The sequence below is a fragment of the Acartia tonsa genome, chromosome 8, assembly GCF_053477335.1.
Source record: "Acartia tonsa isolate MP-2025a chromosome 8, ASM5347733v1, whole genome shotgun sequence".
NCBI lineage: Eukaryota > Metazoa > Arthropoda > Copepoda > Calanoida > Acartiidae > Acartia > Acartia tonsa.
In genome coordinates, this window is record NC_137267.1 from 25898075 (window position 1) to 25959022 (window position 60948).

General features: G+C 32.6%; 4 protein-coding genes across 8 annotated transcripts in view; 2 read left to right on the forward strand and 2 right to left on the reverse strand.

Annotated features, from left to right (window-relative positions):
- The window catches only part of LOC145325473 (uncharacterized), a 19823-nt gene extending 16403 nt beyond the window's left edge, over window positions 1–3420 (reverse strand). The window contains exon 1 of the mRNA XM_080168459.1: window positions 3286–3420. Within this exon, the coding sequence (XP_080024585.1) occupies window positions 3286–3363 (78 nt within the window). The 5' untranslated portion in view covers window positions 3364–3420. The remainder of the gene's footprint in view (window positions 1–3285) is intronic.
- A 16309-nt stretch (window positions 3421–19729) lies between these two features.
- On the forward strand, window positions 19730–45405 carry LOC145326383 (uncharacterized). 5 transcript variants are annotated; one of them, XR_013881901.1, is made up of 22 exons: window positions 19730–19853; window positions 21129–21223; window positions 24837–24937; window positions 27776–27863; window positions 28639–28706; window positions 28898–28994; window positions 29357–29452; window positions 31313–31444; window positions 31816–32057; window positions 32427–32466; window positions 34301–34403; window positions 35003–35114; window positions 37541–37590; window positions 39541–39670; window positions 40386–40458; window positions 41023–41083; window positions 41675–41757; window positions 42868–42932; window positions 43770–43839; window positions 44019–44064; window positions 44226–44755; window positions 45035–45405. XR_013881901.1 is itself a non-coding variant. In XM_080169711.1 (21 exons), the coding sequence occupies exons 1-21, from the start codon at window positions 19736–19738 to the stop codon at window positions 44237–44239; spliced, it is 1884 nt and encodes a 627-aa protein (XP_080025837.1). In that variant the 5' UTR covers window positions 19730–19735; the 3' UTR covers window positions 44240–45405. The 5 variants fall into 5 exon arrangements, 4 of the variants coding, with proteins under 4 accessions (XP_080025837.1, XP_080025838.1, XP_080025840.1 ...); XM_080169711.1 differs by having other exon boundaries at window positions 44226–45405; XM_080169712.1 differs by lacking the exons at window positions 19730–19853; window positions 21129–21223 and adding an exon at window positions 21919–21990 and having other exon boundaries at window positions 44226–45405.
- Window positions 44878–50231, reverse strand: LOC145326384 (uncharacterized). The gene is made up of 4 exons (XM_080169716.1): window positions 50142–50231; window positions 47745–47838; window positions 46134–47495; window positions 44878–45873 (listed from the first exon to the last, which is right to left on the reverse strand). The coding sequence occupies exons 1-4, from the start codon at window positions 50217–50219 to the stop codon at window positions 45782–45784; spliced, it is 1626 nt and encodes a 541-aa protein (XP_080025842.1). The 5' UTR covers window positions 50220–50231; the 3' UTR covers window positions 44878–45781.
- Window positions 50232–53698: 3467 nt separating this feature from the next.
- lin-28 (protein lin-28 homolog) lies at window positions 53699–56466 on the forward strand. The gene is made up of 4 exons (XM_080169905.1): window positions 53699–53783; window positions 54434–54608; window positions 55438–55618; window positions 56006–56466. Exons 1-4 carry the CDS (start codon window positions 53699–53701, stop codon window positions 56099–56101), a joined length of 537 nt encoding a protein of 178 aa, XP_080026031.1. The 3' UTR covers window positions 56102–56466.
- The last annotated feature ends 4482 nt before the right edge of the window (window positions 56467–60948 follow it).

Sequence of the window (60948 nt, forward strand, 5' to 3'; positions counted from 1 at the left end):
TAAGGTTTCCCCTCTGGTATACTGGATTTTCTTGATTTACCTCACTCAACTTTCTGGCGTGTTGCACAGTGAAAAAACTACCCCCCCCTTATTTTTGATTTTCTTCAAAATTAAGGGGGGGGGGGTTAAGTCTTTGCCTTGCTGAGCTTTTTTCCTCCTTGCCGTTTTCCAGACATTAAAAAACTACCCCCCCCTTATTTTTGATTTTTGTCAAAACTAAGCGGGGGGGGGGGGGGGGGTTTTCGGTGCTCCAGTCTACCACATGTAAGCAAGTACCAATAATTTTTCCCATTGTTATGAGCATCTTTAATATAATTTACTTTGATCATCGTCATCATGCAAAATAAAACAAGGTTTCATGTTTATTTTATCCAATAAATCTATTCTTGATTTTAGTAAAAACCTTTTAAATCTACCTGTACGTATTCCAATCGACGATTTTTTGTGCTTCGCTACTTATGGATGTTGTCATCCTTGTTTTTATCTTCTTAGAAACTTTCAGACGGCCATTCATACAAAAAAATTTAAGACTTGATCATAGAAATGCTTTGCTTCTAATATTATTTCTAACGGTCAAAGGAATCCAAATTCCAAATATGAAGTGAATATGATGATTATCTATAATACAAAGTAGAACGATGTCAGTCTGCCCGTCCCTTAAGATCTCGGTAACCACTGAACCGATCGGATTCTATTCTTCAGGGAATATACCCACTGGTCCTGTGGTGGTTTTAGGCTATTTTCTTCGGGGGATGGGACACCCCCAACTCCCCAAAAAACAAAAAAATCCCCCCCATTTTTTTGCTGAAGATTTCCTTAAGTCCTTTTTGACCACCTTTGCCCCTAGAGGCTAGGGGCGAAGCCGCTAGTATTATATAAAATGTGGAATTTAAAAAGTAAAAAATTTACATATGGACTTTCTGATAATAATTATTGAGTTGCTATGCTTTCTGAATTCTACCTAACTGATATAGGACAATCCTAACATGCCTAAATTAACGAAATAATTAATCTGTTACGGCCGGACAGACCCTAACTAATGAAAATCTCCGCTTTTAAAAATAAATCTACTTTGTATAGTATTTTCATTTCGCTTTGTGTTGTAAAAGAAAGATTTTCTATGGGACTTTCCTCAATTTTAACAATATGAGATATTCAATATTGCATAGGTTTTTTGCTTTTGATATTATGTTCTATGCATTGCTAGAATAATAGGGATTAATCCTATTAAATATAGTAGTAAGGTTTTTTTGTTGTTTGTAACTTAATATTTTGACAAATACTTTAACGATTGATTTATCCATTGAAGGGAGCTCCACATAGATTTTTGGAAGGTTTTAGGCTATTTCTTTACCCTTCCATATCTCTTAGAATAGGGAGCCTCTAGATTATAGGGCCGTCGCAGTCGCTGCTAGTCGATTCACAAAGTTGATAAAAATAGAGAAGTTATTTTAGGGCTTTTCTGGATGTTGTCATCCTTGTTTGTCTTTAAAAAAGGAGATACAATAGTTTTTTTTTTCTCTTCGAACAGATTTGAAAAGCAAATCCATAGCTCTGAATTTAGATTATGTAAAGACTAAATATAAATCTCATTGTCCTATTCCTGTAGAACTGAATATGAAAAATGCATGATGGACACAGTACATATCATTTTTTTGATCATTGAAATAAAACAAAGTAAAGGGTTTCGTCGTATTTTCGCAGCAGCTTTTCTCCTATTTCTAGCACCTGCGGGGGGCTCTAACCATGTGCTGCCTATATCCCAACCATGCTGGGCAATCATTAACATTTACCTAACCTAACCGAATATAACCATTCGAAAGCTACTGTGAAAATGCGACGAAAGTCACGAAACCCGCTACTTCGTTTTCTTTCCATGATACATAATTTTTTTACTAGAAGAATATTCTAAATTTTGTTTTGAAATCGGTTTAAATAACACTTTTTTTAATCATAGAAAAAATGACATTTGTTTAAATTGTCTAAATACATTGCTTAGGCAATGACGGGGGGGGGGGGGGGTGAGGTAGGAGTCGACCGTCCACTATCGAATTGAGTTTAAATGATAATACAAAAATAGTTTTTTTTAAAAACCTTCTTGGACCTATATAATAAAGCGTTTGGGAAGTGGTACTTGATATTTCTCAAAAGAAATTTCAACCGGAATTAAATCAGTGTATTCTCTATTTCTATAGCTATTTAAATTATATTTTAATGTCAAATAATTGAAACAAGAGATAAAACTTTTATTTCTAAAAATAAGTTATATTCTAAAAATAGAAGTTTATATTTTTAACATTAGGTTTTTTTCTGTTCAGTAATATATTCAGTATACGAGCTCTCCATTCAAATTTGGTGGTAAAACAAAAATCGTAGGAAATAAATCGAAAAGCATGGTTTACTTTTAAAGTCGCAATTGTATTAAGAACTACTATGCTTATAATATCATCATTTTAAGTTCATAAAATTTCAATTTTATCTGATGGTTTAATGTCGTCAAATTCGTTGATGATTATTGACGTCAATTTCTAATTATGGCTACTTTGTTAAGATCGCGTAACCACTGGACCGATTTAATTCTCTAGATTTCCATTTGTCTTGGGGTGGTTTAAAATTTCCTTCCCCCTCTCTCTCCAACCTTAGAATTTAGCGCACCTATATGCTGAGGCTCAGCTGCAGACGTTTGTTAAGATTTTTAAAGCATATCTTAAGTCTAGGGTTGGGCCGGATATTTTTTTGGCCGGATACCGGATATCCGGCTAATTTCAAATGCCGGATATCTTGCAAATATCCGGTTATCCGGCCAAATTACCGGATAACCGGCCAAATTACTACAGATTAAAGTATCAAAAAAGGATATAGTCCCTTTCGTGGCAACGCACCTTAAGGGGCAATTCGATTTATTTTTTAAATTGCTTTTAATAGGTTATTTTAGGTTAGGTTAGGTTATATTTGGTAAGGTGATTTCCCCGCAGGGTAAGGCAATTGGCCCCGCAAGGTTAGAGTCCCCTGCGAGGGGCTAAAAAAAGGAGATACGCTACTGTGAAAATACGAATAATTGCTCCTTAAGGGGCGTTGCCACGAAAGGGACTATTCCCGCAAAAAAAATTTCTTCATAAACTGGTGCTTTTGTTAAGATTTCTAAAGTATATCTTAACGTTATTTAAGTCTTAATACAATGTTTAAAATCAATTAAACGGTTCTAACTTGGCTCCATTTATTCAGTTTAATGGTATGCATACCACTAAAGGGCATTACACAAACACAAGAAAAAAAAGAAATTACCTCTGATTTGGAAAGTTTCTGAAAGTTTTGACTTCCAAAGCAACACGTAGTTGGGTTGCATTTTGTTTTAGTTTTCATTATTTGTTGGGTAGAAATGTGCTTATGTAAACATTATCATATCAACATCTTAACTCTGAACAAAGAATAACCTTTTAACAAAATATAAAAACCAAACAAACTTGTTATTAAGTTACAAGATTGTTTTCTGAAAGGATGATTTATAATCTAGTTTTTTATATTTTCATATAAAAGTAGTTGGATGTCTATATGTCTTTACCAAAGGATCTTGCTAACCACTGAACCAATATGGTTCTCCTTTAGTGTCTCTAATCTAGGGGCGTAGTCGCTAGTCTTTAAAACAAAGTGGAATAGCGTCTGTCCGTCTGGCATAAAAATAACATATATTTAAAATTACAAATTACGTAGGGGGAGAAAATCACTCAAAAATCAGCCACGTGACGTCATAAAAATGAAGGAGATGAGAGAAGAAGTGGGAAAGAAGACCCCTAAAGAAGAAATGGATAATCCCTTATTTTTATGACGTCAAGTGGCTGATTTTTGAGAGACTTTCTCCCCCTAAACATATTACATGATTAAAAGAAGATTAAAATTGGTGGATAAATAAAGAAATGTCTATTCTTAAACAGGGACAATACAATTCAAAAGATGAAAGAGTTTCAATCAATATCCATTATGGATAATAGGATACACCCTTCAAAATTTCCGACTGTCCTTCAACAAAATTATTTGCTCCGCTTTTTAGGGACATAGTTTTTCCATTCTTATTGTGTTTTTAAAAAAGCAAAAAGGTAATTTAGAGCCTTTGAAAATTAGGTAACTATGTTCGTTTTTTTATATTAAGTTTTCTTTCGTTCATTTTAGGCCTGGGCGAATTTTAATATTTTTAGGATAACAGAGGACATCCTAACCATCAAGCTTGCAGTGTTACTTGTATGGTCCAAATAAGGTTAAAGGAATATTCAAAAGGCCTCTCTCTCTGTTCGCTTGAGTACTGTATACTTCAGTGTGCCTTCCCTTCCGCAAAGTATTACGTCCTCTGCAAACTGTTTTATATTCGCTAAAAAAGCCCAATAGTAGTTACAAAGGATGGGTTGTTTTATGACAGCGATATAAAAGTAAAAGAATAGAATAAGTATGAGCTAAATGTAACTCTGCCCACATGGCGTGGTCCCTGTCCCGATTTTTTATTTGGTCTTTAAAATCAGCTAATAGCGTCGTAAATATAAACACAGCCGAGTCCCTACAATAGAGCAAAAAGAAGACAAAAAGGGTCTTCGCCTCTTAGGCCAGGTAGTTGTCTGCATTATACATCTATACTTGTTCATTAATTACAATGATAATGAATCAAGTGGAAGAGGGCAGTTTGTGCTTTTGAATAGAAGGCGATTCTGATGTTAGTAAAATGTGATACATGAACGGAAGTGAATTCACATCGTATATTTCTCTATAGTCTCACACAACCTCATTCAAATTGAATTTAAACTGAGATTACAAGATTAAAGCACTTCTACCTCAGAGGCTCTGTCTTTTATCTTAGCAGGGAGGGAAAAGACAATGGTAAACTTATTATTCTTCCATCAAACTTTCCTTAAGTTTAATATACTTCTACCTTAGTATCTTAGGAGGAAGTGTGGTATGATGATAGATAGATCTCACCCAAAAATTGAAGCATTTCTATAGGGGACTTTAAACTTTTCAGGGAAGGGAGAGAATATGGTTTACAAATAATCCCCAAATATTTCCTTGTGAAAAAAATACTTATAATCACTCTCTAATGTTAACAGGGAAGGGAGGGACAGTAGTTGATAAATTATTCTTCCTCCAAACTTCGTTTAGAATTAATAATCTTTCCAGTTTGGCATCGAAACCGATTGTATTAGAAACGGTTCTCAGCCACAAAGAAAAAAAATCGTTTATAATATCGTATTAAAGTCATTTTTCCACGAATATCTAAATAAAGTTAAAAGTTAATACCAGTTTTGTTGTTGTTGTTCGTTCAAATATTCTGTTTTGTCCTTGTCCGAAGTACGAAAGGCTTTCTTCTTTGTTAGATTTCCTGGTTCATATTTACATAAGTTTTTAAAAGTAAAGCTGATCTATGATTCACTTTGTCTCTGCATCCCTTCTGTCAGTCAGTCCGTAACGCTATAAGGGGACTTGAGATTTTCTTTGGTGCTTTTAAGACTGATTTTTTAGTGAAGATACTCCTTAATGAAGGCCATCCAGTCAAATCAGTCTGTCTTCAGGCTATAAAAGACAATTTTATTTATTATAAATTTTTTCAACAATCACATATTCTTCTTTTTTTATGACCACTGAACATCTGCTCTATAACTCACTTAGTCCGTTTGTCTATCAATGATATATTTGTGTTTTGCTACTTATGGATGTTGTCATCCTTAGTTTTGTGTAATTAGCATGTGAAGAATTATGCCGCTCTCCCTCCCCCCCCCCCCTTGTAGGGTGATGACAGGAAGGTGAAATGCCCCTTTCGACTATTCGCGCATTTTAGAATACATAATTTACATAATTAGTATGACAAGTTGTTGTTTATTATTGCTTTTCAATTATTCTAAAGATATATATTGTTTCCGCTTTAAGTTTCGAAAAAAACCGTAGAAATAATTAAACAAGAAGGCTTGAGCCAAAAATTGTAACTGGACAAAGTGTCTCAAAAATCAGCCATGTGACGTCATTAAAATGAGGGAGATGAGAGAATGTCTGGTTACCAAAAATTAGATTCTTTTTAAAACAATCTATATCCCTAATTTGAATTTAAGCATATAAAAGCACAGTAAAACCCCCCTTGCATTAAATCATATCCTGATTATATCTATTTTAAAGCATCATTTTCTTTACTATAATTCTTACTTTGCCAAATTACCTTCTAAGTATATACATCCTTTGTGCTAAAATTTTATCTATTTATTCATAACTTTTCTTATACTATTTTTAAAAAGAAAGGAAAATTTAAAATATTTTTCTAATAGACACATTGTATATCCTATTATATAAAGTAGTAAGCGTTTTTTGTCTGTCCCGAAGGATCTCGCTAACCGCTGAACCGATATTGTTATCCTTTACAGTGAAGCTTTTTATAGGTCTTGGGAAGGTTTTAAACTATTTTTGGGGAGGGTGTCTTCATCCCCTACTCCCAAAAAAATATTTTTTACTCTTTTGAAACTCAAATTTAAAATAGGATGAGGTTGACTTTCCTCCCTCCTACCTTAGGTGACCCTAGAGGCTTCTAGGGGACGTAGCCGCTAGTCTATAATACAAAGTAGAACGATGTTTGTTTGTCTGTCTGTCTGTTTGTTTGTACTGAATGATCTCGCTAACCGCTGAACCGATCGGGTTCTCCTTTACAGGGTAGCTTCTCATAGGTCCCGGGAAGGTTTATAACTATTTTTTAGGGGCTAGGGGCGAAGCCGCTAGTATATTTATAAGTTAAGAACAATGGATATTTTAAGATAATTAACAAAGACCTTTATTATAAAATTTGTCTTTTTAGCGTCATACCATGAATTTAAAAAAATATGTAAACATAATCGATATATAATTATTTGGATGTTACGCCTGATTTTCATGTTCTCAGACAAAGTGATGCTTGCAGCTGGCTAAAATAATAAATAATGAAATTCTTGGCTCAAATCTGATTTATTTCCGCTGGACACAAATCAGTCAAAAATGCTGAGAAAATAAAGATAATATATAGGAAATAACATCCTTAAAAGCGGGACTCTGGAAAAAACGGTAGGTCAAACGTACATAAACACTTTTAGAGTGTAACTGCCTCATAAGCAGAATCATAATGTTTTAAATGGACATGCGGACTTTCTTGTAACGTTTGTAGAGTTGCTACGATTTCTACATCGTACCTTACTGTTACAGGAATCAGCATGCAAAGTTTGAAATCCATAGTACAATTCTAACATACCTATATTAACAATACTAGAGTTGGGCTCGACATAATTATCTCGCTATTGGCTAGGTTTATTCAATGTTTTATTTACTTTCTTTTGGTTTTCTGAATTCTGACTATTAACCCTATTCTTCCATTATCTTCTCACTGGCGATTTCTTTCTTTAAACTATTTTAGGATCTTAATATTTTTTATTTCAAATTGTCGTCCTGAAAGGGTTAAAATGTTTAGTTAACTGTTAAATTTTAGTTCAATATCTGACCACATTATGGACGTATCGCTAGTATCAAATTATTTTAAAACTAAGTTTTCTTTTATTTACTATATTATAAACTTAAATTTTCTGTTTTATGGATAGAAATTTAATACTTAAATATAATTCAAATAGCAACATGAAATAAAAAAATGAATTGATTCTTCATACAGTAAAATAATGGGTCATATCGTTCTGGTCAATGAGAGTTTATTACGGATTTTTGGAGCACTATGAGTTTTAAACATTTATTGCTTGGAAAACTTGAGCTCATATATAGACATTTATTTCCTACATAGATCTGTCATGGATCTTGATGCAATAAAGAAGGCTGTTTTGTAAATGTTAAAAATTGGAAGATTTCATTAAACGAAAGTTCCCGCAAATATAAGTATTGAATGAGCTAGCCGTTACGTACGAACAAGCCTACTTACAGAAAAGCTTCATTTTTTGAGAAATGTGTATTTTCAACATTTATACTGTAAAGTACATGTTCAAAAAATATCAAACAAACAGATAAGTTTTCTTCCGATCACTGCACCGAGCAACAAACCTGTTACAACTAAAATATTGAATAAGAAGAAACCATCAGGTTCTCATCCCGTTTCGTCCTTAACTTTTCCATGTGTGATTTACAGTGGCCCTTACTCTGCATTTGTCTCTCTGTCTCTCTCTCTCTCTGTCTCTCTCTCTCTCTGTCTCTCTCTCTCTCTCTCTCTGTCTCTCTCTCTCTCTCTCTCTTTCTCACTCATTCTCTTTACTTCCTCTGGGAGAAATAACGGAGAAAATGCGCGAATGAGAGAAAAAATGCACGAGTTTTTACAGAGGTCAACCAACCTTTCTTTATTCTCGGTGTGCATACACGTAACCTAAATTAGCAAGTACTTAATACAGTAAAATGTTCATTTTGAATAAAAGTTTCTTTAGCGTAAAAATTTCAGTTTTGCCTTCTAAGCCCTTTTTTTTTTGGCAAATTTAGTATATTGGTTCCTTTTTACAATATATATTAAAACTTTAACCAACATCCTTAACGTGCCTTTTGAAAATTTCCAAAAATCTTCCTCTCCAAATGAGAATTTCTCTTTTAAGAGATCTTTAGTATCGAACTAACAAGCTAGCTAAATATAAATTCAGAAACAATTTGAAACAACTTTTTAAAAAAGTGATTTTTGTGGGGACACTAATTTTATAGCTACAAGAAAAATTACTTTTATTCTTTTTGTAACACATTTTTTATGTCTAATAAATCATCAAAGTTTAAATTTATTATGAATTTAATGTTAATTTTTACAGGCTCACAAAACTGTTATTAATTTCATGATTTTTATTTTAATATTCATGGAAAATTGTCTGTCATATCATGCTATACATGAATTTTCAGTAGGGCTGAATACAGATGCTAGGAGCGAAGCCGCTATAGTACGATAATATAAAGCAGTAAGGTTTATTTGTTTATGATTGAATTCTTTATTTGAGGAAAGCTTGACTTGGTGCTTGAGATAGTTTTGGTCTATTTTTCGGCTTTTCCATTCCCATCAAATACAGATATCCAAGATGCTAGTTACGCAGCCGCAAGTTTCCAAGTTTCGCTTGTAAGTAATACGTATTTCCAAAACCTAAAAGCAATAATTATTTTTTCCAAACCACTAAATATAAACAAATAATAATGGTAATATGGATTAAGAAGGACCTATTCATTATTATAAGCGAAGCTTTTCTATGCTAAAGGTGATGTCTTCCGTATTTTGGACGTCCGAAAATTGAACTGGTTATAATTGTCCATTCAATTTAAAACATTTATGAGGATTGCTTTATCAATAATGATAAACCTTAAAAAAATATAAGATAAACTTGGATATCATGGCAGGAGAAAAAATGGGTGGCTAACATGGATATAATTTATTAGTCTGTTCGTTTACCCCAAAATAGTTATAAACCTTCCTGGGACCTATGAGAAGCTACCCTTTTAAGGAGAACCCGATCAATTCAGCGGTCAGTGAGATACTTTGGTACAGACAGACAAACAGACACACATCCTGTTACTTTATTATAAGGATTAATAGTCTGGTCTAAGATCCAAGAAATAATGAATTCATTAATCTTAACAACTTAGAAAATTTATATATATAATCACAACCAGAACATCTGTGCGTCCATTTCAACAATTTGTTGATTTTGTGCTAATTTTACACAAATTCTATTTTATGAGCACTGTCATCCTTGTTTGTTAATAATCATTTATTTTCTCAATCTAGTATAAGCAGATTATAAAAACTGTCTGCATCTTTCTTTCAGAGCTTGGCAGCTATGCATTTTTTGTGTGCGCACAAAATCGCGATATAAACATATTTCTTACAATTTCTTTGCAATTTTTCATCTTAACAAATCTTTTATTGGTTTCAAGCTGAACAGAAAATATTTATATTTTTAATAAGTTGTTTAATTGCATAAAAAAAAAGAAATTTGTAAAGAAGATTTAAAGAGGATTATAATATATACATATATACATTAACGAATTTTTTGTTAATAAAATACTACAATATCATATTATAATTTCAATGGTTTATTATAAGTTCCAACGCAATAAAAATGATTTAAGTCCCCAAAAACCATAGAGGGAGGGAACATAAGACCGTAAATTACACTGGTACCAGAAGTTTTATAACAAAGCTATCTTATTAATTGGATCAAAAAATTGGGTTCTTTTATTGAAAATTGATTGGCTGGTTCTAAACTAGTAATGTCTAAACTTTTCAACCAATAGCTAGAGAATCTACAGAAGGAGTTAGTTTGTTTATTTTCATTGGTATGTATGTCGATTTATAATTTATTGCCTTATCTTTTAAGATCACTAGGCCAAAACAAATTCTTCGAAAAGAAATATTGATAAAAAGTAAGAATTTTGTAAATATTTATTCTAGACAAAAAATCTTTGCATATTTAATTTGAAATGGCTGTGGTATTTAATATTTAACTATAAATATCAACAAAAACTGCACGACCTTTGTCTTGAAGTTGTAAATATTAATTTAAGAAAAAAAGTAATTGATCATTGGTCTGAATAAAAGAAAAACTTCATTTAGCAACAGAATAAATATCATTTTTCTCGTGATCATACAGACAGACGGACAAATTAAATCATCGAGTAGATTCGCAACTAAGAGGAAACATATGGAATGAACTTTTTTGTGCTTTTACATAATATTGAGGAAAATGTATATTCTATTGTTGCATCTTATAGCAAGGGCATCCAAGCTTTTACATTTGGGGGTGGGGGGATAAAAATTCGAAATTCAAAATTTTTTGGGGTGTCTATTCATTTGGAGGGGGGAGGAGGTAATCTTTATATCATATATGCATGGACTTCCAAGCTTTAAAATTTTATTTTTTCGGAGGCGGTATTAAAAATTCAAACTTCAGAGTTTTTTTAACTCACATCATAAATTTGGACTTATATTTCCAAAAATTAGAGCTCAGAGTGGTTCTAATGGCATGCGTAGTATTTTTTTCCCATTAATACAAGCCGTGCCATTCTTTTTTAAAAGGCTGCATTTTTTACACACCCTTTATGTTCTAATAGCTGCTTACTGACAAACAGCTAGCCGAAGTTAGAATATTGTAGTGCTCTTCCTGAAATTGCCCATTAAGCCCAAAACCCTCCTCCTTATTTTTATATTTAAAACAAAGGTGGGTAGTTTTTCGGATGTTGGTGTTTTCTCTCAGGTTAGGTTAAGTTGTATCGAGACAGGGTAGCTTTTTAGGGTTAGGCTCCTTCCTCCTTGCTTTCAATTTATTTAAAAATGAGAGGGTGAGGGGGTTCTGTGCTCGCTAGACGCTGTGAGCGAGAGCACCAATATCATTATAATGTGCCTGACTTGATCCCAAAGTTTGCTATACCTTTGAGTCATTAATACTTTCCTTTCTTTGTGTTTTCCTCTTCTAAAAAGTAAGCGCCATATTTTTTACTAGCCGTTACGCCTCTAGAGGCCTTTTGGGGGCACTTAAGTTGGTGGCCGTCTGCTTTTAATTTATTTTTAAAAAGAAAAAATAGAACAAAAAATGTTGAGCGATTTCCCTCTGGAGGGTGGTGATTTTTGTTGTCAGTTTTAAACATTTTATGATAATATAAAATGTACTTTATCTGGTAGTAACAATTTGTTGTTTCTTTGATATAAGTTCAAATTGAAACTTTTCTATCTTTAAATTCGGTCTGTTCGTTCTTTTGACCTTCCAATTCTACTGTTATGGAATTACTCAATTCACTTGATTTAAAAAAAATTATTCATAAGGTGATTAGACACAAAATTATAGGTAAAGCATCATTTAGCTTTAAATGTCCTTATTAGGCATCCAGTCTGATATATTGAGATTTGCTTAAATGGTATGTTGTCATCCTTGTTAATATGAAAACTTATATGAAGATAGTTAAAACTTTCACTTTTCAACTTCCAATATTTTTTTCCGCGAATACGCTTTTAAAAGTTTCTTTTTAATCCTTTCTTTTAGATCAATCTTTTCTCTATCACGGGCTACTCTGCAATTCTATATGTCATTAAGTATGCTTTGTCCAAATCGATATATTACTACTTAGGTGTTGCATATTGTCATGTACTCTAAAAAAAGTTAAACTCGCATCTAAAATAAAGTGATCCTTCATCCAGCTACCTTTACCCCCACCTGCCTACTGGATGAACGAACTGACCAATTAATGAGGTCCGTGTTAGCAACCTTAATTGATGAGAACTTTCCCCCTGTCTATACATACAGGTATTTCTACCAAAAAAAGTCTAAGAAATGCGGCTTCTTTACTGTTATTCAAAATATATATAAGACAATTTTGTGTGGATTCTTAGAACCCAATAATCATTATCTTACCTGTCTTTTCAACTTCATGTAAAGTTTCAATTATTTATAAATGGGCGGCTATAATTCATTTTGTCCATCCATTTGTGGTATTTAAACAAAAGCTTGTATATTTTGAACTTTGCTACTTATCTATGTTGTCATCCTTGTTTTCTCTTAGGATTATCAATCAACTTTGCTCATAGATTTTTACAATAGAAAGTTCTCAAAAAAAATTATTGCTGATTTTTTAAAGCTATACTAGACTGATAAATACTTAGCTTTTTAAATATAAATTTTCTATATAGAAATAGAATAAAATATGTTTTAACGTATATAATAAGAAGTCTCAAGAATAATATTCTTTTTTTTTACAATATAACATTAAAAAGTTAAACTTTATTTGATTGTTTTTGGATCAATAATTATATTTTTTATATTCTACATTGGAACCAAAGGCTTGGCTGATTTGATGTTATTTTGATGCTACGACTGAAGCATTCGAGAGTGGATCAGTTAAGCAGGCTGTGTGCAGCTAATGGAAAACTATTGTAAGCCGCGGGCTGCCGAGCTCTGTTAAAAAATTTACTTTCAAAATTGGCCGTCGTACTTACACCCATATTAAAAGTTGCGAATTGTACCTTTAAAAAAAAAACTCTTTATAATTGCATGTTGAAAATAACATTCACAAAACAACGCATGACATGACTGACGGACAAGAAAACAGACACACACACACACTGACACTACCACTTTGTCCTGGAACTATTCCTGAAAACCGGTTTGACAACATCTGCTCCACTACTCATCAACACTACTACATGTACAACAAACCTCACCTCAGCCTATACTCCCTCCCTACTGTGCGCTTACCCCCCCCCCCCCTCCTCCCCCTCACTTTCTTTCTTTCCTGAGTTTAGTGTCCCTCCATTCACATTCAATTTAGTTTTTCAGTCAGGTTTGACTCGATCGAATGAGTTGAATTCCCGTCACTACGCACACTATGCATTCAGTCATACAGTTAGTTAATACTAATGTTTTTGTTATAGAATTTAATCTAAAATCTAGTGAATTTTATGAGTATTAGTGACGTTTTTTATGTGTTGATTATCATTACAATAAGATGTTTACTTCAAGTGACGCGTATGTTAAAAATTACAGGTTTTTAGCGATAAAAAGTGATTTCTTCAGTATTTATACATTTTCTCTTCATTGATGTTTTAAAACTGTCGAAGATATGTATACAATATGAAATAAAAAGTGTTTTGTTATTTTTGAGAAGCATTTCTATTTGTCGGTAGCAGGCGTCTAAACCTGAATAATCCGCGTTAGCCGCACAATCAACATTCATAAATCAGGAATTCGCCAGCTAGTACTTATTATTTGTTTACAAATCCTTGTAATGACTTGTTTTTAGTAGTAACGCTACTCTATAATTCACTTTGTCTGTCCGTAGTCCGTCCGTAACGCTATGGGGGAAACGTGATTTTCTCGGCTCATGTTCAAGATAGACAGCTCTAAAATTTTTAGTGAAGATTCCTATGACATATGCCCATCCAATCTATTGTACATTGTTTTGTCCATCTGTCTGTTATTTGGGGTGCTAGATCGATCCCTAGATTATTTTCTCAATTTCTATTCAATATAGAAGGCTGAAACTTTCAGAGATTAATTTATTTAATATTCTACATATTTTCACTAAGTTTGATTAAGATTTGTTTATTAATTGGGGTGCTAGATCTATTCCTAGATTTTTAGGTTTTCATGATTTTATCTATTCCTATTCAGGATTGACGGCTGAAATTAACAGGTATTGAATATGCTCATATTCTACATATTTCCATCAAGTTTTACTAAGATTTGTCTATTAATTGCGGTGCTAGATCGATTCCTAGATTTTAAGTTTTTGTGATTGAGAGGTTGTGTGATTTTAAACTTTAAAGGTTTGGTTATTTCCTTATTTTATCAAGTTTAATGATTATTGTACGACACAGCTATATAGTAAATTTTTTCCCAATATCCATTCATAGTTAAGAGCTTCGCTACTTATGGATGTTGTCATCCTTTTTATTTTATCTTTGCTCACGTCCGTACGTCGCTGAAGCATTTGGATTAAAAGCTTAAATTGATATATCCAATATTATTGATTAATATTTGACACTCACCTGTTAAAAATCCAGGTAAAAATAATTTTTACCTGGATTCATGCAAAGTGGTTTCTCTTATTAAACAGCTGGGATGACAACATCCATAAGAATAAATAGCAATTTTAAAGAATTATTTATCATTTGGTATATCATGAACGAATGGCCGGGAAAAGTATATTAGATAAAAATAATAGTGTTTTGACTTTTAGTTTTAGTTTCAAAAAGTGTCCCATCTCCCCAATCTAAATCAAATTTAAGGGTAAGAAATTAACTTTTGAAGAGATCTTTATTGGTCTTATTGGAAGTAACGAAACATCGCTTAGATTTTGCAATTGAGTTTTCTTTCCATACCTACACAATTCTAGATTCGTATTATTTAAGTATTAACGCACGTAAACGCGCGCCTTTAATACATATTTCTAACCAATGACCATAAATATGTTTCATCCATTTCTAAAAGTGTTACAAAACTTGCGTGTGTGTTTAATTCTATCAACATACACACACACACGGATCTATGGACTTTCATTTCCTGTATTATTTATCAAGTTTAAGGAACAGTAATTTTGTATTTCTGTATATGAGGGACAACCAACCTGTATTTCACTTCCCTTTAAATACCAGCATACCTTAATTTCTCCCCTCCTCCCCTCTTTTCAGTCAAATCGCAGGGTATGGAAAGTTTTTCTTCGTCTAGAATTTGCCCGACTGTACGTCCTCCGTAACGGATAGCTCTGATAGAATTGTCCAATTAATTTGCAACCCATGATAAGACTTCTGCAACAATAAAATATCTGCAAAAAAAGCAAGGCTACTTAATAATCTTTACCTGAAAGCCTGTTTGTCTATCCTAATATATAGGTAAGGTAGTAAGGTTTTTGTTTGTCCGTCAAGAATTAATCTAGGTAACAACTGGGCTAAGGGAACCTTAACACGAATCTTAGGATGGTTTAATGCCATTTAATTTTCAAAATATAAGTCAGGGTTCTTATGTAGACCATTTACGTCCTCACTGCCCCTGATATTAGGGAGCAGCCGTCTAGATAGTTTTTTCTAATTTTGTTGAGCTTCGCGGTTGAATGGATTTTGTGATCCTTGTTAAAATATCAGGTATTGGTATACCTAGCAAGCTACGGAGCATATAAAACCACTATCTCGCTGACAACACACCAACACACCACACCTGATTAAAATCCATTTTCCCCTCCCTTTCTTATGCCCACCCCTCTTTACTTTTAATTCCCTTTTTCTCTTTCTCTCCCTCCCTCTCCCCTGCTCTTAGGCGCACGCACGCTAGTTTTGAAGAACTGTGCGCGCTCAGGTATGGTTCACTATTCAACCAAAAAACACGGCACTCCCGCATTTATTTAAAAGGTTATTTCTTTCTTCATTTTTTTTTAAGACCAATGATTTTAAGGTACTAAAAGCAGAGTTTTAAACACAGAACTGAAGAAAATTGATTCGTTTTAGCCTACTCATGATAAAAAGTGAATTTTCTGATCCAATCCTGACTTTTATTCTATAATTCAAAGTATTCAATTGTCACAAATACAAAACAATTTTGCTAAGTTTTAAAGCGAACCGACAAGTCTCTCACGTCTTTCAATTGATTATACCTAACTAACTACCCCGGTCATATTGTATTAGAAAAGTCTTGCTTTTAGGAAGTAAACCTGTAGGTACATTTGAAATAATTCAGGAGTACAGTATGACAGAGTAGCTCCGGGTTTAGTAGTGGTGTCAATCCAGGTATAAACACACACACACACACCATGTTGTTAATACCTACACACTACTTAACATAGTTGTATTTATACCTATCTTAAATACAGGTATAGTTGTAGTGTACGCTGATAAGAGGAGAGGGAGAGAGAATGGGAGAACATTACTGTATATATTATTATATACCTTCACTACATATATAGTTGAGTTATAGCTGGATTTATCATACAGTATTTATTTATGCATGTGTTATAGACTGTTATACATAGATTTGATAGTTATCTTTAAGTGATTCATATATACCTTAACTTTATGAACCTAACATTAGTGCCATTCGGTATATTTTTTTAGTGAATCATAAAATTAATGATATAGAAAAAGTTAATAAAATGTCAAAAGTGAGAAAAAACTGAATATTAAACAAAATACCTTGTACTTCTGTTGTTTGTAATCTATTATCAATTTTGGTTACTTGGCATTAGTTAATAATTCTTAAGTCTAAAATGATATAAAAGTTTTTCAGCTCTATATTTATTGTTTGTCTGTTATGTCTATTATGAATAGCTTTTATTTACCTATCATTATACTATTATTGTATTAGTATCGTAGTATCTTTTTAAACATTGGAAAAAGTCCCATTTAGCTATTTGGACATAAGTGTCAATAATCAGCTGTTGTATTCATTCATCCTTGTTCTCAAAACTTTCCTGTAAATATTTATTTGATTAAACTTTTGGCCACAATTAAAAAATTGATAAGGATTTACATGATATTTATTATAGTTATATGATAAGGAAAGTAAACACAAGGATGGCAACATTCTTAAAATTATATCATTATATAAAATTGAATTTTTTCAGGATTATTCCTTATTGTTACAGGAATCATCATGAATTTTTGTAGACGACCACAACATACTTAACTTATGATCAGAGCAAAACTTTACCGACGGACAAACTTAATGTAGAACTCCGTTGCTTTCAATGATAAGAATGCTAGTTTAGTAGTTATACCTGGAAAATCCTCGAAATAAGTTTTGTGGTACCACCAGGCTGATACTAAGGTTACATATAAAAGTTTACCTGACTTTTATACATTATTCATTTATATATTGGAAGAGAAAGCAATCATAATACGTTATTAGTTAGTTCCAGGTGAATAGTTATTATAGTGTATTATTGATTCCTTTGAAAAGCAAAGCTTTTAAAAATATTAGGTCAGTCCGAACTCTTGTTCATAATGGTAAACTCTAGTCTTAATTGTGGTAATAATAATGTTCGTTTGTCAGATTTCTGATTTTTTGAGTATTAATTTTATGGATATTTCGGGTAGCTTTTCTCCTATTTCTAGCCCCTGCGGGGGGCTCTAACCCTGCGGGGCCAATTACCTAACCCTGTGGGGCAATCACCTAACACAATATAACCTAACCTAACCTAAAATAACCTATAAAAAGCCATTTTAAAAATACGAAGAATCGCTCCTTATGGAGGGATGTCGTGAAAAGGACTATACCCGATATTTCTTATTTGGGCCTTAAAAGTTATTTTTTCCCCTAAATGCCATTAGCGAGATCTTTTAGCATAAACAGACAGACAGAGTAATCAATAACTACAACTTGTGTATGATATGATTAAATTAAACATATATTATGTTTAATTCTAGTTTTCTACACGGAACAGATGTTTTTTTAGATAGATAGATAGATATATTTTGAGTGTGTAAGCTCTAAATATACATATATCTACTACTTTACAGTTGAAACATTACAGCGTCGCTTTTACTTTCATTTTCGTTACGTACTAGGGTATCCTTTTCTCCATTATCATTTAAACATTTTTGAAAGCGAAGCTTTTCTATAATTAGGGTCGGTCCGTACGTAACGGATATCTCTTTTCGTTAATTTAGGCATGTTAAAATGTCCTATCGATTTCAAATTTTACATGGAGTTAGGTACGAGTTAGAAAGCGAAGCAACTCTATAATCGTTACCAGAAAGTCCGTACGTCTATTTTAAACATGTTTCTTTTTAACTTTTTTAACATCAAATTTCTATGTGATGAAATTATCCGGATGGTCTGATTTTTGGAATACTGATTCCTAGGACAACAAAGTACATTGTTATAAGTGAAGCATCTCTATAATCAAGTCTTAACAATGTCCTTAACAATATTCTGTATTTAAACAGTTTTTCAGCAGATATACTTACAATTTTGTTTCGTTCGACTTTTATACATTTATATTCTGACTATTCAGTTCTGACACTATACAAGTGTTAATGTTTGTTTGTCCTACCGTTTCAGAGTTTCGCTTTTATGGATATTGTCATCCTTGTTTTGGTAGCCTTTTTTTAGTATTTATCAGGGATATTAAAAGATGATTTTTGGTAGCTTTTTTAGCATTTATCAGGGATCTTAAGGGGGATTATTTACGTTAAATGTTTGTACACAAAATATTCCATCTGTAGATTAAAATTATTAACGGAAAAGTATTGACACTACTAGTTTATACCATCCAATAAAGATTAAATAAAAGTCAGCAAAGTTTTTAAGCCTTTGAATAAGAGAACGTGTTAATAAAACTTTAGGGACAAATATAATTGATAGTTCACTGCCCCAGGGACGTCCAAGGGGAGGGGGTGTTGGCATTAAAATAGCCCTTGAGAATTATGTATACACTCTACATATTCTCTAGATTCTATCTTCAAAATGAAACTAGGATGGATACTTTTATGTAGGGGATTCGTATTTTAAGAAAGATAAGAGGTTATGTTATGAACAGATTTAGCTAATTTGATTAAGAATATGGTCTTAAATCACATCCCAGCTTAAATAAAAACCTTGAAAACTTAATCGTTTAATTGGTAGGCGAGATCTCGTCTGGCAAACATTAACACCTTACTACTTTACATAACACAACAAATATTATGAAAGGTGGGGGGGGGGGGGGGGGGGGTTAATGCAACTATCTCGTAATCAATGTATAAATGGCACTTAGAATTTTTATTTCGATCTGAAATTTTGCATGAGTAATCCTTGGTAGGTCTAATTTCCCAAAATCGAGCAAACAGTTGGAAAATTAACGACTAACGGCTGGCAGCTCAGCCGTTTAGCCATTTTTTGGGGCTGTTTTCAATGCAAATCCATCCCGAAACCTATCTCCACATAATACTCTTTGCTGCTCCAAAACGTTTTCTAACGAATCTAGCTGGTAATTGCTGGTATTGTAAATCTAAAAAAATGTTTTTTTGTAACCTTAATTAATTTAAAAGTTAATTTCTACGTAATTTATGACAGATTTGTCCTAAAAATAGCTAAAAACGGCTGAGCCGTTAGCCGTTACTTTTTCTACTTTTTGTTCGATTTAGAGGAAATAGACCTACCAAGGATTACTCATGCAAAATTCTAGATAGAAATTCAAATTCTAAGTGCCATTTATACATTGATTACTAGATGGTTGCATTAACCCCTCCCCCCCCCTTATATTTTCTTAAATCAAAACCCTATTTAAATGATAACTTGGTGTATCAAATTTCAGACCTATAAAAATGATGGAGGATGGGGACAGAAACACCATCCACGGGACAGCTGAAATCTCCACGGGTAACAGGGAGGATTTGTTCAAGCCCACTGTCACAGAAACTCTGGTTAATATTGTCTGTGGAGGTAAGATATGCAGGGATCTAAAGGGATAAGACAATGGCCGATAAATTGATGGACATCCCCATAGATAAAGGACAAAATTACCCTTTCTGTTAATTACAATTAGTGGTTAAAACGTTTACCATTTGGTTAGGAATGAATATGGTAATAAATATTAAATCCTCCTATTCAAATATTTCCTTTCAAATAAAAATGATAGAATAATATTAGGGAAAAATCAAGTTTCAACCTATCAATTTAAGCGCGAAGGAATGAATAATTGGTGCGAATTTTATTATTTAAAAATCAAATATAAAATATCATAGAGAATTTGAAATTTAGCTTATTTGGATTTTTAGCAATATTTTTATTGTGTTTTTTTCATTTTGTCTTCATATTTTGTTTAAATATTTGTTTCTAGTTTATTGTTTTATCTTTTTTTTGTGGATTTTTAACCTTAAATTTCAGTTTGAATAATTAAAGGATTTTTGGATAACAAATGACAGGTGTTTAGTATTTTTAAGATTTAAAGACCCAACATTAAAGCCACTGTGTCAGATCGTCTTAGGAATCGACGAGATCAGAATAAAGTCACAAAACATTTGTACCAAGTTAGTTGAAAAATCAAGGTTTTTAAAGATTGTTTCGCATGAATAATCTTATTAGGTTTGATGTCGACATGTTAAAATTAATCATATGTGCTATACGTTATGGAAGGATGGACCTAGTCTAGATGAAGCTTTGCTTTCAAAATTTGTAAATTACCTGAGAGATTTTTTCTCATTTATTTCCAATTTGAAAATATGCTGAAAGACTAAATTAATTTGCTGAATCAGTTTTATCAAACTTTTGCACATTTCTTTCAATATTAGATCGGTTAAGAACCTCTTTACAGTTTTTTTATTAAAATTTATTAAAAGTCAAGTTGGGAACCTTTTGTCAGATTTTTTATTACTTCAACGAATTATAATTGAATAGGTATTCCAATAGAAGAATTATAACCTTAGATGATCATTCAATCACATTAATCAACTTATAAAGGAATTTCTTACTAGCAAAGGTTTTTGCATATATTATAGTCAAATATGATATATATTCATATGACCCAATTGCATTATTGTAAAAAAAAATTAGAGCCATATTCAGTAAAGTAACTTGATTATTTTTGGCAATAAATAGCCTTCAAGCCAATTGAGTATAGGGATGACAAGGATTGTAATAATCAACCCCTCCCCCCTCACTCTGCATTTTTTGAATTTAAGCCGAAATAATTCAAGACTATAATATTGTTCTGTTTAGGATGTGGTGACATGTTTTCTGATCATTGGGCCTGGGAGGAGCATATTAGAGATATGGTAGAGCTAGAGGATACAGACCATAATTTTGTTACACAGGTAAGAATATTAGAGATATGGTAGAGCTAGAGGATACAGACCATAATTTTGTTACACAGGTAAGAATATTAGAGATATGGTAGAGCTAGAGGATACAGACCATAATTTTGTTACACAGGTAAGAATATTAGAGATATGGTAGAGCTAGAGGATACAGACCATAATTTTGTTACAAAGGTAAGAATATTAGGGATATGGTAGAGCTAGAGGATACAGACCACAATTTTGTTACAAAGGTAAGAATATTAGAGATATGATAGAGCTAGAGGATACAGATCATAATTTTGTTACACAGGTAAGAATATTAGAGACAAGATAGAGCCAGAGGATACAGACCATAACTTTGTTACACAGGTAAGAATATTAGGGATATGATAGAGCTAGAGGATACAGATCATAATTTTGTTACACAGGTAAGAATATTAGAGATATGGTAGAGCTAGAGGATATAGACCACAATTTTGTTACAAAGGTAAGAATATTAGAGATATGATAGAGCTAGAGGATACAGATCATAATTTTGTTACACAGGTAAGAATATTAGGGATATGATAGAGCTAGAGGATACAGACCATAATTTTGTTACACAGGTAAGAATATTAGAGATATGGTAGAGCTAGAGGATACAGACCATAATTTTGTTACACAGGTAAGAATATTAGAGATATGGTAGAGCTAGAGGATACAGACCATAATTTTGTTACACAGGTAAGAATATTAGAGATATGGTAGAGCTAGAGGATACAGACCATAATTTTGTTACACAGGTAAGAATATTAGAGATATGGTAGAGCTAGAGGATACAGACCTTAATTTTGTTACACACAGGTAAGAATATTAGAGATATGGTAGAGCTAGAGGATACAGACCATAATTTTGTTACATAGGTAAGCATATTAGAGATATGGTAGAGCTAGAGGATACAGACCATAATTTTGTTACAAAGGTAAGAATATTAGAGATATGATAGAGCTAGAGGATACAGACCATAACTTTGTTACACAGGTAAGAATATTAGAGATATGATAGAGCTAGAGGATACAGATCATAATTTTGTTACACAGGTAAGAATATTAGAGATATATTGCATAATGAGTAGCCTTGCAGGGTTAAGGCCTTACCTAGGAAACAAATATTCCCCTTTTTAATTTTGATTTATTTTAAATTAATGGGTTTAGTGCTCAATAGGCATCTTCTGGGAAAGCAACGAAAGATTTATTTATCGACAAAATATGATTTTATCATGCATTTGAGAGAAGAAAAAAAAAACTATTGAGTCTTTTTGTGTGAAGATAAATATATTCATAAATTGAATTATCTTTACTGTCTTGAGACTTAGAAATGTTTTCTACAAAAGGCTTGTATGTCGTATGGTGGGTAATACAATTTGGAAGTTTTATATTACCAAGGACAATACTTTTCATAAGTTAGCGCAGCTTACCGGCACTCGGAGTCACATACTAATATAACTCACACAGTATTTATTATTAGATCACAAAAAAACACTAATAGAACAATGTGTATATACATGAAAAAAAGATCAACATACTATCTAGATAAAAAAAAATCAAAAGCGGCAGAGATAGCAGTCAATAGCAGTCTGAATGCTACTGTCATTTTTATTAAATGCCTAAACAACAAACATTGCATGAGTAATCCTTGGTAGGTCTATTTTCCCTAAATTGAAAAAAAAAGTTGAAAAAGTAACGGCTATCGGCTCAGCCGTTTAGCCGTTTTTTTGGCTATTTTTAGGGCAAATCTGTCATAAATTACGTAGAAATCAACTTATTGAAACATATTTTTGCTTTAAATCATGTGAAATGATACAAAAAAACATTTTTTAGATTTCTAGTACCAGCAACTTCCGGCTAGAACCGTTTGAAAACGTTTTGGATAAGAAAGAGCATTATGTGGAGAGAGGTTTCGTGATGGATTTCGCTTGAAAATACCCAACAAATGTCTAAACGGATGAGCCGCCAGCCGTTAGCCGCTACTTTTCCAACTTTTTGTTCGATTTAGGGAAAATAGACCTACCAAGGATTACTCATGCAAAATTTCAGATCAAAATTCGAATTCTAAGTGCCATTTATACATTGATCACGAGATGGTTGCATTAAACCCCCCCCCCCCCCCCCCTTATATTAAAGATGCTCATACCAATGGGAAAAAATATTTTGATACTGATATCCCATAAAAGTTTGAAAATTGGATCAAAATAAACAAAGATCTCGGGAAATATGTAAAACATATAAAAATAGCCAAAAACCTGATAAAAGACAGTCTGGCCACCATGGTTGTTTTCAAAAAACGACAAAAAAATTAATTTTTAAATCCTTAAAAACTTTAAAAATTTGGAAAATCGGACCATAGGTATACACTGAAGATATGGAAAAAAGTGTTAAATATATTTATAAATAGCCTAAAACCTGCCAAAAAGGCAGTCTGGCCGTCATGGTTATTTCCTTTAAAGACGGGAAATTTAATTTTGATATCTACAACTGAAAAAAATTTAAAAATCGGACTATAAACACTGAAGATATGGAGAAAATGTTAAAAATATATAAAAAAAAACAGCCTAAATCCTGCTGAAAAGGCAGTCTGGCCGTCATGGTTGTCATCTTTAAAAGACGGGAAATTTAATTTTGATATCTATAACTGAAAAAATTTTGAAAATCGGACCATACACTGAAGATATGGAGAAAAATGTGAAAAATATAAAAATAGCCTAAAACCTGCTAAAAAGGCAGTCTGGCCTTCATGATTGTTTTTTTAAACGACAGGAAATTTAATTTTGATATCTGTAACTAAAAAAAAAATTTTGAAAATCGGACCATAAACACTGAAGATATGGAGAAAAATGTGAAAAATATAAAAATAGCCTAAAACCTGCTAAAAATCGGTCCGACCGCAAATGATGTTTTATAGTCAATTGTGCTCCTTAATAATGGGAATGTTGTCAAAAAATTTCAGCATTCTATCTTTTATAGGAGCTGAGTAAATCCCATTTCCCCCATAGCGTTACGGACTGACTGACTGACTGACGGACGGACGGACGGACAAAGTGAATTATAGAGTAGCTTCGCTACTAAAAAGCAACTAGGAGTTATTGAGAAGCTTCAATAATAACAACAATAATGTTGTTTTCACCTTTATATAAGTGTATCTTTCTATTTCATAACTATATATTTTATCTACCAAAAAAAAGAAGAAAAAGGCAAAGATTAAAGTAAACGACTTGTATTATTTTTTGTAAAGAAAACAGAGCATGGTAGCATATTAATTTTTGTATCATCTAGTTGCTGGGGCATCGTTTTCTTTTTAAAGTAGATATAAGACTCACCCACGAATACGATCAATATAAAGCTTTTCTTTAATCACGAATATAATCCGTACATTGGTTTTATATATCTTAATAGACAGAAAAAATTACTTTTAATGATACTATTGACTGTGCCACTAGCATCTAAAATGGATGGGGCATAAAACCATGTACAGTTTTTTTTTAAATAGATAATTCTATGGTTTCAGTGGTTAGCGAGATCTTAACAAACAACCAAAAAACCTTAGGTACTACTTTATATTATTAGATATTGAAAATCTTCATGTTTTTTAGGTTATGGATGGGGAAGACCCAAATGTTGTGTTGGATGGCGCCTTCGAGTGCCCTGACTGTGGTAATGGTTATGCTTCTGAGGAACATAGAGATAATCACAGGTTCTGAAAGATTATAAGTATTTTTGTAAAGGGGAGGACGGGTGGAGATGCGATCCCCAATTTTCAAATTCTTTGAACGTACATATAAGACTTTTACAGAAATGCTTCGCATCCAGACTATCTATCTATGTTTGATATAAAGTTAACACTATATAAGAGTAGAATCTAAATATTTGATTGACGTGCCTCTGTAATTATCAAGTAACATTCAGGCACGAGACACAATTACTTTAGCTAGGCCCAAGGCATTATTTGTATCCTTTTTATGCATTCATAGGCCTACCTTTACCAATATAACACCATATATGGGTAACGCTAGCCTATTCATGGTAATTTGTATGTGATTCGTTAATATTATATGTTTATTGAAGACATTATGTTTAATGTTAAAGTAATCATGTAACCAATTAGTACATGTATGTATGCCTACAACCATGTCTGATTTACGTCACAAGTTAACATACAGACACTTTATTGAACAGACAAACACTAAGATCCTTATTATAAGCTGATGTTATAGCATGTATCTCTTAAAATAAGTTAGTTATTTATTGACTCTCCTACCATCAAGTTCTCTTCTGGCTTTAAAAGGTAATGACTTAGTTGTTTGGCATGCATTGTAGTTTAAATTTTGACCCTTAGTACTTAGCATGAATTGAGCTTAGGCCTTATGTTAGAATTCTAACACTTAGCACAATTCACTGCTTGGGACTTAGGGCACTTTTCTGTCCTACACTACTTATGATTTTAACACTTATCCTGTAAATATTTTCATACTTAACTTATTCACTTGTAATATAAATACACTTTATAAAACATTTTCCTTCCTTAATACTTAATATACTTATATAATTCCGATCAAATATCAAAACCAACCATTTATTCTTAGATTAAAGCAATATAATACCTCGCGTGGGACTTTTGTTGAGCTTCCACCAGCTCAACCAAATTCGTATTAAACTTGTGGGAATAGAGGGATAAGCATTCTAAATAGACGAACCGACGATGAGAATGTCTATGTGTATTGCAGTAAAAGTAGGTTTTTAGTAGTACTCATAGAAGAGCGGTCTCCATACCATATTATTGGACAAACGCCCCATTCGCACTACCACGGGTTTGAAGGAACGTAGTTAGTGTAAGAAAATAATATTGCGTACTGGAAAGTTTATTGAATATCTTTTGTGTGTATAGCAAGGGGCGTCCAAGCTTTTTTTTTTTGGGAGGGGTAAAAAATTTTAGGGGGGGGGGTAATTCGTGTTTGGGGGGGGTAAAATGGCGCGCGAAGCGCGCCGAAATTTTTTTTTACCCCCCCCAAAATTTTTACCCCGGGGGTAAAATTTGATTGGGGGGGGTAATTACCCCCCCTAAAGTCTGTTGGGGGGGGGGGGGTAAATACTCCCCCCAAATCTGTGGGGGGGGGTAATTACCCCCCCCAAACTAATTTACCCCGGGGGTAAAATTTTTGGGGGGGGTAATTTGATTATGTAAAAAAAGCACCTACCTAATCTATTAAGTTAATAAGTACTATCCTATAACATAAAGTAGTAAGTAAGGTTTATTTGACTATAGCTTCAGATTTCATTACTTTTAATACTGAGTTCTCCTTTTTAGGAAAGCTTCACATAGATCCCATGATGGTTCCACACTATTATAGGTCAATCCTTTGAGTGGTTTTAGGCTATTTTTCTCCTCCCTTTTTACCCTTTAGAAAACACGAGTTCTTAGATGCTAAGGGCGCCACTACTATTCAAATATATAGTAGTATCTCATTCTTTAGAACATAAAAATACAATAATTAACTCACTAACCAATGAACCAAAATGATTATACTTTAAAGCGAAGCGTCTTATAGGTCCTGGTAAGTTTTATAACTAGTTTTGAGACACCCTGACATCTTCCTAAAAGACATCGCCTATAGAAATTCTTTTTCATTATTTAATGAAATATTTAATTTAGTTAGGTATCTATTTTATGGAATCTTCAGTGCTTTACAATTACATCATAGATCCCCGGGATGGTTTTAGCCCTTATAAAGGCCCAAGCAAATAAAACATGATCAAACTATTAAATTTTTTGTTATCATGGTGTTCAAGATCTGATTTAATTGAAACATTAGGATATACTTTTCATTAACTATTAGGAGACCAAACGAGGAACATAAAATATATTACACCTCAAGGCTCGAGTCACACTATGACTTTTTTTAGGGGGGGGGGCGGGGATTACTCCCTCCCCCCCCCCAAAAAAAAAAATTTCAGTAAAATTTTTTTTAAAGAACATTCAATTTGGGGGGGGTAAATACCCCCCCAAAAAAAATTTTTTTAAAGAACATTTATTTTAGGGGGGGTAATTACCCCCCCCAAAATGGTTCGGGGGGGGTAAATACCCCCCCCAAAATCGTTGGGGGTGCCTACGGCACCCCCAAGGTAGGGGTAATTTTTTTTTGGGGGGGGTATTGTTAAAAAAATTTTGGGGGTGCCAAATGGCCCATTACCCCCCCCCCCTTGGACGCCTATGTGTATAGCCATAGTTTCATAGTGTTTAAAACTAAGTAATCATTTAGTAGGATGATAAACTTTTGTATAGCCACCAGGGCTAGCTCAAGGACCACATTAAATTACCTACATTATAACCCGCTGTCTCATAGAAGCTACTTTTTATTACCTTGAGGAGCTATAATATTTATTACATAGAATTGGTTACGATAAGTTGTTTCCAATAGGCTTTATAAATATTTTATGTTAGTCTTGCATAGCTGTTTTAAGTGTCTAGAAGGTCCACCATTATATAGGTGGAATTTATATGAAATGATAGGTACTTTAAAGTTTTGTTTTTTAGAATGACAATTGGAACGAGTGTTAGATTAGTTTGCTCCCAGTGTGCATCCCTTGTCCCTGATATGGAGAAACATTTACCAAGACACAAGGTAAGATTAGTTTGCTCCAGGTGTGCATCCCTTGTCCCTGATATGGAGAAACATTTACCTAGACACAAGGTAAGATTAGTTTGCTCCCAGTGTGCATCCCTTGTCCCTGATATGGAGAAACATTTACCTAAACACAAGGTAAGATTAGTCTGCTCCCAGTGTACATCCCTTGTTCCTGATATGGAGAAACATTTACCTAGACACAAGGTAAGATTAGTTTGCTCCCAGTGTGCATCCCTTGTCCCTGATATGGAGAAACATTTACCTAAACACAAGGTAAGATTAGTTTGCTCCTAGTGTGCATCCCTTGTCCCTGATATGGAGAAACATTTACCTAAACACAAGGTAAGATTAGTCTGCTCCCAGTGTGCATCCCTTGTCCCTGATATGGAGAAACATTTACCTAGACACAAGGTATAACATTTTACTGTTCTTTGGACACAATTGCCCTTGTTTCCTTTACGGATGCTTAAAGATTTCTTTAACGCTACAAATATGCGGGAAATATTATTCTAGTATGGCTTCTAAACCGATAACAGCCGCTGGATTAGAACCGGTTTTCAGTCAGACTGAAAAATCAATTATAGTATCCTACCAAAGACAATTTTCCACGAATATTAAAATCCTATAATTAAAATCACCTTTATTAGCCCGCGCCTTCGGCCTCTCAGGCCTAACAAAACTGGTGTTAATTTTATAATTTTTACTCTTAATATCCGCAGAAAACTGTCCATAAAACGATGTGATAAATAACTATTTTTAATTTTTTTTTCAGAGTGATATAAAGTGCGGGGAGTGTGGAGGTGCAATGAGAAATCTTCACGATCATATGCTGCAAAAACACAGGAAATTAGACATTAATTTTGCACAGAGACATATTATCATTTCAAGGGGATAGCTTCATTAAGTATTATATAATAATAGGTTTTGCTACTTAAAGGTTATTTAAATATTGCCCAAGAAAACCAAAAGACATCCATTAATAAACATCAATAAGTTCGATATCTTTGAAATTAATGTCTATTTCTTTGCCGCAGTGGTTTTATGTCCGTGCTTATCATGCAGACAGTTAGATGTGCTGGAGATGGTAGCACGCTGGTCAGCTTAGAGATTGTTCTTGCTACTAATGCCAGGAATTTTACATGTATTTGATATCAAGCGATTAAATGTTTCGGGGATAGGACAATAGATTATGAATTGTTCTTGGTTTGGTAAAAGATATGAAGATACGTGGATATTTTAAAAGGAGAAAATTAGGGTTGCAATTTTCCCTCGCTTTTATTGGTCGGCCCGTTTATCTAGTAGGAAGGGAGGGGATGGGATAAAAGGAAGGGATGGGCAGATCGTTATTTTGGCCCGCTACAGAGTTCACTTTATAATAGAACATGAAAATCTGGTGTAAGATCCAAGTAAATTTTTTTAATGAATGTTTAAAATTAAAATTAATTTTTGAATTTAATTTTATTTGATATTTTATTACATGTAACTACAATAGATTTTTGGCCTCTGAAGTGAAACCATTTGAACCTGAAGAACCAGAAAAATTAAATAATAACAAACCTCCAAGTTCAGTCAAAAGAAAACAACAGGTATAGTACCTAATAATTGCTAGTTCAATCCCATTTTTTTTACATTTATTGGTCCTACTATATTTGTAACTCGTGGCTATGCCCTTGCCCCTAGAGGCTTTTAGGGTCAATTAAGGGGGCGGGAGGATTCACCCTCCCCCCTATTTTCGATTGTAGTTTTTAAAAAGAAGGATAAAAAAATTTGGGGGACATTGTTTTCTAAGCTACACTGTAAAGGAGAACCATATTGGTAGAGACAGACTCAGATCCTGTTAGTTCTATATAAGGATTTTAGATACCTTAGACAAATCAAGTGCTAAGGCAAAGGAAGGTCAGCTTAGGATCCAACCTTCTTGCACGGCTATGGGCCAGTCTTCAATAATCCTTCACAATATGTATCAAAGTTTTAATTAAGCCAATGAGATCAAACAACTTCTTGTATACTTTTGTGTACAACTTCAAGTTATCTTTACTTTAAAAAATCTGAAATCTGCTTTTGCATAAAACCTGTAGGTATTTGTCAATGTTTAGTTAAAACAACCTAGATTATCTTGCATACTTTTTAGATAGATAATCATTTCCTTTGTTTTATTATTGTCTTAGTTTACTACGTAGATCCATTATTTATAATTATAATTGAGTTAAAGCGTATTCAAAATGATGAATCTCTGAAAACACGCCGTCCCCTAATGCAATTAAGACATATATTACTTAAATTCTTATCATTATAATAAAGTAACAGGATCTGAGTGTGTGTCGGCCTGTCTGTATCAAAGGATCTCGCTAACCGCTGAACCGATATGGTTCTCCTTTATGATGTAGTTTCTTATAGGTCTTATTTTTGGGGGGTTGGTACTACCACCCTCTCAATAGAAATCGCTAATATTTAAAGTGCTCACATTAGTTAAATGCTTTGCTAATATCAAGAAAATTTTGACTTCCATAACTTTTCATTTCTTGATTTTGTAAGCGAAAGGGGGGAGGCGGATGTGACACTTTTTGAAACCAAAACCAAAAGTCAACAAAGGAACTCATCTAAAAAAAGAGTTACAGGTCTGAGATTTTGCATGGCAGTTGCTTTATAGGGGTACAATATGGAACTGTGAAGAAACGGCGGCGCAACCGCCGAAAACCGGCGTTTCCCGCCGAATTTTTTTTTTACTTTTCTCGGCGGTTTTCGGCGGTTGTGCCGCCGTTTCTTTACAGTTCCATATTGTACCCCTATTAAGCAACTACCATGCAAAATCTCAGACCTGTAACTCTTTTTTTAGTTGAGTTCCTTTGACTTTTAGTTTTGGTTTCAAAAAGTGGCACATCCGCCTCCCCCATTTACTAACAATTAGATTTTAAAACTATTTTATATCTTGATTTTATTGAAAGCCAGTGTATATCTATAAACAGAAATTCTATTCATGAAAAATATATTTCTTAAATTCCGTTTTAATTTTTTAATTTTATTTATACAAAACATTTCTTATAAAATGAAGGCAACAATTAATAAGTAAAATAAGTCAAATCAATATAGGTAATTTGTTTTCTTCATACATACGTATATTAATATTATACCTAGTTTATTTTTGTTCATAAATAATTAGCATTAATTACACTATATATAGGTTTTTTCTATATATAGCATGTTGTATAGATTTGTTATGCTTAAAGTAAATAGTACAGTTTTAAGCTGTTTACTCTTTATAAAGCTTTTTCTTCTTATTTTTACCAAGAATTATAAAATATGTGTTTCCATTTCGGGGATCAGATAAGTTTGAAACACATTCAAAACCGCGTCCGTTGATACTAGCTTTAAAACTTTGTGTACTGTGTTAATTTTAAATATAAGAATCAAAGACGAATATTTTTTTTAAATCCAATTTCTTTTAGGAGGATTCTGAAATATTCAATATAAGTCACAGCGCCTTTTCTTTGGACGATGAGTTCCTTGTTGACGCGAATGCTATCAACGACCCATCCGATGCTAATTTTACTCCGAAAAAGAAGAAAATTAAGAAACAGGTATAGTTATTTATCGCATCGTATTATAGACAGCTTTCGAGAATATTGAAATGAAAAATTACAAGAGTAAAACCAGTTTTTTTAGCCAATGGCTTTTATTTTTTAAAAATTTTGAAAAGCTTGTAGTACAATGGTTTGCATGATTTTTTAGTTTGGCTTTGAACCTGTCCTGATCGGTTTCGAAGCATTTCTGGAAGTGTAGATTGATGTCAACAACCACTTAGTTATAATTGAAAAGAATTTTTTTCGTCTTCTAATCTAACCCCCCTCTAGGTTTACACTCCTCCTGGCAAAACCCTGTGCACATTAAAGTTTTCAACACATTCGCATATCAACGTCTCATTTTGTTTTTAAATAAATTTTCAATTTAGGGAACCCCGCCCAATTGGCCGACGACGCCAGAATCCAAAGACCTGGACAAGAGTGATCTGACCGAGTACATGAGCGAGTTTGGTATGTCGGAGAGGGACCGGGCGCTGTGCCCCCCGCCCTACCTGCCCACAGAGTTTTTCGACGGGGATGGCGTGCGGCTTTGGCTGAAGCTGCAGAGCAGAAAAGGGTTTCACCAGTGCGAATTATGTGGATTTCTGGCTAAAACTAAAAATAAGTATAGGTATGATTTTGTTTTATTCTTACAAAATCAGTTCATGTTTATGAGAAGGAATAATTGTGTTTGTCATCCTTGGGGATGAATATTAATTTACTCTCTATTGTCTTATCCCTAGATTTAATGTAAATATTTTATTTGTCCAATAAGTATTTTTCTAACTCGCTTTGTACGTCAGTTTCAATATCTGTTTGTCTCAAAATCTTAAATGATTCAAAATCAAATTGTTTACCAATCTACGTTGAATCCCATAAAATCAACTCCCATGCCAAATTTTAGTCCTCTAATCCTGTTATTAAGTCACATACTTTTACGACAAAAAGCTCAAATGCCTCCCTTCCCCCATTTTTTTTTTACAAACATGTTTTATTTTAGGGAGAAGCAAGACCACTTGATGAAATGGCATTTTTCAAGGGTAAGTTTAAAAAATAATTTTGCAGAGTTTCTACAAAAGCCGTGTGAAAGTAAAGACCTAAAATATGGTTTATAATGCTTCCTCAACGTCAGACAGTTAAGGGAATGCCCTAGATCATTATTAAGCACAGTTGGACAATAAGTTGTGCAATCAAAGAGTAGATAAATGATACGGATGTAATGTATTGTACGCATATTGTAGATATGATCTAAGAAATTATATATTTTTAAGAATTTTTAATAATCATATTATTGGTCTATGACGATTTCTTTTAAACCTTCAAAGGAATTTTTTAATTCAAGAATAATTCACTAAGTGCGCATTTTTTATTTAAAGATTTAGGAGTTCAGAAAATATGATATTTAAGTCTATTATACAAAGGAATTTAAATTTTTATAATAACTTATAATTACGTAGGGAGGAAGGGTACATCGTATTTCAATATTGTAACGTAATATAATCACACGCTCTCATTCACATTCTCTCTTAAAACTTTGGGTACTTGTATCACAGCTTGATATGTTGCTTATTATATCCAAAATTTTCAACCAATTTTAATCTATAGAAGGGGTAATTTTGTTTTTATTATGGATGTTGTTCATCAGCATACTGTTAATTTTCTTGGATCCCTGAAAACATACATTGTACTTGAATGTTGTATCTTTAGTATGCTAGGATCTAGTGGACAATACAATAGTTGGTAAATATTTCTGATTAATCTGGCTACTTATTACCAAAATTAACAATGACTTAAAGTTTTAATTGCACTAAAATTGCATGACAAGAGAAAATGGGCATAAAATCGAACTTATTAGCATGCTTACGTGCGTTGCGCTCTCTAATTTCATTCTGGTAGGATATTTAGGAATTGTTTGTCCGGTTAAATTGCTGGAAACACATGGCTCTAGAAAGCGCGGAAAAATTCAGATCCGGTTTTAATGATTATGTTGTACAACTTTACACTTTGCGATTAACAGTTTGAATTACTAAAATGTGCCCTCTATCGCATTTTCGTCTTGATCCTAATTTTGGATTTTCAGGATTATTTTATATTGTTTAGGTTTATAATTCTAATTATTCTCCTTTGTTTGGAGTCTTTATTGTCATATATTTATAAAAACAATTGCTTAATTTTATATTAACAGACACTTTTCATTGCGCATCTGAATTTTAATGAAATGTAGCTGTTGTTTTAAAGATCTTATAATCAAGGACGATTAGAAACATCATAGAATGGAAACTTCATGAAATTATTGACTTTTAATTATCAAATAAGTGTATAATCCTTATATTAAAGTAACAAGATGTCTGTCTGTTTGTTGTACCAAAGGATCTCGCTAACCCCTGAACCGATCGGGTTCTCCTTAACAGGGTAGCTTCTCATAGGTCCCGGGAAGGTTTATAACTATTTTGGGGGAGGGTACCACCACCCTCCCAAGAGAAATCACAATAAATCGAAATTTTATTTTAAGTATAGACTCCTACCCAAAATTGCGAGGTATCGTAGAAAGAGACTCCTACACAACATAGCTAGGTATCGTAGAAACTAGAACGCAACAATTAATGTGCCACTAGAGGCTTTTAGGGGCGTAGCCGCTAGTGGTAGAAATAGTATTAGTTGTATAAGTACAAGAAATAGTAAAGATGTTCATTTTAATTCTTTTTGAGAATTTCTCAAAGATTTCAAGCCAATGAATGAGATAACATGATTTTAAATCTTAGGGTACGTAGGATCATTCAACAGTTTATTATCATTTAGTGTAAACATTTGTTTTGAAAAGCTATGTTACTGTTGATAAAAACGTTTTAATGGATTTAAAATTTTCTATTTTAGAGAATAGACGAGATATTGCCCTCAACTGGGAAGAAACCTTTCCACTGTCCTCTCTGTGAATTTCTTGGAAAAGACAGACAATGTGTAGTCAGACATTATACAGGTATGATTCCTTCAGACAATGTGTAGTCAGACATTATACAGGTATGATCCCTTCAGACAATGTGTAGTCAGACATTATACAGGTATGATCCCTTCAGACAATGTGTAGTCAGACATTATACAGGTATGATCCCTTCAGACAATGTGTAGTCAGACATTATACAGGTATGATCCCTTCAGACCAATAGTTGACCCCTTAAACCCCCCTGGCCTTCCCCTCTCCCACTATTAACCTGAGCCTAACGCTTCTGGGAAGTTCCTTTTTTCACCTAAAGTAACTTTAAAAGGATAAAAGAATATTTTTTAGACGATGGTTTGAGGTCCACTTTGGATTAAATTGATATTGTCCCTTTGCAAGTTGCGCAGCTACTCTAAATATCACATTATACTTTGTTCGTCTTATGTTTATTGGTACAGGCATTATTTAGGTCTACCTTAAAAGCTTTACAGGTAACGTAGCTACTCTATATTAGACTATTTCTTTTAGTCCTATGTACTATGGCTACATAATAGCCTAAGGCAGGGTTTAGGCTAGTTTGTAAAACAATGTAATGTCTTGATAATTGTTTTAAAAGTCTATTAATATGTTTTTATTTTCAGGGAAGCATCAGGCACTGGATGTGTGGATGGGAGAGTTTATGGACTCGCTAACCAGCAAATCTATCACTGAAGATATTCTTCTTTCAGTTGAAAATGTTGACATCCTTGCAAAGTAAGATTTTTATCGTTTAAATTAATACTGAACAGGGTCGACAGCATACCTACATAATACATTATTTAAGTAACAAACCTCATAAAGTAACAAAAAACAGACGGACAGATGAAAAGGGTTGTTAAGGAGATGCTTATTAGCCACAGTAGGCTTTCAATAGAGCCGAGATGATTATGAATGGACGGATGGCCATTAGTTATTGAGTAGATGCTTTTTGGTAAATAGAATCCTCAGAAAAATATAAGTTTAAAAAGCAGTTATTTTACCCTGCAAAAAAGACAGAAAATAAGAGTTAAGATAAATCTTCGCTCCTACTAAGACTAGGTGAGTGTATCTTTGGATTTACAGGTTCTTGTTAATTCAAAATAGAAAACAGTTAGTCTGGTATTTTTCACATAAAGAAAAATATGTTACATATTTGTGTTTTTTTCTTCTTCCATTTGATGTTTTCATCAAGAAGACCAATATTCTACAATAAAGAGAGATTTATTTAACAGGGAGGGACATGGTATCTTTTTTTTTATAAAAAAAAACTGTTTTGTCTCCTATAACGTTCTTACCTGTAAATATGAAATCAAGTCTAAATAGTTTCCTTATATGATATATACTAATTATAAACTAGAAAAATGTATTCACTAGGTAAAGATCTCGAAAACGGCTGGACCTATCGTCGTACATTTGTATCAGTGCAGGGCAGTGTTTACTTCTTTTCTGTCATGAGATGGAGGGGACATTAACAGTTAAATTAATTGTACTATACATTCCTTCTTTTACCAACTACCAAAGAATAGTTATTTCTCACATCGTATTATAAACGGCTTTCCGCGGATATAGAATGTACAATTATAAGATTAAAACCAGTTTTTTTAGCCCCTTTGGCACCTCGGGGCTAAAAAAACTGTTTTTGATCTTATAATTGTACATTTTTATATTTGTGGAAAGCCGGATATACAGGGTGCGCCACATAAATCCGGACTTTTTTTAAACGGCCATAGCGCCAAAACTACTTGACCAATCAGGACGTTTGACCCCACTATAAAAAGCTTAGGTAATGACCTTTTTGCCCATGAAAATCTTTGGATGATGGAGGACGTGTACGCCGAGCTGGCCGCGCATATGTTCAACAAGGCAGATTCGAATTGCGCAGATAAATTACCGTGGATTTATGACTTGGGCCTACTAAATCTGACCTCAGCCAATCTGTAGGTGAGATGGACTAATAAAACTTGCTGGAGATACTATCAGATACCTAGTGAAAACACTAGAAAAGACTAGAGCTCTCTATCCCAGCTGACTTGGCTGTAGTGCTCCGACAAAGTGGATCGTGGTAGATTTTAAGATGTCAAAAACGTCAAAAATTTCTCGGTTCTTGACTTCAGGGGCCCATATGGAACCTTGAAACTCGTTTTAGACTATGTATTGCGCTGATAACCCTATCTTAATTTTCATGCCATTTTTAAAACGTTGTTCTAGCTTAACTGTGGCCCAAATGAGAGCCGCCGTGTCAAAGAGTAGCTTTAAAGATGGGTTAATTTGGATCCTGATGTTACTCACTCCTTAAGGATATGTGGCCTCCCAGCAGCCCCAATGGACTTTTGAGCCTGGAGCGCCATTAAAGCATGAACCAATAGACGCGCCCATACCAAGAAGACCTCTCTCACTGCTCCTATCATGGAGAACTTCGCCTGCTTGAACAGGGACATGGTGACCAGGGTCGGCGGGCGGTTCAGGGGGCGGGTAGAGGCGATGATTGAGGCTGGCGGCGATTTTATTGAATAATCTAATAGTCATATACCTAGTTTGCTTTCCAGTTTTTAAAATTCCATAAAATCTTTAAAATTGACGATTTTATGTTCATTTGTTTAAAAATAAGAAAAAGTCCGGATTTATGTGGCGCACTCTGTAGAATGTACAATTATGAGATTAAAACTAGTTTTAATCTTATGATTGTATAATACGATGCTAGACATAGTTTTTTCGTATGGATGAGAACCGGTTCCTATCCACCGGATTCGAATGAATACGAAAATAGTTATTTCTCGCATCGTATTATAAACGGCTTTCCGCAGATAAAGAATGTACAATTATGAGATTAAAACTAGTTTTTTTAGCCCCGAGGTGACGAAGTCACCGGCTAAAAAAACTAGTTTTAATCTTATGATTGTACATTTCTATATTCGTAGAAAGCTGGATATAATACGATGCTAGACATAGTTTTTTCGTATGGATGAGAACCGGTTCCTATCCACCGGATTCGAATGAATACGAGAAAAAAAATTATACACATAATAATCTAGTCGCAGATCAATCACTTCTCTATTCCTAAAAGTAAAATGAATTTTCTTTATATTATATTTATCTATTGTGGCACTGGCCGTTTATTGAATTTATTATGAAATTATATTGATGTATTGTTTTTGTTTCAGACCTGGTCAGTTGCAGAAACCAGGCAGAGGAAAAATTGTCAACAGTGTCGGTAAGTTCCACAAGTAGTGTTAAGTAAAGTTGCATAATCCAGACAACTACCTGGCCCAAGTGACCCTTTTCGTCTGCTAGCAAATTACTTTCTGTTCTATTAAAGGGAAGCGACAGTTAATATTTCCGACGCTATTAGCTGATTTCAAAGATTCATTACAAAATCGGGACAAGTTCCCCGCGCTCTGTTGGCTTATTTATATATAGCACATTCTTTTACCAGTTTTACATACAAAATTTTTAAATATAATTCAGTTTCCTTTCTCTCATTTACTAAGTATATTTGCGATTACTTTTATTTAATGAAATCTTCCAATTTTTAACATTTACAAAACGGCCTGCTTTATTGCATCAAGATCCATGAAAGATCTATATAGGAAATAAACGTCTATAAATGAGCTCGAGTCTTCCAATGGTAAAGTGTTTAAAACTCATAGTGCTCCAATAATCCTCATTAAACTCTCATTGGCCAAAGCGATAAGACCTTTATTCTATTTGTTTATGGAATGAATTAAGTTTTTTACTTCATGTAGATATTTAAATTACATTGAAGTATTTAATCATTATTTCATAAATAAAAAATATACGTTCATAATAGAGTAAATCTAAGAAAACTCTATTTTAAACGAATTCGATTGTGGCGACACTTCCTTTGTGTTAAAATATTAAAACTAAAATTTTAATCATATTAACCCTTTGGTGATGGTAATGTGAAAAAAAATATAATTGAAAAAACCTTTTTAAAATCATTTAAATTAATAAATATTTACTTCTTTCTTTTAGATAGTAATGGCGGGGGAGGAAATTGATTTATTGAGAAATAGATAAATAGATATGTACTTATAGAAAACTAGCCAATAGCGATATAGTTATATTGAGCCAACTCTAGTTATTTTAATAGAGAAGAAATGTTCTTTTTTTCAGTAATTTCTAAAAACAAACGGCTGGCGGCACGGCAAACGTTTGCACATCTGTCTTTAAAAAAACTTAAATAATTATCCCGAGTTAATAATAGGGGGAACAAAAAAGGGACTTCCTAACATTTACACGCCCAGTTTTCTTAGTATGTCTAAATTTAAGATATTTTTCGTCTTTTAAGTACCTAAGTTAAAAGTACTTCATTACCAAAACGTTTTAGGAGTTTTTTAACTATTACAAAACAGAAATTCCTATCCACCATTTCTTTTCTTTTGAAATAATAATAATAAAATTCATGTGTAAGTGTAGGCGTATTGTGTAGTAGGCGTTTTTGGAAAAATATTTCGTATTTTCTAACTTTATTACTTAAGAAATATTGCAGAAATGTATATTTCTTCTTTTTTAAGTGCAGATACTATTCAATTTTTTAAAAGCTATTCTATGATTAGGTTTACTACAAAAATAGAAAAAAACGGTTAACTTTAGTAGATTTACAAAAAAAATATAAAGCTGTAGGTAATTCTGAAATAATCTTTATAGTAAAGTAACAGGATGTTTGTTTTTTATCTGCTGGACCGAAGGATCTTGCTAATCGCTTAAACATTCGGGGTCCCCTTAACTGGGTAGCTTCTCATAGGTCATGGGAAGGTTTATACTTATATTGGAGGAGGGTACCACCACCCTCCAAAGAGAAATCACAAAAAAATAGAATTTTAAAAATATATTCTCTTTTGCGTAGAGGCTTCAACGCAACATAGACAAATTATTTCGCAAATTAGATATTTGAAATAAAAAAACAAACATTTAAAGTGCCACTAGAGGCCTCTAGGTGGCCTAGCCGCTTGTAAGATATAAAGTATAAAAGACTAGAACAAGCTGTAATATCACTGCACATAAAAAGAATGACGAAAATCAGTTTATTTTACGTTAAAACAAGGACTTTAACTTCCAATACAACTTTCCATAACAGCGTGAAATGTTGTGTATCGATCTAAAGAAAATTTTATATGATATTAACAAAATTTATTTTTAGATGACATGAAGACATTCTTATCTGAGAGTTATGACGAGAACCAAACCAAAAAATCCTACTCATGTGAAATCTGCCTCAAAGAATTTCCCTCAAATGGAGCATTGAATAGTCACAATTTAATTGATCACAGGTAATTGGATTTAAAGACCTATAACTCATTATTATATTGTTGAGTTTTGTACTGCTTTATTCAATGTAATAGTTCTTCCTAAATACTTTCAAGCTTCCCTGAAAAAAATCATACTGGCCTGGACATACCGACAGTCATCACTCTACTTTATGATAAATATTTAATTTTCTATACTCTTACTAATATCCAAAATTTGTTTTCTACAATTAAAAAAAAGTATTGCTCTCTTATAATACAGGGGCCATTAGATAAAAGGTTAGGTTAAGTTGGGCTGGTTGTGGTTTATTTTAGTTCAAAGGAGTGGTTAGGTTGGGTTTAGTTCATAAAACTTACACTCATTATTGGCTTATGGAGAGGTGTCAACAACGAAAAATGTCTTATTTACCACTGCAATTTATACAAAACATCCCCTTTCCTTAGAAAAGAAGAACTGTTATAGTTAAATATCGCATCGTATTAAAAATAGCTTTCCGCGGATATAAAAATGTACAATTACAAGATTGAAACTAGTTTAGATAGCCTTGAGATGCCTAGGCACAAGCTATCAAAACTGGCTTTAATATTATGATTATACATTTTTATATTTGTAGAAAACTGAATATAATGCAATGCGATACATGATTTTTCAGTATGACTGAGAACCGTTTCTAATCCAGCCACACTGGAAAACGAGTGATTAACTATTTATTTGAAAGTTAAAAATTCATTGTTTCAGTGATAAAACCAGATCTGAGATGAGAAATGCACTAAATTTTCGTGGTCAAGAAAGTGAAGAACTTTCTGTCGAGGTAAACAACTAAACTTACTAGACAAGACAATTTTTAAATGATCTTGAGGGATAAGACATTGGACGAAAAATTTATGTTTATCCCCAAAGATTATGAAAAAAAATTTGATAATAAAGTTACGACACTGTTAATTCGAACTAACCAATATCAATATTTAATAAGTCTTTTAAGTTATTAAGCCAACTAATGAGAGATGGAGAGACATATTACAAAACTTTTGGTACCACAATAATTTACAGTTTAATATCCTCTACGTCACTACTTTTAACAGACAAGATCAAATTTGTGTAGGCTAGAAAAAATCTATTTGTATATTAAATTGACATTTAACCTGAAGAGTGCAGAAGAGGTGTATGTAGTGTGGTTTAAAAACCTTAGGTATTAAAGATTAAAATTGGGAGACATGCCTTTTCCCAATTACGCCTAAAATGTTTAGACCCAAACCCCCCTTGAAAAACCCTGTTCACACCACATATAAGAACAACTAGGTAGGCAAAGAAGTAGAATTTTACAGCCCTTGTTATCTTTCTTTCACATAAAAAAATTAATTTGATTTTTGGCCAGGTTGATACGTATCTCGAGGATGAAGAAATGGAAGCGGACGAAGGAGATGCCCTTATTTTAGGTAAATTTGTTTTATAAAACGAGAATGAATAGGTTCAACAGTATTGAAACCAGCATATGTAATTGTTGTTCAAATTGATAAAACAAAGACACACATTCAGTCGACCTCAATTTTGAATAACAAAAAATTTAAACAGTCGAATTTTTATCAGCCATTCAAATAATAAAATAAAATATTATTCGACTTCTACAAAGCATTTGAAGGTAGATAATTATCAAGAAGCGGAAGTTTTGCTGTATGTAATACTAGCGGCTACTCCCCTAGAAGCCTCTAGTGGCACTTTTTGGTTTAAAAAAAAATAATACGATACTTATCTACGTTGCTTTTAAGTTTCTACGATACCTAGCAAAATGTGTTATGTTGCGTAGGAGTCTCTATAAATAACAAAAATCGATTTTTTGTGATACCTTTTTGTGAGGGTTATGGTACCCTCCCCCAGAATAGTTTTAACCCATCCCGAGACCTATGAGAAGCTACCCTGTTAAGGAGAACCCAATCGGTTCATCGGTTAGCGAGATCCTTCGTTACAAACACACATCCTGTTACTTTATAGGATTTCATGCATTCATCTTAAATATTAATATATTTTAGAAAACGGAGAAGGAGGTTCCATTCGTTGCATAACCTGCTCAAACTCAAAAGAGGCAAAACTAAAATCTGTTATTGAATTGAAGGTTAGTTGCAATTCATTTTAAGAAATAAAAATACGCGTTTCTTGTCCCCGCATGTAACTCCAAATGTATAGGGCTCGCTTTATCATTACCTAATTTAACCAAAAAAGTTATACCTGCGGTATTATCCTGCCTGCTTGCTGTAGGGGAGGTTTTGGGTTCGATATCACTCCATACCAAAAATGTTAATGCTGCTATGTATGGCACGTGACACTAGAACGTGTAGGGGGAATGCCTTACCATGGCCCATAAACAGGCGCAGCTCTCATGTACAGTTAAGACTTCCAGACAAAGGTCATGCAATCAAAGGGTTGGTTATCTCTGTTGACTAAAAGAAAACTTGTGTTGTAAAAATGCTAAAAGTATGCCAATCGATTACAAAAGTACTTTTTGTTACATTTTGTGTTCTATTTTTACCAAAACTTATTGATCTAGATTTATAAAGAAAAGTACCTAATTATATTAGTACTCTTGCTCTCGTTAGTCGAGGATATAGACTTAAGTATGAACGTTAAGATAACAAAATTTGAAATTAGGGTGGGCAATTTTGGTTTGGTTTATGTAAGGTTAGGTTAGGTCATATACTTAGTAGCCCTGCATGACAAAGGCCCCGTGCAGGGGATAGGCATTAAAGTTAAAAGTACTAACCTCCACTGCCTGAAATTCATGTTAAAAATTAGGGGGGGGGGGGGGGTCAGTCAAGTCAATTGTCATAAAAAAAAACTTTCCATTAAAGAGAAAGGTTATCCTTTTTATGAAACAAACTAGATTAGAGATATTTTTCCCCACTCTTCTATTTTTACTTTGATTGTACTTTCAAATTTCAAAAGCACATTCAGAAAGAAAATGTGATTTTATCATTCTTAAAGGTTTGGTGTCGGAACCATGTATCGCTTATTTGAGCCATCAAAAATTAAGATAAAACACATTTTACATTTCATACAGAAAAACAATTCTACAAAATGGACTAACAGATCTTTTTTTCTTAAACATACACAGAAGAAAAGATTTTTACTTTAGTTTTAGTGATAATTATGATGCATGCTTCACCTTTTTTGTATCTTATATAATTTTATGCATCTACTTTTTTGTAATTAATATTTTTTTTTGCAGGATCATATACAAAACAATCACATGGATCTGTGTAGATTAGACTACTTTGTTCTCTGTCAATCCAGGTATAGATATTTTGTGTATCTATTTCTGCCAATTTTTCATACCTATTATTCGATCATATTATTACCTACAACACAATCCCCCTGCTTAAATTTGATTTCAAATAAATTAAAGCAAAATAGTTTTTCTTTTTAATATATTTTAAAAATGCAATGATCATCCCATTAGGTACTAAATAAATATAACAAGCGTCGTCTTTTTTTAAAAGAAAAAGCATAAAACTCCGCTGCATTAAAAAAAAATTGGTATCTGAGCTGGATCTTTAAATCATTTTAGTGGTGAGCCAGATCGGGGTGGCTCACCTCGATCTAGCTCACCACTAAATGTTTTAAAGACCCAGCTCTGGTCTTATTAAAATTATTTTCCCTAAAACTTGGAATAAGATTGTATCAATTTATAAACATCAAAGAATTAACTTTAAATTTGAATTAAATGGAAAAGATTTATCTGTGTATCTTTTAATTTCTAATATTTTTGAGGGGTAGGACTTTTTATAACATTTGAGTTAAAATTTTCTATGTGAGTGAAAAAAGCAAGAAATTCAGTTGTAAAAAATCTTTTGTCATGTATGCATTATGTGCGTTTTATACTAAAATAAATTAAGTTCACAATCTCGTTCCATTACCCTGTCATTTTTGACCAAAAACGACCCACCATTGGAAATTTTTGACACATATTAGCCCACTATTTTACATACCAAATGATTTCTTTTAATCTGCTTCAATCACATGAGAAATTTTAACAAAGGTTGTAAGAAATGTCCCATCGTCGAATCCATTAAAGGAATATCATATTTGTATTTTATAACATTACTGTATTTAATCTTTCTTTTTTTCTAGGGATTCTAATGATGAAAGTAAATCCTTTAACTACACAATGTGCTGCATTTGTGGAAAGTGCTTTTCTCAGGTAAAACTTGTTTTTTAGCGGTTTCCCTTATACTCAATCCAGAGCTAAACGTTATAGAGATAAAAAAGCTCTAAGTTCAAAAATTAAAAAAATTATTTTTTTTTGTAGCAGATCATTGTAATCAACACTTAATATTAATCATGCAGTTAAAACTTTAAATAAACTGATTTATTTTTTAGAGTTCAACTGATGAAGCTTTGAGAGAACATGCCAGGGACCATTTAGGTAAGCTTCAGATTATCTTGGAAGTATCCAACCAAACATAATAACCATACCTGCATCAAATAGTTTAAAATATTTTTTTAATTGTTTATATGCTACAACGGCCAGAATTTTTTTTCTTCTTATTTTTATTAATAAACCTACCTAATTTTTTTTCATTTCAGAAATGACAAAATAAAAGAGAAGGAGAAAAAGAAAAATTTATGAATAAGAAAATTATTTTTGTATGATCTAAAAACTGTTAAAATCATTTGTGTTCTATTTTATATCTGGTTGAAACTAGATATGTTAACATTGTTAGTAGCGCAGCTACTATATAACTAGGGTATGTCCGTCACAATATCACTCCGTCCAAACATCATGAGACTATAACTTCATTCTGTGTTTTTCAATTTACTAACGTGCCTTCCCGCACATAAACCACAGTACACCTACCATTACAGACTAGTACACATTATCTTAACATTATCCATATATATACTGTATTGGAGTCAACTGTTGTTTTTCCACCTACTATTGCTACGCTTCTTATGTAAATAATTTTCTTTATTATGGTTATGATCAGATGCATTTCATATTATTATTTTTTGTTAAACTTAAATAAAATATTGTTTTATAACTTAATTAAATTTTAATCATATCATATTATTTATGTAAACTAGAATATAAAAGAAAAAAATAATGTAATATTTTGGTAAATTGAAAGTACAGCAACCCTTTTCTTTTTCCTTTGAAAAGAAAATATTTTCAACCTAACTTTTTAAAGAGGGGTGGGGGTGTATTTTCCACCATTTTTGTCCAATTTACGCTTGAATAAGTAGGAAGTGCCCTTTAAAGTATAAATTAACAAAAATGGTAAGAAATGCCCCTCCCCATTCTCTAAAAAAATAACCATCAAAATGAATGAAAGGGGAAGGGGGAGTTTTTTCCTTCCAAGCTAACAATTTTTTAAAAACGGAAATCAATTTCAAAGACTGACTCAATTATATCTTTATATCTGATAAATACTAAACTGCCTAAAAATAATGTTTTATAAACTTGTTAACAGATGTTGCACTAATAATCAAATTGTCGGTTTTAAACTTGAAAACCAAGATTACATACCTACCTAAACTTTTCTAAATTTTTGTATTTTTTATTAAAAAATTATTTTTTCCAAATGCCTGAAGAAAAAAAATAAAAATAAATGACCTCACAAACTTGCCTAGCCGTGATAAAAAGCATTTCTACATTACGAAAATAATTGTGATATAAAAAAAAAACATGTTTGTACATTTTTAAATGTTTATTATGAAAATTATTACTGTTTCTTACATCAAATATAAAATTACAAAAATTATAAAAGCAGTCTTCTTCAATCAAAGCTTTTCTATTTACATTTAGGGTGTAATCCTCATTATTTGTTTGTCTGAATGGCCAATTTGTTAAATTACACTTTTATTTATTGTGTGAAACTTGTACATTATACACTTTAAAGTGCATATTAGGACTACAAAATAAATCGAATTTTAATATAAAATTATTTAATATTTTAGCTAAAGAACAAAGGCTTAACAAATTGATTTCCTTTGCGCAAATTGTTCATTTAATTTTAACTTGGGATAAGACAATGGAAGATAAATTGATATACATCCCCAATGATGATATACAAAATTACCCTTTCGGTAGATTAAAATTCTAGGTTGAAAAGATAATGTTATCTTAAATTACAAATAAAATTTTATTCATATCTGAATAACCCCTGCGGGCTTCTTTGCTCATAGCTGAATCCTCCAAGAAAATGACGGGCCACTCCTCTTCCAAGAAAGATTCCTGAATTAAAAGGGAAGTTATTTATCGCATTTTAATAAGACAGGTTTCCGCGGATAGTAGAAAACAAAAATGCTTTCTATTTTATTTGCCCCGAGGGATTTTGTAGATCGTTAACATTTGATTTTAAAAAATATTACTCCTGTTTTTATGCACATTTCAGTAGCAATTAAAAAATAATTCCAGATATGTTGTATCTTTCTATTAATATAGAAGCTTTTATTTCCAGCGGAAAGAATCCGCGATGTACAAAAATGGTTTACCTGGATAGGCAAAGCCATACACAGGGGAGGCCTCTCGTTTTGACAGTCTTGAAGTAGATCGTTTCATTTTCTTTTTGGCACCAGCATCTATCTGTCTTTTTGGCCTTTGGTTTGAAATTATAGCTGATTTCCTTGCTGATCTATTATCATCTTCACCAAAGGCTGATCGACCTTCATTAAGCAAGAATTCAGACACATCTCTGTGTAGTTTGTAATCATGTTCAGTTGTATCAGCTGATCTTTTCTTCCAGTCAGTCTTGATGAATGCAGTGTGTGAAGAAGTTCCTTCAAATTCAGGATCATTTTCATGGTTACGTATTTCATAATCATAATCTCTTTCCCATCCATCTTTGTCTACTTCTCTTTTATGTTTAAGATTACCATTTTTGACAGCTTTGCGGTCAAGCACTTCATGATCAAAATCATGATCATAATCTAAAATTTCATATTCAGGAAGAACTTCCCAACCATTTTCATCTTCAGATCTCTTGTTTCTATTTACAGGTTGGTAAGTATTATCATGATGATTATGATTATCTTGCTCATTGGCAACTTTTTCGTTTCCTGCTCTCTTCCAGTCACTCTTGAAATAAACACTGCGATAAGAGTTGACTTCATTCAGATCATACAGTTTAGCAGCCTCATTATAATGATCAACATCATTTTCATGTTTTTGCAGAACATACTCATTCTCTTTCTCCCATCCATCCTTGTCTTCTGATCTTTGTTGATTAAAATAAGGAAAAGGTAGATCATCACCATTTCGATCATGGTTACGATGGGGCTCATTATCTTCAAGTTCATAATCATTATCTCCCTCCCATCCTTCATTGTCAACAGATCTTTTCCAGTTAAATCTAAAATAGTTGCTGCGTGTATCTGAAGTTGATTCATCGGCAACATTATTATCAACTTCTGAATGATCGTGATCATGGTTGCCATCACTGTGAAGCTCCTCATTTTTGTTATCATGGTCAGAATGATCATGGCCATCATTGATGTCATGTTCACTTCCTTGTTCAGTAATGTTATGGTTACTTTCCATTTCATGATCATGATTGGAATGGTCATGATCATGGCTGTCCTCGCCTGTAAAATTACTGTGGTCATGACCCTCATGATGAATATGATCATCATCATGAATAAGATGTCTTTTGGTCAATGTGTGACCAGTGACACTTTCTGCTTCATATTGAGGAAAGTTGACACGTGGGTCAATGTTGTTCCTTCCACGTCCAAGAAAGAGATCATAAGCACCAAAATCTTGATAGTCCAGATCATCTTGAGGATCATATTCATAATCACCAAACGGAGACTCTACATCTTCTTGAATTATTGTGTCATCACTGGCTTGTCTTTTTCCTGAAAACAGCAGATTATAAAATATTTATGGTATGCTCAATCAACATATCATCAGCTATGAAAAAGGTAGACTTAAACCACCTACGCTCATGACTTGAGGTGAGTGCCAAACCACTAACAGAAAATGATTAGTTTAATTTAAACATTCTTAAATTTTTATCTTGTTTTTTCCCATTCTTTAGGTGTTAGTTGATTGTTTTATCTGTTACCAAGAGAAAAGGGTTTTAAGAGAAAGTTAAATAAATTTACCTATATGATGATAATGGTAGTCATGTCCATAGCCATGCCCATAGCCTCCATGATGACTGCCATGATGGTGATGGTCATGGTGGTAGTAGCCTCCCTGAATAGATAGATAAGTATAGTATAATCATGATAACTGTGCCCATAGCTTCCATGATAACTTTCATGATAGTAATGGTAGTTGTAGTATCCTCCCTAAATAGATAGCAATGCCCTTAGCCTACATGGTAACTGCCATGATGGAGATGGTCATGGTGGTAGTAGCCTCCCTGAATAGATAAGATAAGTATCATTACAATAAGATAACCATGCCGACCACTCTATGATAACTTCCATGATGGAGATGGTCATGGTGGTAGCAGCCTTCCTGAAAAGATAGATAAGTATTTTATAATAAGATAACCATGCCCGTAGCCACCATGATAACCTCCATGATGGTGATGCCATGTTGGTAGTAGCCTCCCTGAATGGATAGATAAATATAATAGTCATGCCTGAAGCCTCTATGATAACTTCCATGATGGTCATGGTCATGGTCATGGTGATAGTAGCCTCCCTAAGAAGATAGAAATATGATTAAATTGCTTGGTGGACGTGGTAGCAGCCTCCCTGAATATAAGGTTTAATATAATAACTAAGATGGTCATGGTGGTATCTGAATAGATAGATAAATTTAATAGCCAAGCCCATAGCCTCCATGAAAACTGCCATGATTGTGAAATGGTCAAGAATAGATAGATATATATTTGTAGTGTTTTGATTGAAGCAACCCTGAATAGACGGGCATTTTATAATATTTAATAACTGATTTGGTGGCTGTGTTCCCTTTGAATTAATAGATTAATATCAAAGAAATCCAACCTGAAAACATGAAATTATTAAATATTCAGATACTAATAAAAAAACATTTTTTTTTCAAACCACTATTTTTGGAACTGTTACTGCAGCCATATTATTGGATTTTTTAAGTATTTGATTAACTAATTTATCAAATTAGATGCTTTGCTTAAATTGTTATTATCAGCCTAGATAAAATAATATTTGTAATACATGTTGACAATATAATTAACCAGATATGCATGTATGATGTAGTTATATTTATATTCCTACATATTTCCATATTTTCTAATTACTAGCGTTATAAAGTTCCTCGTGAAGTCATACTTACACATATGATATCTCTTTCATTTTTTTCAAGTTTTTTTTACCTAACGCCTGCAATGACCCATAAAACAGCTGGGCCCGAACATGCGTAGTCCTAACCCTGTGAGGCTACACCCATATTACCTAACCTATCCTAAATCAATAAACAAACAATCGAAAAATTATCCCTTCCTCCTTATTTTTTTAAAAGGTAGGATGGGGATTTTTGTGCTTGACTAGACACTTTGAGGCCGGGAAACCCCCTAACATCGCTACGGACAATTATCAACTTATATTTAATGTACATCGCTCTACTGCAGCACTAATTATTGAGTTGCTGCGCTAGAAGGATAATTAACCAAAGAGTGTGCAATAAAGTTAATATTCACTAAAGTTTCCAAAGTTGTTAAACCAACGAAAAAACGTTATTATAGGACTTTGGGGACAGATGTAATAAACAGATCATTGTCCCTTCTCTTAATCTGGTGATGGAAGCAAATTTTGAAAACCTATCCCATTAATATTCAAAACTTTTACTTCAATGTTTAGAATATGTTTTTGCATTTTGATATTCTTGTTATACACATTGCTACTCCTAATACATAAAACATATTATAACATATGTCATTTATAATTCTCAGAGGAAAACAATACAAAAATAAAGAAATCTTCTTTACAAATATCATTACATCTCAGATTTTTTTGTGTTATGGAATTGCAGACATGTAGGGAGGGGACAGTGGACTGGAAATTATTTTGGTAACCAAAGATTTTTAAATCCGCTCTCTCATATTCTGGCCTAAAACTTTGGGTTCTAAAATATTTTTGTTTCTGGTGGATGGTATACTATACCTACCTCTTGAATAAACTTTTCCCTTGGTTTTAGCCTATATGTATGTCGCCTCCATACCCCATTAAAAGTAGAACCCCTGGATGCTAGGGGTAAAGCAACTAACCTTTTTGTATAAAGTTATACAATTTTTGTACATAAGCTTCGTTAACTACTGAACCGATTAAGTTCTCCATTTTGTCCCAGGCTATTATTTTGGTTTTAGGCTATTTTTCTGTTTTCCCTACCTTAAAAATTCGAAAACAAAGCTCCTAGATACCGCTACTTGAATATGATAGAACATAAAGGGTCACCTCTGGATTAAAGGTTTTCGGCGAAGCCACTAAATAATAGATAAAAACAGAAGAGAATTAAGTAAAAAAGATTTTCTGAAAATATATAAATCAAAAATAAAAACCAAATATACTAACCGGATAACCATTACAGCCTAGTGCTGGTATAACAATATTAAGAACAATGATTGCTACAGCTCTCTTCTCAATCATCATGTCCTCACAACTAGATACAAACAAGGAAGTCACAACCAATTTAAATACTAAATTCAAATTTCATTTTGGTGTTTTAAAAATTTATACTAAAATAAAATAAAATTGAATAAGAGATCATTTTAAAACCATTTATATTATTCACTAAATTCTAAACTCGAAAAAAATTTATTAATAGAAATTATTTCTCTTTTTAAGACACCCTAAGAATCCCTAAAAGATTATTCAAACTTTCTCTTAATTCCTTTTTCTTATTTATTGTAGAAAATGTCAAGTTTTTTTTTGTTAAAAATACCATGAGATTTATTTTAAAAGACGAAGCTTTTCTTTCAATTATCTTTACTTCATAATGCCAAGGATAGTTTGTACAATTTTGAGAATTTGAAAGAATTGTCTTACCGTTGTGAAACTTGACATAATTTTTAACAATTAATGCAGCATAGCTTCTTTATAATTGCTTAAAATCCAGAAAAAAAATCATTTTCAACTATTTGCTATTGTAGACCTAATTAATCATAATTTTTGAAATAAAAAATAGATTCACGAAATTTAATTTGTCAAGTCAATATAAATCTACTAAATGTATACCTGTAGAAAAGAGAGGTCAAGGTTGGTCTGTTCAATTCTCAGCTAAATCCTTTTATTCAGGAATCTAAATGGATAAGATAAGAGACAGTAAATTAATTTACATCCTAATTCTAAATGGTGATAAAAATTTACCCCTCGAACCTGTAGATTAAAATACTTTCTAAAAATCTGGTGAAAGCTCGTTTAATTAAAGTATTAAAAGTGTTTAATCCAACAAAAGCGAGAACAAGTTTATAAGCTTTAGGTACCAGTGTAATCTACAACTCAATATCCCCACCTTTTCTGCTTTTATTGGTATTATCATCCTTGTTTTTATTGTTGCTGTTTTCATTGGCATTTAATAAGAATATGAACAATTAAAAACAAAAGGGGTTAAAAGGCGAAAATCCCATGAAGGTGAAAAACTGCTCTACAATAGTTCCGTGACCAAAGCTTAAAGTGGAATGCGCCTACTAGTTGTTGTGTTTACAAATTTAGGACAAAGCCCATATTATCCTGTTGTGACGTCATAAATTTCGGGAAAGGGAAAGGGAAAGGAGAACCCCATCTCTCCCATCTCCTTTGAGGAGATTTTCTCCCCCTCCCTTCACTTCTCCTATCCCAAAATTTATGACGTCACAACAGAACAATATTGGCTTTGTCAATATTGTATTGCATGTTGAATGTATTGTTACTTTTTATCTGTCAATGTTTGTCTATCTGTCTTATTTGTTGAGCTTTGCCTTAATGTATATTGTCATCCTTGTTAAAATCATCTTTACTGAAAATGTTAGTTTAAACAAGGCTTAAAATTTTTCTTTAATTTCTTTTAGATTAACTTCGGCCTAAAGGTTGAGAATTTGGATTTGTGAACTTCAGCTGCGTGAATTTGTGTGAAATACGCATTTACTCTTTTAAACACTCACTTTACCTTTCATCTGTATGGCTTTATTTCTTACTCAACTATTCATGCGCTTCTCTACTTATGAATGTTATTATTCTTGTTTTACCAAACTTTATTATGAACAAAGATGACAACATCCATAATAGCGAAGCTCTGAAACTGTATGACAGACGAACATTAACTCTTGTAGAGTGTCAGAACTGAATATGCTTAATATAGATTTATAAGTTTTGACATAATTGTACGTAAATTTGTTGTAAAACTTCTTAAACACTGTTTAAGGACATACTGATGCTTTTAGGACGTGATTATAGAGATGCTTCGCTTATAATATTGTACCTTGTAATTGGAATCAGTGCTGAAATTGATAGGACAATTCTAACATGACTATATTAACGAAAAAAGCTAACCGTTATGGACTGACGTACAGGCAGACCCTAATTATAGAAAATCTTCGCTTTTAAAAAATTGGATGTCTTTTAAAGTGGGGAATTTATAAAATAATTGTGTGTGTTCAATGTAAGTTTATTTTTGGTGGGTTAAGAGAATAAGGGAATAGTTCAGAGTAGAGGGGGGGGGGGGGAGGGGTAGGAATTACGCAGATGGTTTATAAGTGCAACTGCCCGCACATACAGGGTTAAAATCAATTTTTTGACGGAGGTGCAACAAATAATAGGAGGGGTAATCACGAACCCCTTTATTTCATTACATTTTTATTATTTTGAATATCTAAATTAATCCTTTCAGAAGAATATTTTAAAAAGAGAAAAATAAATAAAATAGACATAAAATAAAGCAGATAGTTGAGAAACCCGAGGATAGGGGAGGGGGGGGGGGGGATTTTTTTCCGACGCTTATCTTTGTAAGCGTTCATCCGAAATAACTTATTGCACTTACGCTCATTGGTGTGTGTGTGAGGGGGGGGGGGGAGGATTATGTTCATGGATATTATCGGAAAAAAGGGGAAATAAGTATTTTGAGGGGAGTTCAAATAAGGGTATGGGGGTTTCTATAATTGGTGAAATATCAATTCCGCAAAAGGTCTTTAAAAAATTAAGATCTTCAAAAATTAGCAGAAAACTGTCTCTTTCATTAACTTTAATATAACTATTCGACAACGCTTATTTTATTTGACAGATTTATAAATAATAAATTCGTGGAGATTGTGAGAGATTCTCGCATATTCTGATAAATTGTTTCTCCTTGCTGGCTCATATAACGATACGACTTACCCCATCATCTCCCCTGACCATGGAGGAACGTATTGACCAATAACTGAGGACTATATTAGCAACCTAAATTAACTACACAAATTCCCCCTTTACAATATCCATGCATTCTATATCCATTGCTGAATTAAATACAATTTTTTAGTGTAACGGATTTTATGGTACACCCATCTAATTTGGTTACGAATATAATTTCCCTAAATATTGGAAATAAATGAAAGCCTTTAGAATTAGTTTTCTATCAATACATTTACCATCAATAGTTAACCATAAATTTTATGATATTGACAAAAAAAAGTTATTAATATCCATCAAACTATTTTAATTTATTTATTAAAATGTTAAAAACAGACTTAAAATGAATAATGAAAATATTATCAAAGGAATATCCAAATTGAAAGTTAGTGATGATAACATAAAAAACAAGAAAGAAGATAACAAAGGAAAAATTACATGATTTTTCTAGTAAAATGGTATAATTAGTAGACCGATTATGACATATTCGTCAGATACCTATAGCTTATCATGATTCGTGTTTTTAAATTTGTAGACATTTTAGACAGGATGGACGTATTTATGTTATTTCTGAAAGAGATTTATAGAGAAAAATTGTTTACATTGAGTGGCATGCACAGGGTTTTTCCAGGGGGGTGCATTTTTGAAAGAAAAAGGCAGTCCTAACCAATATAAATTTTAAATGGGGTGTGTACTGTAGATAACCACCTTAACCACACGATAGTAATAGTTGCATCTTAAAAAGACAAAAAAGTTATATGAAAATCATGTTTTATATATTAGAAGAAATATGGTTTAAATCAGTTTGTCGATGGTTCAATCATTCCAAGGGCTGGGGATTTGTGAATCTTGGTAAGTTATTTTGGTGTGTTACTTAAGATCGCTATAACAGCCACAGGAATAAAATAAACAAGGATCGCTATATCCATATTAGATTGAAAATGAAACATCATAACAGGAAAACATTTCTGTGAGTTATTTTGATCAGGGAGGTAAGAGACACTGAACTGTAATTATGATGGTACCCAATGTTTTATAATCCTCTCTTACACGTTAGCTTAAAGATTATGGGTTAGACGTGTTACTCAAAATACACTTTATCGAATTTATTTCTTCTGCTGACCTAAAAAGTTACTTTAGGGGACTAGAAATACTTGTACAATATTTCATCTCCCTATCTCTACTGGCTAGCTAGCACCAGGCCTCTAAAAAATCAAAAGAAAACGGTATCACGGCGGTTTTGACAATTTCTCAGCAATGTACAGGTTTTTAGCTTTTCTGTATATTCCAACTTAAACATACAAGACTCCAAAGATATGATATCAAAAAGGGCAGTGAAAGAATTTTTATAAGATTTTGCCTAACGTCCATAGAGTTGCTACGACTTAAAAATTATACTTATTCATAACAAGAATATTATTATTCATTATTCAAGCAATGTTTAATATCGCTAAAGGGCGATTATATGCCTTATCTTAAATTTTACTAATCCTTTATTTTAGTTAGCAAAGAAGACATAGAAAAAGCCAACCAAAATGTTGATGCTACCACTGAAAACCATGGTGATAAAGAAGATGAACTATCAGAAGCCACAGATATATTTGTGCACCAGTCAATGATAGCTGGAGAGGAATGGAGGTATCTGAAACCTGGACAAATTGTTTTAATTCAAATTAGGTAAGATAAACTTCATTTGTTTTACTTTTTATTTTAAAACGATGACTAACGGGATGAATTGATCACTGCTGATTAAAACCATCTTGTTCTTGACAGTAACTTTACATTTATTTATAAAGTAAAATGGTGTCCATCTATTGTAATTACATATATCGCCAACTGCTGGACTGATATGATTCTGCTTTACAATAGAGCTAATTATATAATATATATGTACATATAGGTCCGGTAAAGTTTTTTTTAACTTCTTTTGGGGAGGTTACCTCCAACCACCCCAAAGAAATCATCTCTGGAAAAATGCCCACATAATAATGTTTTAACTCTTTTCTTTCAAAAAAGAAAATATTTACTTTCTTTATCTCTTTTTCCCTTTCTGCTATATCTAACTCCGTAAATGTTTGACCTTATATGTATTTCAAACAACTTCACAACTATGGACGTAATCGTGATATAAATTTTACTAAAACTCTTACTATTAAGTAAGTACTCTGATATGTTTATCCTTGTTTGCTCTAATAAATTGCAGTCATGAATTATATTTTAATGCACAAAAAATATATATAAAAACCCTGAGTGACTATGAAGTATATTTTAATGCACAAAAAATATATATAACAAACCCTGAGTGACTAGACGTACCATTCCAAATCTTAAATAGGAATATTTAATTAACATTTTTATATGGAATTTCTAATATTTTTATCATTTATTCGTATAAAATATTTAAATACAAAAATTTTAGCAGGTAAATAATAGGTTTTTAAATTTCTTGGGAGGTCTCAAAGCACTGGGACGATTCTAGCATATACTCTGAAATTTTATCTTATAGAAAATCCTCACGTGGATGGGAAGCTACAGCTGTTAAAGGTGAGAGTGCCCAAACTCTAGGAGGAAGGCGACCTTTACCCCCTGGAAGACGAGTGCGATGCTTTAATTGTGGTGATGTTACGCGGCATCGAGCAGCTGATTGCACAAAGCCGCCATTACCTAAAAGATGCCATTTTTGCAAGGTAGATATATAGATAGAAAATAGATATATCAAAGAGATAGATAGATACAATGATTCACAGATACAAAGATAGATAGATAGACAGAAAAAAAGATAGATAGCTACAAGGATAGTTAGATTCAAAGATATACACATTATATAAAAAGATAAGGGGCGACTTTACATGTATTGATGGATGGATAGATAGATATAGATTGACATTCTGACTCACAAATAGAAGGAAAGTCTGACAAAATGAAAATGAAAACAGATAGAAACAACAGTAAGACAGAAATACAGACTCGAAAAAAGAATATAAAAAAGTAACAGGATGTCTATGAGGCCTCTAGGGGCGTAGTTTGTAGTATGATAGACAACAATTATTATATTATATTTAGTTATATTTTAGTCCGAATATCACCTGATACAAGATTGTCCTGGTCTGCCAGAATCAAAGAAAATACACAAAAACAAACTTACACAGCAAATTATACAGACAGAGTAGGCAAGTTAAGCTTTAAAGAAAACGTTTGGCGTGTGAAAAAAACATTGAAAATAGTGATACATAACATAATTGAAAACAGCAATTTGGGGTTAGTTCAGATAAGACAATTGATGTAAACTCCAAAATATTTACCCTTATTTAGATATAATTTGGTGAAAAATTGAGACACTGCTAGTTAGTACCAACCAATTATAAGATTTAATTTAAGTACTAAAAGTTTTATGACAACGAATTATAAAATTTTGCCCCAGTATAATTTACAGTCCAATTTGTGATACATAAAAATCAAAAGTGCAATATTAATGTTGTGATATATTAGATAAATTTTAATTTGTGTGTATAAATGATAATAATAAAGTTTGTTAATTGTGCCAGCCAAGTATTTGAATCAGTAGTCAAAAAATCTGATGAATTGGATAATTTTAACATTCAAAAATATTCTGACAAAAAAGTAAAAAAAATCAGCTTGTTTTAGAACTTTCTGGAAACGATTATAGAATTGCTGCGCTTTCTGAGTCGTACCTAACTGTTAAAGGAATTAGCATGCAAAGTTTGAAATTGATAGGACAATTATAACCTGTTTAAATTAACGAAAAGAGCTAACTGTAATGGACGGACCGACCTACCCTAATTATAGAAAAGCTTCGCTTTTAAAAATGTTTTAGTTTGTCCATAACTATGTGGAAGTCTATATATTATATTGAGTGTTGAAAGGCAGATTAAAATGGCATTAATTTTGTTAACTGACCATTACTAACAACCATGGACGTCCCTGCAAAACAAAAAGAAATTTTCAAAAAGAAGGTTCTTGGCTATTTTAAGGAAAATTTGCTTCATTAACTTTATGACTTTGAATAGATAGAGATAATATTTTGCTTTGAAATTCTTTATTATTAAATGAAGCAATTGATTCAAAAGAGAGAAAAAGATTTTGCTAAAAGAAATATTACATAAATGTATGCACATCCAAAAACCATTGAAACCCCCTCACCCCTCAATAACACATACGAAGTCGATTCACACCTGCTTAGCACCCTGTCCCCACCTTCCCGGGGAAACGAGTTGTGGGGTGGGGGAATAGCCTAACCCTCCCGTTGACCTTAGCAAATACAAAATCTAGATGAATAAGCCTATATATTCCCTATCACTCAAAAAGCATAGGAATTAAATACTGTAATCATTGAATATGAAGATTATTTAAGTCCCTCCACCGATTATGACGTCATACGAAAGAATAGCCAATGAGAGGCCAGTAAACACTGAAATTGACCAATGGTAAACTTTATGCTGGCCTCTCATTAGTTATTTTATCGTATGACGTCATAATCTGTGGAGGGACTTTAATAATCTTCATATTCAATGATAACAGTATTGAGTTCCTATGCTTTTTAAGTGATAGGGAATATATAGGCTAATTCATGTGGTTTTTTATTTGCTGAATATTTCAAAATGATTATAAGTTTATGATTGGGTGGGATATTTGTAGATGAAAAACATATGTTTATATAATGGTAATATTAAAACTAACGGATACGTCCCTGGCAACTAGGGGAATAGGGTTGGATGGGTAAAGTAAAATAGCCTAAAACCACATTCGGACCTTATCTTAAATGGAGAAGTCTGTTGGTTCTCTGGCTAGCCAGATCTTAACATAACACTTTACTACTTTTTATAAAAGAAAAATCAAATAAAATCAACCTGATTGTTTATTATATTTTTTCATTGGTTTATTTTAAGAAAATTTTTGTATGAATAAAACAACCTTGAAATTATACAAAAATAAACCATTTAAAATGCTCAATCGTGCATTAAGTAATAATCAAAGAAATTTTAAAAACCTCTGGATTAATTTCTAGTAGTGCAGCTACTCTATAAGTAAGGTCTGTATTGGGTTTAGTACATCATGCGGATGACAACGGAAAAGAGACCATCGATACCCCTTTGTCTAAAACAATGACTATAAAAAAAATCATTGTTTAAGATAAATAATCTTTTAATTTTTTCTTGATATTGCCGCTAACTTATAAGCATTATTATCCTTGTTATTATTTAAACATTGACATTGAAAAATCCTTAACAGGAATTTATCACAAGGAATTATAATCAGCTTTCCGCGGATAAAATAATGTACAATATTAAGATAAAATCATTTTTTTTAGCCTCGACATGCCGATGGCACGGGCTAACAAAACTGGTTTAAGATTATGATTGTACATTTTTATATTCGCAGAAAACTGGATATAATTCTATACGTGCATGATTTTTCAGTATGGCTTGGAGTTGGTTCTAATCCAGCGTATATCAAACGGTTCTGAAGCCATACTAGAAAACTAATATAAAATATTTCTAAAGAAATTCATGTCCTTTAAATGAAATAAAAAATTGACAAAAGTCAATTTAAGAATTTAAAGGGTTGTTACTAAAATATACCCAAATATGCTCTAGCATCATATACTTTGGTCCATATTCTAAATAAATCTCTTGTGTTCTAAAAGATTGTTTTCTTTAAAGGATTGCTCCATTAGGGTTAATCGTCCAATCTTTTTCAAACATTTTTGGAGGATTCCTGAAACACTAAAGTCTATAACAACTCTATAATCATTTCCAGCAAAATCTGTATGTTTATTTCAGATCTTTTGGAAAAAAATTACCATATGATAAAATTGCATAACTTTATTTTTTTAAAGTTGATTTTTCAACCAATTTTTCGACATGCTTAAAACAAAGGTTTAGATTTTCAAATAATTTACAGTTTCTTTAATGTCAAAAGTGCTTATATTTGTTACTGTTACTCTTATTTTTTTACTTAAATTTTCGCATTTACAGATGTTTCATCCTTGTTAAAATATATAGAGTTTGCATATTGAACAGGGATAATATTGAATAGTATTTGTAACAATAGAATTAACACACATACAAACACACACACCCACACGTACACCAACACACATACAAACGCAAGTTTGTGATTCCATATGCAAATTAATCGATATAAGTAAACCCATTTTTACAATTGTACTTATCACTCATAGACCAATAGCACTGATTTTTGATGTAGTACCTCATCTACTTTCTATTACCACTAGAGCTACGCCCATAGTACCATCCTACATGATTTTATGCTTAAATAAGATACAATTGCATAAGCATACATAAGCATGTTAAGGATTTGTATGGTTTTCCTTCATTCAATACCTAAATTTATCTGTATAAACCAGGGATCTTCAGGGATAAGACTTTGGACGATTATCATAAATACATATCCAATGATGAAAAACAAAATTACCCTTTCTACAAATTAAAATTACTACTTTAAAAGAATATACATGGCTGATTTAAACTAACCAAACAAGATTTTATAAAGTTTTGATTCAAAGATTGAAAAAAATATTGTTATTAAAATTGTAATTAACAGCCCAATATTCCTTCTCTCCCTGTAATAAGCAAAATTCATTCTCTTTAGATTCAATTAAAGGGTTTAAATAAGGTACTGAATATAGTATAAAACAAGGACAACTGTGTCCATAAATATATTATAAAAGGAAAATATTGTGATATATTCAGTAAATGTATCATTAATTGTTTTACTCTTCAAGTCCTTTCCTTGCTTTTTTTCAGTTTAATATTTATGAGAGCTGGAATTCTAGGCATGGGTTTGTCATTTCATTTTTTGATAAAAAATTTTGAAAGCAAGAAAGCCATTTAGCGACCTTTGTTTTATGTCAATATTCTATATGAAATTACTCTTTGCTTATTGTTAATCAATAGGATAGTCCAAGCTTAGCTATATAAATTACCACCCGCCCAATATGCATGTGGAAGGGGGGTGTAGGCGTGCGGAAGGTGGGTATAGGGGATTACAACGACCTTAAATTCAAATTAAGATGCCCTTTCCCCTTTTTTCATTTCTTCACCATTTTGCAAATCACTGCGCACGCCATTGCCACCTTAAAAAAATTAACGTTTTTGAAAGCACACAAACATTATCTGTGTGCTCAAAGAGAACCAAATATACGCGCAAATAAGTAATCAGTGTGTATATATTACTGTTAATAATTTTTTTTGTATTTTCTTCAAGCGATTCACAAACCATGGTTGTAGTACAACAATCTATCAAAATTTATGCACAAACGAAAGAGATAAGAAATCAGGTGATAAATTGATGTAAACTTTAATTTTCCAGGGATCAAAAGGGATAAGACAATGGCCGATAAATTGATGTACATCTCTATTGATGATACACTAAATTACCCCTTTGAACACTCAACCTAATGAATCAACCAACAAAATTCACGTAAGTCCCCAAAGTTGTTGAGCCAACGAATAAGAAAAAGTTATTATAAAACTTTGGGGACTAGTGTAATAACAGCTAATTGTCCCCCCTGTCTCTGATAATTTACAGTCCAATGTCCCATCCCTTCTGGAATTATAAGCAGTCTTTTGATGCTTTGATAATTTGATACATGTGTGGGTAAGTAAAAACACCCTCGCACAAACACAACACATTTAACATAAACATAATTCCACTGAAAAATAATCGATATCTGTTTATTTGCGATCCATTGACTGACAGGCGAAAAGCTATAAATTAGTATATATTCTTTCCAAAAACTTCCCATTTATACAAGTAACCAGTATGGTATCGAAACCGAATAATAAACGATGGATTAGAACCGGTAGAAAAATCATGTATACCATCAAATTACATACAGTTTTCCTAGAATATTACAATAAAAATCATGAAAAACGGTACTAGTTTTGTTAGCCGGGCATTAGGCACCCAGGGGATAACAAAATAGTTTTTAATCTAATTTTATTTTAATATCCGCTAAAAGCTGTCTTTTATC

What these genes read in the sequence shown, in the direction of transcription:
- LOC145326383 (XM_080169711.1), top strand. Translation starts at nt 19,736, where the DNA reads ATGATGGAGGATGGGGACAGAAACACCATCCACGGGACAGCTGAAATC. An exon ending in GATCATATGCTGCAAAAACA is followed by an intron (nt 28,707 to 28,897) that starts CAGGAAATTAGA and finishes ATTTCTTTGCCG; the next exon opens with CAGTGGTTTTATGTCCGTGC. An exon ending in GTGGAAAGTGCTTTTCTCAG is followed by an intron (nt 43,840 to 44,018) that starts GTAAAACTTGTT and finishes TTTATTTTTTAG; the next exon opens with AGTTCAACTGATGAAGCTTT.
- LOC145326384 (XM_080169716.1), bottom strand. Translation starts at nt 50,219, where the DNA reads ATGATGATTGAGAAGAGAGCTGTAGCAATCATTGTTCTTAATATTGTT. An exon ending in CTACCATTATCATCATATAG is followed by an intron (nt 47,496 to 47,744) that starts GTAAATTTATTT and finishes TGCTGTTTTCAG; the next exon opens with GAAAAAGACAAGCCAGTGAT. An exon ending in GTATGGCTTTGCCTATCCAG is followed by an intron (nt 45,874 to 46,133) that starts GTAAACCATTTT and finishes CTTTTAATTCAG; the next exon opens with GAATCTTTCTTGGAAGAGGA.
- lin-28 (XM_080169905.1), top strand. Translation starts at nt 53,699, where the DNA reads ATGTTTTATATATTAGAAGAAATATGGTTTAAATCAGTTTGTCGATGG. An exon ending in CTGGGGATTTGTGAATCTTG is followed by an intron (nt 53,784 to 54,433) that starts GTAAGTTATTTT and finishes CCTTTATTTTAG; the next exon opens with TTAGCAAAGAAGACATAGAA. An exon ending in AAAGATGCCATTTTTGCAAG is followed by an intron (nt 55,619 to 56,005) that starts GTAGATATATAG and finishes GTTATATTTTAG; the next exon opens with TCCGAATATCACCTGATACA.